The 68569-nt window shown below is 36.1% G+C and overlaps 1 protein-coding gene across 1 annotated transcript; it reads right to left on the bottom strand.

Moving 5' to 3' along the window:
* Positions 1–35848: 35848 nt before the first annotated feature.
* Positions 35849–63161, bottom strand: CIP2A (cellular inhibitor of PP2A). Its single transcript, XM_079704246.1, has 21 exons — positions 63050–63161; positions 58112–58259; positions 57192–57304; positions 56243–56337; positions 55620–55716; positions 54282–54404; positions 53979–54124; positions 53526–53601; positions 51010–51228; positions 49542–49701; positions 48101–48242; positions 46751–46850; positions 45133–45251; positions 42803–42998; positions 42263–42337; positions 42058–42168; positions 40525–40721; positions 38395–38508; positions 38061–38143; positions 37180–37319; positions 35849–36123 (listed from the first exon to the last, which is right to left on the bottom strand). Exons 1-21 carry the CDS (start codon positions 63149–63151, stop codon positions 35953–35955), a joined length of 2727 nt encoding a protein of 908 aa, XP_079560372.1. The 5' UTR covers positions 63152–63161; the 3' UTR covers positions 35849–35952.
* Positions 63162–68569: the final 5408 nt, after the last annotated feature.

Below are 68569 nucleotides of genomic sequence, written 5' to 3'. Positions count from 1 at the left end.
CTTGACAGCAGCCAATCCAGAGTGAGGCTGCATATACAGAAACACAATCATATTACTATCTTATTTAAAACCTTTCCATGTTTGTTACTAGAGATAAAGTCCAAAATGTTAACAGGGCCTGCAGAGCCCTCCACCCTCTGGCCCGCCCAGCATCCCCACCTGGTCTCCCTTACTCTCATTGCAGACTTGACCTGGCTGGTGCATTCCTGGTGATCACCAAGAGTGGCTCTGACCTCTGGGCATTTACACATGAGGTGACTTCTGGCTGGAACCTTCAGTCCTGCCCCTCCCCCTCTGGCTAGTTCCTCTTTACCCTTTGGGTCTCCATTAAGCAACCTTTCTACAGGAAGGTGTTCTCTAGGCTGTGTCCCTCTTAGATGTGTTCTTCGATCCCTTTACTACGTGTATCGTGGTAATCTTCCTTCTATATTGTTACTATTATTTAATTGTCTAGCTTCTTAACTAAATGTAAGCGATCTTAGGGCAGGGACTAGGTCTGCTCCATTCAGAGCAGACTTCAGTCATTTGCACGGAGTAGGACCTTAATAAACGCTTAGGGAATGAACCAACAAGCAAATTAGACCCATCAGTCTGACTCCTCAGTTCACGCTCCTAAGTGTGATGCTGTACAGCATCCTGGCTAAACTCCAGCTTAGGAGGGATCACGATGGTGGTTAGAAAAGCATCACTACCCCATTCTCTACTTTGGATGAGAAATGAAAATCTAGGTCTATGGTTAAAAGGAGTATGATGAAGATAAAAGTCAACTGGTTGATTATATCAAGAAAACTGAACTTGCAGGGAAAGGTTTAAATAAGTAGCTTCTTTTTTAAAGAAAAGTATTTGTTAAGAAATCTGTATTGTATTATTCCAAAATTTTTGAATCCATGGAATTCTAGAACTAAAAGTTATTTATTATCAGCTATCTTAGTGCTCCATAATTTATAGGTGAGCATAAAAGGTACCAGCAAATAAACAAGTGTCCCAGGTTTACCAGGCAATGACAGTAGAGCCAGGCTGAAAGTATGGACAGTTTTGAGCAGAGTTTAGAAAAAAGTACTCATGATAGATCTATGAAGAGGAGCTGAAGAAAACTAAGATTAGGGGCTGTATCTTTGTGCTTCAGAGTTGAAGGCAAATATATTCTCCCATAATACACTAGTTATAACCACACTCAGAGAGTAAATATTAGATAGAATAGAACATTGTCACGATCTAGTAAAATATTCCTTATGGTCAGTGACCCATAATCGGCATAACAGCTTAACACCTAGTTTAGAATTGCTGGTGCTATTATTCAGCCCAAATGATATGTATTAAATATTTTAGTAATTCTAAAAGGTGATGTATAATCACCTTTATGGTGATGTATAAATCAAAGGTATTATTTGTATTATTCTCATTGATTTTGTATTTTTCTAAATGATATGTTCTTAATCCAGGATAATTATATGAGTTTCGACTAAGTACAGTTATAATCGACATCTTCACATGATTGATATTCAAAGATATACTCCTCTAAAATAAAACTGGAGTATTATGTATTCTAGGTCAATTAAATTAAACAAATACTTTTTGAACACCCAATAAGTGCCAAAAATTGGCAAAATACTAGGGATACCTGAGTAATTAATACGTGGCTTCTGCTCTCAAACTTTAAGTCTAGTAGGAGATAAGACTTGTCAACAAATTGTTTCCAGCATAAGTGCAATAAAGGACATACATTTGCTAAGAGAGTATAATGAAAATAAAACAAATTGTTAAAATTCTTACCTCAGAAGGTTTCCATTCAATAAACACATTGGGGTTTTTTTTTTTTCCTTAAAATATTTCATTTCATGTAATGAATAACCCCCAAGGTAAAAATATCAGTAAAAATAGCAAATTGTCTTTCGTACCTGTCATTCAATGTACTGGTGGAAAACAGAGAGATAAAAACCTACCTTGAAGAGGGCAAAGGAAATGAGTAGACCAGTGCTGAATCAAGACTTTACACACGTTTATAAAGGTCAATAGTGACAACTTCAGACAATTTTGCCACTGTTTCTAAATTTGTCTACTGGTTTTTGAGAAGTTGAACCCATGGATCTGGATTTGGCACCCAAAATGTCTCTGAAGCCAGGGTGTAGGATGCCAGAAAACGATTCCATTTCTATAACCAAAATCCGCAGACTAATTTAACTCATTCTTTAAATGCTTGCTGCATAATAGGATTAGACAATATTAATAAGAGAAGCAGCAACACCCCCTCTGGTGACATCCATTTTGGAGTCTTGGGGTCTAATGCTATCTCTACCAGTGATTTTGAACAATCAAGTTAAGGGTCTCAACATTTTCCACATTGGCAAGTTAACAGTTAACAATAGTTGTCTACTATTTATTTAGACCATTCTAACAATACTAAGAAAGAACACATATTAATGATTTACTATGTTCCAAGCACTGTTCTAAGTACTTTGCATATATGAATTCATATAACAACACTAAAAAGTAGGACTTTTATTATTCCCACTTTACAAATGAGAAAATAGAGGCACAGGTGATAAGTTAGTGATTTTTGGAGACAAGATTTGAGCCTAGAATTTGGGGCTTCGAAATCTATTCTTGTAACTATTATGATATACAGTTATTCACTCATAATTCTGACAATGTTCTTTAATCTCTTCCCCCAAAAAATGTAATTCTAGAAAGTGTCCTTTCTATCCAAGGAAATATATTGCTATCTTCTTCTTCCAATTGCCAGGACATTTTCTTTTGCTGCAGTTGCTAGGTAAAGCAAACAGCTGATTGCTATAAAGCTAAAAACAGCTAGACAAACCCTTGGCTTTGAATCACTTTTCCAGGACTTGAAAGCCTTTTGCGAAACCTGAAAATGTCTCCCTGGAGCAAAGGAGCTTCTGAACTATGTTTAAAATAACTTGGGAAGTGATGTAAAAATGTGGAATTCTCTGAGGTTATAGGAAACAGCTCATGCAATCAGTTCTCAGCACTGTTGGGCCAGTTCCGCATAACTTCACCCAAACCAATTAATTCACCATTTTCCACTGAGGAAAAAACAAGAGAGTCGAGAGACACCTATGCTGAAGCCTATGACAGCAGCGTTATGGGCAGAAATGGGCTAGTAATAAATGCTGAAGCAAGTACTGCATAATTATAGCTAATCAGTTATGCTAAAGTGAGCCAATACGGCAGCCTAATTGAGATGATCCTTGTTGCTTCTTACAGGAATGCAATTTAATTAGAATGAGTACCCTGACATCAGTAACCTCACAGAATCCCAGGCAGTATGAGATGAGCAAGAGAAATATCACCCTGGCTGGCTTTCAGTCTGTAGGAAATGGACATTGAATCTGTCTACTTGGCCTATGGGAGACTGGAAGTCATTTTTCCTGTGTGTTTAGGGCTTGAGAAAACGAGTGTGTTGTTGTGTTTGGACATTTGAAGAAGAATCAATCCAGATAAAGCAGACAAAACAGTTTAACATGCATTTCAAGGAGCTCTGAGTTTTCAAAATTCCAAAAGCAGAAGAAACTAACCAGATTGGATTTTCAGAGGGGTCTAATTTGGAATAAATAAGAGGCAGCTATTAAGAGTAATAAACCTGTTTCCACTGTGAATAGCCAGGAGAAGAGATATGTTCCTGTGGACTCTGAGGGCAGGTGGTGGGGAGGAAGAGGAGGGGTACATGTTGAGCGACAGGGAGTGTTTTGGTTCAGTCCATTGAAAAAACAAATCCCAAGAAAAGGCAGGATCAAGGAGTTGCTGATGTGGCCTAGCTGGCATTTGGTAGCTGACCAACCTACAGGGTAGATAGGCAAGATAGCTCTGGAGATTAAAATGTGGCTTCTGATATCTTACGATAATTCCAGGAGAGTGAGGCAGGGTTACTCATTCTCTGGCTTAAATAGAGAAGGGGGATCAAAACAAAAGCCTTCTTGTAAAGTTGTGTCTTAAACAAATAAAACAGGTGAGAGCTAAATTTTGTCAACAGCAGCTATATTCAAATGATCAAATTGACTGGACAATAATATTAAAGTAACTATGTATTCCTAACAGAGAAGCACCTTTGAAGATTTGCTGTATATTAATGACCAGAAGTCATTCTACTTAAAATGTAGTTGATCAAGCACTCTAATACACAGACCCAAAAGTCAAATCTCAAACTTACTATAATAATTGTGAAGACAAAGTGTTTTGCAACGTTGGCTGCACAAATGTTACTACCATTTGAGAGCCAAATAATTCAAATGATGTTGCTTTGAATCACAATTTATTACAAGTTATTCTTTCTGTTTTTAACTTAGATGGAAGGGTCAAAATCATAAAAGATGTTACAGTATGTTAGTGAATGGAGGAAGGGAGAGAGGAGTTTGCTGCAGATTTAAAAGAAGGAAAAAAACAGAACTATCAAATCCTCTCCCTTCCAGGGTGCCCATCTTTTTCCCCTCCCAACTCTATCGGTGCGATTTGAGGATGAGCACATTCGTCAAAGGATTTGATGTGTGGATGTAAAGTGATGCTTTCATGTTTGTTAGAAAATAAGATCATAAGTTTATGAGGAGGATAATTATTAAAGAAGTGTGTGGTATTTAAATGAGAATGAGTTACAAAAGTATCATAGTGTATTTAAAAATTACTCGATGTGGGCTTCTCTGGTGGCGCAGTGGTTGAGAGTCCGCCTGCCGATGCAGGGGATACGGGTTCGTGCCCCAGTCCGGGAAGGTCCCACATGTCGCGGAGCGGCTGGGCCCGTGAGCCATGGTCGCTGAGCCTGCACGTCCGGAGCCTGTGCTCTGCAGTGGGAGAGGCCACAACAGTGAAAGGCCCGCGTACCACAAAAAAAAAAAAAAAAAAATTACTCGATGCATTTAAGAATAGTGGCTATCTCTGTGTAGTCGAATTATGGATTCTTTAAAAAATTATTTTGCATCTCTATTTTTTCTTTTTTTAAAATTTAGTTATTTAATTAATTTATTTTTGGCTGCATTGGGTCTTCATTGCAGTGTGCTGGCTTCTCGTTGCGGTGGCTTCTCTTGTTGCAGAGCCCTGGCTCTAGGTGCCTGGGCTTCAGGAGTTGTGGCTCGCGGGCTCTGGAGTGCAGGCTCAGTAGTTGTGGCGCATGGGCTTAGTTGCTCCGAGGCATGTGGGATCTTCCCTGACCAGGGCTCGAACCCATGTCCCCTGCATTGGCAGGCGGATTCTTAACCACTGCACCACCAGGGAAGCCCTATGTTTTCTAATCTATAATAAACATGCATTTTAAAATATCTTTATTGGGGTATAATTGCTTTACAATGGTGTGTTAGTTTCTGTTGTACAACAAAGTGAATCAGCTATACATATACATATATCCCCATATCCCCTCCCTCTTGAGCCTTCCTCCCATCTTCCCTATCCCACCTATCTAGGTCATCACAAAGCATCGAGTTGATCTCCCTGTGCTATGTGGCTACTTCCCACTAGCCGTCCATTTTACATTTGGTAGTGTATATATGTCAATGCCACTCTGTCACTTCGTCCCAGCTTCCCCTCCCCAACCCGTGTCCTCAAGTACTTTCTCTACGTCTGCGTCTGTTTTCCTGCCCTGCCACTAGGTTCATCAGTATAAACATGCATTTTTGTGTAATAAAAAATTATCTTAAAATAAGATGCTGGTCAGTATTTCTGGATGTAAATTAGGGTCATAATTGGGTGTATGTCTTTATATATTCACATATATAATATATACTATATGCATATACATATATAATTAACATATAAATAAGTCAAACGTATTATACACCTATCTTTTTTTTTTTGGTTTGCCTTCGGCCTCTTGCCGTAATCTGTATCAGAGTTTACATTTTCTTATACTTCCACTCACATCTTTCTTGCTTTCCCCCCTACCCCACACATGACCCAGGTTAACAATTTAGAATTCATCCTTTGATATTTTCCTCCATGCTGAAATGCTCATGTAGGTATGCAAACACATCACACATTGCTCTTGGTTGTTTAACAAAATGAGATCAATTATATATAGGTCTCTAGGTCTTACTTTCCTCACTCAATAACGTCATTGAAAACCTGTCAAACCAACCACAGGAACTCTAATTCCTCATTTTAATGGCTGTATGATATTCCATGGTGTAGATGTACCATAATTTATTCAGCAATTCCCCTATTGAAGTTTCTATTTTTTTTTTGCCACCATGAAAAATGTTGTAATTGGCATCTTTGTATGTGTGTCATTACTCAAAGTTTTATTACTTTGGGAAAGTGTCCCAGGAGTGGGAATATTAAGTCAGAGAAAATGCATTTAAAATTTTAATAGATATTGTCAGATTGCTTTCCAAAAGGGCAGTAACACTTAACAATTTCACCTGCCATGTATGAAAGTACACTTTTTCTTGCATTACTGACAGTAATTGCATTATCATTCTTTTTAATTTTTGACAATCCAATAAGTGTAAAGTAATATCTCATCTTAACTTTAATTTCATTTCCCAGCCTATTAAAGAACTTGAGCATCTTTTCAAAAGCTTATCAGTCATTTGAATTGATTCTTGTCTGAGTTGTTTATTCTGCCTATTTCTTTTGCCTATTTTCCTATGGGGGTGTTTGGTTTTTCTTTTCAATTTTTAGCTGTTCTTTGTACATTTTGTATCCCAGTCCTTTGTCTGCCATCTGTATTATCTGTTTAATTTACCATATCATTTGTCTCCTGAATTTGTTTGTGGTAAGAGTTGTATTATATTTTTTTTTTTTTTTTTTTTTTTTTTGCGGTACGCGGGCCTCTCACTGTTGTGGCCTCTCCGGTTGCTGAGCACAGGCTCTGGACGCGCAGGCCCAGCGGCCATGGCTCACGGGCCCAGCCGCTCTGAGGCATGTGGGATCTTCCCGGACCGGGGCACGAACCCGTGTCGCCTGCATCGGCAGGCAGACTCTCAACCACTGCGCCACCAGGGAAGCCCATAAGAGTTGTATTATATTTTGATACAGTTAAATATACCTATCTTTTCTTTTTATAACTAAGAATATTTATATGTCTAGCTTTGGAGGATTATAAATGGTTATATTTAGCCAGTATTTCTTGGTAGTCCCAGTATTAGGTGCCAAGGCGAATGACAACAATAACAAAATTGCCTTTTGCAAATGGACAATTTGGGAACAGAAAACTCCAAAATAACGACTTAAATAAGACAGAAGTTTATTTCTGTCATAAAGTGAGGTTAAGAAGGACTTAATCCAGAGCTTGGGTGTATACCCCACTGTAAGTGATCAAGTTTCTTCTTTCTTTTTTTTTTTTTTTTTTTTTTTTTTTTTGCGGTACACGGGCCTCTCACTGTTGTGGTCTCTCCCGTTGTGGAGCACAGGCTCTGGACGCGCTCACGGGCCCAGCCACTGCGCGGCATGTGGGATCTTACCAGACCGGGGCACGAACCTGTGTCCCCTGTATCGGCAGGCGGACTCTCAACCACTGCGCGACCAGGGAAGCCCAAGTTTCTTCTTTCTTGATGATCTATTGTGCATGGCTTTTATTCCCCATGTCAGCTCATGACTCAAAATTCTTTTGGCGATCCAGCCATTTCGTCCATTTCCAGTCCAGAAGAAAGATGAAGGAAAAAAGCGCCAAGCCCTTTAAAGATTTTTCTCAGAAATTGTCCACCATTTCCATTTACATCACATTAATGTGACATTAAGAAGAACTTAATGACACTTAATTGCAAAGGATGCTTACATTTCCCTGGCCACTAGTGAAGAGAGACTACAAAACAGTTTTTACTTCAGGTGGCTTCTTGCTCAGCTAAAAACCGAGGGTTTCAATATTTTGGAAGATGACTAAAGCTTACCACAAGAGGCCTTCAAAACAATAATTAGGCAAGAGACTTTGAGACTAATGATTTTGGGGAAAAATATATCTATTATGAAGGCTTTATACTACTCTAAATAGATAAATAAATGATGAGTAAATACATTAATGAATTCACTTCTAATATTTTTCCAGAGCTCACTTACTTTCCCTAACCTCTCTCTTCCAACACAACCACTCTCCAGTCATCTTACTCTCTAGCCAAGTGGGAACAGACATTTTATAGCAGATGATGCCCACTTATTTGGAAAATTGTTATCAACCAAAAGTGACCGGACACCACTGAATAAAAAAGAGACTTTTTTTTTCCTATCCATTGCTCTGGTTCATCAATTGCCTGATGCTCTCAAGAATCTGGAAACTTCCTTCATGAGTCTGGTAAAAAGGATCAAAGAAAGAATTCACTGGGAGAAAACATTTTCCAGTTAGAAGGGTTAATGCTGCTGGGTGTTTTTTAATGAGTGGCTAGTGGCTAGATTCAAAACAGTAACTGCTGTTTAGATGCTCTCATGTCTAGCTTATTTTTTAATAAGATTGCACATTGCAAAAGAATGTAATAAATTTTATCTTTAAGAAGTAAAGATAGAGGCAATGCAGATGCCATAGTTTATAATGTGGGTCTGTTATCTGGCTGCCTTTTGAACCTAAGAGATAAATTTCAAATTATATTTCCCCACCGTTTGCCATGTATTGAAAATAATGCAAACTTTTAAAACAAATCAGTTCTCTAATTTTGAAATAGGATATCTGAATTATTAAAGAAATGGTCAGGAATTACAATTAGGGCCACATGACAGGCAGACATATGTCTTTTTATTTTATTCTTTGATCATGTCTAATAGTAATAAAAGAAAAAAGAAGAAATAAATATCCGGTGCTGAGCTGCTCATTTACAATTCCACTATCTCTGAAAACTCCTGGATCTGTCATTCAGCAGGATGACTTTTTCCCTCATGATTGAAACTGAATTCAAATACATGAAGTGCGCCAATAAAGTTAGACTCTTAGGCAGTGATGCTTCAATAAACAAACTCTCCATGCAGCACTTTATTAATCAATTCATGCCACCAACAAGCATGTTAAAATTATAAATCATGCAAATCAGAGCTACCTGATTTTGCAGCTGTGAGGCATATACTTCTTTAGTCCTCACAGTAAACTGAAGATGGCAAAGTCATCAAGTCTGAAATTTATTTTCCCTGTTCTGCTTCCTTTTCCTATCTCTGTTCTCTCACTTGTGAGGTTAATGTTCTCTGATTTTTTTACGCATTTCCAGTCAGTTCAGCTCATGATCTGATTATTGGGCAGCTGGGCATGGGGCTGTGAGCCAGTCATGAGGTGAACACTGGTAAATAGGCAGATCCCTGCCCTCCAGGCACCCAGGCCCTAGAGCAGAACTGCACAGCCCTATGGTGAGACCCATTACAAATTATTTTAAACGGAATAGTACTTGTAATACTTATGTTTTCCAGTGATTTTTTTGAACAATCGTATATTTCTTTTTTTTAGAGAATATAATATTTATTTATTTATTTATTTATTTATGGCTGTATTGGGTCTTGGTTGCTGCGCGCAGGTTTTCTCTAGTTGCGGTGAGCAAGGGCTACTCTTCTTTGCGGTGCGCGGGCTTCTCATTATGGTGGCTTCTCTTGTTACAGAGCAGGGGCTCTTGGTGCCCGGGTTTCAGTAGTTGCAGCACGTAGGCTCAGTAGTTGTGGCTTGCGGGCTCTAGAGCGCAGGTTTAGTAGCTGTGGTGCAAGGACTTAGCTGCTCCGTGGCATGTGGGATCTTCCCGGACCAGGGCTCGAATCCGTGTCCCCTGAATTGGCAGGTGGATTCTTAACCACTGTGCCACCAGGGAAGCCCCTCCAGTGATTTTTTTTTTTTTTTTTTGCGGTACGCGGGCCTCTCACTGTTGTGGCCTCTCCTGTTGCGGAGCACAGGCTCCGGACGCACAGGCTCAGCAGCCATGGCTCACGGGCCCAGCCGCTCCACGGCATGTGGGATCTTCCCGGCCCGGGCATGAACCCGTGTCCCCGGCATCGGCAGGCAGACTCTCAACCACTGCACCACTAGGGAAGCCCCCCTCCAGTGATTTTTATTTAAAAAATATAAATTAGAATATGCAGAGAATCAGTGATATATATAATAAAGGTTTGATATGACATTAAAAAGTATATAAATTAGAACAGATTTGAAAATACCCATACATTAATACATATTACTTGCAATCACTCACACATGTTTTCTCCAGTGGAAGCATCTAGCTGACACCTGGTCATAAACTCCAGCCCATCTGATCTACACCACAAACCCTAAGACTTGATTTTATGAACACTTGTCATGTATGTGACTGAGGAAAGAGGTGAGGACTAGACTTATCTGATGCACTTTTCTCTGAAAAAAAAAAAGAATTTGAAAACAGATCACATGCAGTGGGTTAAAATTCATTTACATTATCTGCAACTAATTCATCTTGAAGAGTTCTCAACAATGTTCTCACATATTAATACTCTTATTTCTAACTGGGGAGTCCAAAAGCTATCCTGCTAGAAGTGGCTCTTAAAATTTAGCATCTATCAAAATACCACAGAGGGTTTATTAGAACCCAGATTGCTGTGTGCCACCCCCAGTTTCTCATTCAATAGGTCTAGGATGAAGCCTGACAATTTGCATTTCTAACAGGCTTCCAGTTGCTATTGATGCTGCTGGTCTGGGGACCTCACTCTGAGAACAACTGTGCTAAAGGAATTTCCTGCAATAGTAAGCAAGTGTTAACACACCAGGGCCTACTGTATTCTCCTCGGACCTACCCACTCAACCAACCCTAAAGACCAGGCTCACTTAACCTTGCTCTGGTGACTTAGACACTGGCACACATAGTACGCCCCCAGACTCCAAGAGAGGAAAGTCTTCCCCCCAGGGCTCCCTGTCCCAGCACAGGTCTACATGGAAACATCCTTTACTACCTCCCACTGCAAAGGACTCTCAGCTGTAGAGGCTGTTTTATGAGACAATTTATGTTATTCTAGGTAGCTTCTCATTTTTAAAAAAATCATCACCTGTCCCACCCCCAAGTAATGTCTAGAATGAATTTCCACCATTCCTATCTTGTGTTGACCATGTCTCAGAACTTCTCAGTATCTACACTAGTCAGGCCAATTTGGGGTTTGACAAATATGTCACCATAGACAGAATCTTGTTTTGGTTTATCAGAAGAGCCTAGAGGTTAAGCAGTGGGCTCTGAAGTCAGGCTGCCCGAGTGTGAATTCCAACTCCATTCTTACCTAACAAGGTGACACTGAGCAAGTTCCTGAGTTTTCCCATCCATATTATGCCTACATCTTAAGGTTTTTATTTTAAATAAAATTATATCTATAAAGTCCTCAGAACAGTACATGGAAGAGAGAAGGTATTCAGTGAGTGGCAATAATTATTATAAAAGAAATGTAACTACATTGGGGCATATAGGAATAGAATTTATTCAGTTTCTCACTAATTAAGAATGGCCATATCCTGGCAAGACTAATAGGCAGGTATATAATGAATTTCTTTGGATCTTAGCTTCTTACAATAGTCTTCGTGGTGAAACAGGTTGAGCTCACAGACACATTAAAATCAGGGATAATGGCTGTGACTTCCTGCACACAGTCAAACAACATGGTAAGGAATTTTGTCCTTAAAGAGCAATGACCCAATTTAGGAGGTTGAGCATACGTCTCAATTCATTTCAAAAGCACTAAACTCACACTGAGTGTGGCAGGAAGATCTAAGCTCCTATAAGACTCTGTGCTCTAGGTACTGTTATCATCTCCTGTTTATAGGGAAGGAATTGAGCCTTGGGGAGGGAGTGACTGCACAAGGTCACAGTGTTAATATCCAGCAGGACCATTACTCAAAGTCAGGCAGGCTGACACCAGAGGCCATGATCTTCACCCTTCTGGCCCTTTGTCTCTGGGTTGGTCCCAGAGACAACTATTTTCAGTAAATAATTAGATTCATGCAGATTTGGCGTCAGTGGAAAGAGAGAAGGTGACATGACATACTCCGTCCTACCAGGTACAGAGAACAGACCTGGAATGCTGGAAAATTTCAGCACCACGACCCTTGGTGTCTGAGAAAAGGAAAGTGAGAAGTTGTGTGTTGCTGGATTGGACACAGAGCACACAGAATAAAATCACATGGAATGTTTTACCATCTGTCTGGGTTTTTTAAAAGTAGGCTGATTACACTTATAATGTCATCTCATGATTACTCAGAAATTACATCATAGCCTATTTTTATTCTGTCATATAGTAATTTGTGTGCTGCAAATTAAGACTAGCAAGAATAAAACTCCAGGCTCCTGCTGTCAGGCTATTCAACATTCTCTTAGACAAATTACAAACATATGTTGAATATCCACTCACTGCCCAGTCTTGGTGCTAAGCTTTTGGGAAAAATATAAAAATATCAGACACAGTTCCCATCTTAAAAGAGCACATGATCGTATTGGTAAGATGAGGTAAATGCAACTAAAATTATTAGACCAAAATGAGGATCAGATAAGAGGAAGGTAGCCAGGAAGATGGTGTTGCATTGACAGCATGGGAAAACCTGTGGATAAAGAGGTGGAGACATACAAGCTGTATTTAGTCATTCTGCCTACAACATGACAATACACTTGAAATTCAGACTGAGGGTAGATTGTGGAAGGCTTTGGCTATCTGGCTAAGGAGTTTAGATTTTACTCTAGATTTTTAAAATATTCTTTTAAGGGCCAAATACATTTTTCAAACTAACTACAATGTAAGCATCTTGACTGAAACTTCTGTATTTAGCAAGATAGAGAGATGGAGTAGATTTACCCTCTTACCTAAAACAACTAAAAATATTCAGAGGAGATGTGATACAATGGTTTACTAGTCATTATTCAACAAGCGAGGAAGGGCAATGATCCTTTAGAGATAAAACAGACAAGGTGAGCCCCATGACAGCCCCAGGTGACTGCTAGGAGAGTTGCCAGGCCAGGGCATAGGGAGTTTTCAGCCATCTCCCTGAGTTAAGGAGATGGACCTGGGAGTCTGAAGTGACCAGGGTGGCTAGGGTTCATAGAACGGAGCATTGGAAAGGAGAGAGCTGCTCAGAGAGAGAGTTCTGGGTGCCTTCAGAGGATCTTCCCCAAGTCCTCAGCTAAGTAGTGATCAGTACATTCCTGTGAAGAAAGAACCACCCAAAAGGACTGGAGGAGAATTGTCAGAGTCCACCAGAAATAGTTCCTGTTTCCCCAAGTCAGAGTGGTAAATCTCATACTTCATGGGAAATCAGGAAGAATATTCAAAAAAGTTTTGCCTCAATAGTGGGGAAAATTTGCCCAAGACTAAGCACTGTGCTAGTACTTCCTATAAAGCTTCAAAATCTGAATTGAAAGGGTCAGTTTCCAAGTAACTCAACTGCATACCAGAAAAAAAGCTCAAAAATATTTATAGGAATACAAATATGTCCAACACCCAATAAACTAAAATTCTGGCATCCAGTTAAAAATTACCAGGCATTCAAAGAAGCGGGAAAATACAGCTTAAAATGAGAACAAAAAATCAATCAAAACTGACCTAGAAATGACATGGATGATAGAATTAGTAGATAAGAACATTGAAACAGTTACCAAACTGTATTCCATATATTCAAGAAACTAGTAGAAATATTGAACATGATATGTAGAGCAAGAAATCATTGCCCTGGTCAAGAAATATTAATGCTAATGAACCAGATCATGTGTTTCAGTGAAGCACAGTTTGAGAATTATTGCTCTGGGCTATTGGAAGCCATTGAAGACTTTTTAGCAAAATTTGACGTGAAAATAAAGAAATGAAAATATTTTAGGAAGATTGAATGGATAGTGAGATTCAGGATGGAATTGATGGGGAAACTAGGAGCAAAGAATTTAGGCAGGATATAACTGTAATAATATAGCAGGGAAATGATATTTTGGCCTAAAAGAATAGAGGTAAAAATAGAGGTAGGGAATGGTTTGTTATTTTATTTTAGTTTTTTAGTTTACATTTTGTTATTAAGGCTACCTAGTGTGCCTGGCAGTTTGTCCATTTGAAGGGAAGGATCAGTGGGGCTGTCTCTTAGGCTGATGACTTTAGAAGTCTGCAGGATAGCATTCAAGCCCATTTTGATAAACTCTTAGAGCTACACTAGGTATCCTGGAACAAAGTCAAAAAAAAAAAAAGGTATTATCTTTGAAATTTCATGAAAACTGGGTCTTCTTTTTAGAAATAAGAAACAGAATAATTCATATGGTGTATGAAGGTTAATATTGTAATGGTACTTGGTAAGTATAAGCTGGTTAATTTGATTGGGGTCAAACTTTGTGACAAGCCAAGTTATGAAGGAAGAGACATGGATTTAAGCAGAAGTTTTATGCACAAAAGACACAGAGAAGGAAAGAAGCAACTTAGGAAATGGAAGGTGGTGAATTAATGCCTAAAAGCAGTGCTGTCTAATAGCAATGGAACTCAAGCCACGTGAATAATTTTAAATTTTCTAGTAGTCACATTAAAAAAGGTGAAGATAAACAGGTGAATTTAACTTTATTAATTAAACAGGTAATATGTTTTATTTAAATCCATATATCCAAAATATGTGGACAATCTAAAAATGATTAATGAGAAATTTTACATTGTTTTAATATGAAGATACACACATTTAGTGTGCATTTCACCCTTATAACACAACTCAGTTTAGACGAGTCACATTTCAAGTGCTTAGTAGCTGCATGTGCCTAGTAGCTCTTATATTCAGCAGCGGAGCCCATGATCATCAGGCAGCCAGCATTTCTCTCTTCTCCAGTTCTTTTTTTCCACCTCTAATTCTTTCAAGCACATATTAAGTGCAAAAGACTTCCCTTACTCAGGTAGATTTTGGTATCTCAAAGCACCATGCACAGTCAGACACACTGCATAGGAGAATAGAGACCCATAACAAGTATTTTTGTGCAAGTGGTCTCTAGTTATTGCTTGTAGAAATAAAGGAGGGAATGAATAGAGCAAAGCTCCACGTGATTGTAATCCAGGGTCAAGGTCAATAATAACCGTGTGTGTGGAGGAAAGTGAGGATAAGAATACAGGCAATTTGGACCCGCTTTCTGCTCTAATTTTGCACCCTTGGAATAATTACTTAACGTCTCTAAGTTTCAAATTTATAAGTGTAAAGAAACATGCAAAAACACTTGGAAAATATAAAATGATGTAAAAACAAAGTAGTAATATTAATTTTCTCAATTACAGGGCATTTTATTTACAAAAAAAGTTAACTGAGTCTCAGTTGGAAGGAATGTAAGGGAAGCAAATATTACCTCCATTTTACTGAGAGGAAGGTGTGGTGGGACACTTCACAGGGCCTGATCTGCCTTAGGCTGATAGCGAGTCTCTCTCCAAATGCCAGCACCCTTGGCCATTCCCACCGTGCCCAGAGAAGTTAGGCAATTTACCTAAATCAACAAGCTGGTGTCAGGAATTGCATTTAGATATTCTGCTTCCCAGTCCTCACCCCCCTCCTCCCGACTCTTCTACATTCCTTCCCCAAGGATGTGGACTTGAGATGTGACCAAAGAAATAAAAAGACTGTATCACAGAGAAGAAATTCCAGATGCCATAGAGGCGAAGACATGAAAACTGAAAAATAACTCCGATTTGATAGGGACCTCCTTCCTCACCTTAGAATAAGCAATTTCAGGGGAGCAATCAAAAGGAAGGGAAACTTATGTATGACATAAATTTTTGTTTCGGCTAATTTGTTCTTCCTAGTCTCTATATATCTTTTGCAACTGTGCTTTAATTCAACTCAGGTGTAGCAAAACAATAAAACATTTCAGAGTCCTTTTTTTTTTTTTTTTTTTTTTCCTTCTCATGCGTTTTGAGTAGGACAGGCAAAATGGGCAAGACTGTTTGATCTGGAGAACAGGATACCCTAGAGAAGGTCCCAACGGCAGGCACGAGAAAGAAGTTCAGGCAGAAGTAAGGGCCAGAATTTCAGAGAAGTCTGGTACATGAGGAGGGTTAAGAAAAACTGATAGAGACAGAGTAAAGGCCAAAGTAGGTGATTAAATAGTTAATCCCACTAGGGGATTGTAAGTATAAAAAAGTTTGGGAAACCCCTGTATGTTAATGGTTACTCAAGAAAGCAGGTTTGCTTAACCACAAAACCTAGCAAGCTTGCTTAGCAACAAAACCGTGCAACAGAAGCATGAGACATGTCTCAAAACAATAAAACAATGGTGAAATGAGATCCACATCCTGCCCAGTGAGGTCAGTAACTTAATGATTCCTAGGACATGCTTCTCTGTGTGCACTAAAAACAAAAATCTAAGGAAAAGGTATTATACTGAAACCTGAGATGATTTACTATATTTTAGTTTGTTACCACCTTTTTGCTCATTTCCACTGTGCCATGACAGTCCCAGTTTGACAATGTAGGGACAAGAAAACTCCCCTGCCCGACATGGAGGAGGAGGAGAAGCTGAAGAAAGCTTGACATCTACTCAAGAATGAGGAAGAAGGTGGTCTTCTACCCCCTCCACTTTTCCTTTGATTATAAAACTGTAGCCCACTAAGTTCTGGGGGTGGCACTCCCTTACCCTCCCGCTTGCATCTCTCACAAGCGTCTTATACTAATAAACTCTTTCCTTACCTGTCACTCTGCCTCTCGCTGAATTCCTTCTGTGTTGAGTCAGAAGAACCTACACTCTACCAAGTCCTGAGATGCATTCTGCCGGTTTCAAAACAGTACTGAATTTATGTTCAGAGAACCCAGCTGCATATCATTGTTGATTACTTACTAGCCTGGGGACCCAGGGCAATTTATTTAATCCTTCTGAGCCTTAGATTCTCTGTAATTAAATTAAACTGAAGTACTATCACCAGGCTCACCTGAACATTTCTGATGATCAAAGAAGAGAATGTATAAAAAATAAGAGTGATTTGTCAACGGTAAGGCCCTACACCGGTGTTGGTTATGATGATCTGATCGTCCAGTGGCAGATACACTTGATTCCTTACAGCATAGGGCAGGGAGTCAGATTATGGGAGAGAGTCAGGTTGTACTTCTTGGAAGACCTGGAGAGTACACAAGGCCCCAATCATGAAGGAGTTAGGGTTCTGTATAGGAAACCAGAATACAGGTGGCATGTTAGGAATCCATTTATTAGAAATTCGTTTTAACGTAGGATTTAATTAAAAGATTAAAGCCTGCGTAGTGGAATCTAGACATCTGATTAGAGCTAGAGCTTCATCCTGCAGGGTTTTTAAAATGGTTCTCGATCAAAGCCAGAACTGACCTCAAATTGTTGGGTGGGGCTGAAACTATAGATGGAGAGAGACCACGCCTTCCTAGATTTGGTGGTACAGAGATACTAGATAGAGAGCCAAGTAGGTCTTTATTATAAGCATTAAAAAAAAATCACTTACTCTGAAAAAGATAAGCTCATTAACATGAAAAGCTTTTTGAAAGGTTCCTGTTTTTTATTCATGGGTTACTACCAGAGCATTTCTTGCCATTAATCCAAGGAGTCCAGTGAAATATATGATCCTTCTCCAGCTGCTGCACAAATGATCACACTGCTCAGTAAGAGAATACTAATGAGATGCCTAGGTTCTTTAAGAAAGCTGAATGATAGTAATCATCAAAGCATACATCAGAAAATTCCAGTTGCATATGAACATAAAGCAAATGTCAGGTGTATTAATTCATTTAACTTGCAAATAGAAAATTAGACCAGTCTATTTGATAATACATTATCTTCCAATAGGTTTATCCTTAGAAGGATGCCTGATAAAAGTGCTATTAAACCAATGACATCCAAAACTAAATTAAAATCATTTGGTCTTCCATTAGTTCCCCCCCAAAAAAGTATTCAATTATTATCAAACCAGAAAGTGGTTTAATTTTCTCACTTAATTTTTGTTAAAAATTCATGTGTTAAGAAATACTGATTATTAATTATTCTTTTTACATATTGTTCCTAAAATTTAAAGAGATTTGTACAAGAAATCATTAAAGAGATGATTTAATGAAAGAAAACTATTTTCTTTTTGAGAAGGCAACTTTTGATAATGTGCTTCTTGCATTTGAGTCACTTCAGCACTTCTACTTTATCAAAATTTAACATAATATTACTGCTCACAGCATCTGACATCATCTGGGATCTATTATCCCAAGTTAGTGTGGAAAAAGACAACACAGCATTGATACTGTAAAAGAGCAAATTTCAAAGCGTGGTCCCCAGATCAGTACCATTACCATCACCTGGAAACATGTTAGAAATGGAAACTCTTAGACCCATTCTAGACCTACTGAATCAGAAACTGGGGATGGGTTTCATGGGTCCCAGAAATCTGTATTTTAACAAACCCTTCAGGTGATCTTGATGTACACTCACATTTGAGAACCGCTAAGGTACTAACAATGTGAGAGCCCAGGAAAAAGGTACTAAATTTTTTTTTTTTGTAACTAAGGTAACCATGTTGAGAAAAAAAATATTAATGATCAGACTTATTATTTGATAGCCTTATAATTAATGACAGACAGGCAGAAAGCATCCAAATCTGACATAAGTATCCTCTAGCCAAGACCCTCCCCTTACTAGTTCAGAATAATTGGTGAGGGTTATTTATATGCATAATGATGTTTCCTTTGTTGTTTCTGTTGTCTCAACAAATAGCATTAGAAGATACTTGCATGTGCAAGACAGGAGGGAGAGAGGGTTGGTGATACCTGTGTCTATCCCCTTTTATTAGGAAAACACAAGCTTTTCAAGAACAACACTCCACTTTGCAGATTTCTATGGCTCACTGGCCAGAACAGCGATTCAGGACAATCCCTAGCATCAGGGGATGCTGGGAAAGCAAGTATAGAATTATGTTTTCCCATATGGTAGAATTTATGGTCCTTTAAGAAAGAACTCATACAGGCAAGAAGGGGTTGACATGAGTAATGAGTCAGTCAGTCTATAGAATTATAAATAGGAAATGTCAGTCCAGGTAGCCATAATTAAAGTAAATATTTACAAGAAGGATCTTCAAGCTGCAGTGACACAAGGGCAAGTGAAATCTGTCAAGGTGGAACCCCAAGTCTCAGGTCCCCAAATTTCCAGTGAGGTGCTGTCCCCTACACCAAAAGACTGGACCACATTAGAATCTACACTTGTGGGGTTCCTCAGAGATCATCACTTGCTCTTCCTGGGAGAAGTAACTTATCTGCCTGGTGAAACTTGGGAGAGCATGACATCCATGACTACATCATTCTGGAGAAACACAGACAATGCAGGTCCACCTCTTTCTCTTGGGACTTTCTGTCCATAAGTGAAGTGTATTCTCCTCTTCAGTGACTTCTCTGTTGTGGTACACACTGGACAGCCCTCCTCAGAGTGGGGAGAGGGTTACTGCTTTGTCCCTGGTGACTGAATGGGAAAATTTCAATTGGGATAGGAGGGAGGCTGGCTTGCTTAGTTCTGAAACCTACAACCTATGAGGAATATATTAATAATATCTAATAAAATCAAATGTAAATGTTGGAAGGATCAGAGATAGTAATTTCTGAAGGTAGAAAGGAATATGAGTGTGATAGTCAGGGTTCCATCAGGAGAGCAGAACTACTATGGATATTATGGAATAAAGGGTTATTGTAGGAATAAGAGGAACAATTGTGGAAGAAGATGGCCCTCCTCTAAAGGGAAACTGATGGATCAGAGACAAGCTCCTAGCCAGCCTCCTGAAGCACTGAAGCAAGTTGGGAGCTTGAAAGAGAATCTAGGCAGCTGCCAGGGGAGACTGTGAAGGAAAGCTGGTGATGTCTACAGAATGCTGCTGCCCCCATGGATGGTGGTCAGCCTGGGGTGCTGTGGCTCAGTAGGACTGGCAGGTGGGAGGAAGAGTTGCATCCAGAGTAGAGAGTGTGAAGGTAACCTGGATCTCTTGCTGTCTCTGCGTCTTTCGTTCGCCACACCTAACCATGGAAACCTTCAGAAAGTAATGGCAGCTGCTTTGTCTCTGTCTTCCAAATCTTATGCAGTTTTCTCTATTGACTCACTCTAATCATAAACCTTAAAAACGGGTTCTGATATATTTACTTCCAGCCATACTTAACTTATAAATAAAGACAGTAGAAAAATTATGCTTCCACTTAAAATGATTCATCTATCCCTGTACAAATCAAAACTTACCCTCTCCACACAGGACATAGAGTTCCACGTCACCTCAGTCACTGGAGATGTCCATTCCTCATTGGGCTGCATCACACTACCCCTCTGATATCCTGTAACCTAAATACCAGGCTATAAGGTTAACCATTGTTAACACATCTTAGGTTAGATAACAGGGGAAGAGGTGGGGGGAGAGCAAAGAAAAAGAACTGAAATGGAAAGAAAAGAATACACACATTCATTTCAAAGTTGGGATGAAATACTCATAACTACTACAGGCCCTGTTTTTATAACTGAACATGTGGTTACTGCTGGTATTTCTATCTTCCTTCTAGCACTATCCATTCCATATCTCTTTGCTCTTAGTAAACACTAGCTGGTCTTAGATTGTTGCCTACTGGGGTGATGCAAACTGTCATTCCTAAAAGTCTGGAATCATTAGTAATTGATGCAGTTTTCTATTAATTTTCTCACAGACATAGGAGTACTAAGAGGCCCCTCAGAGACTCTCCTGTGTTCCAGACCTTGTCCTCCCTGCCTCCATTGTATATTGTGCAGGATCATTCATCTCAGCCAGTACAGTAATCCCTTCTTTTCCTGGTGGTTCACTGGCATTAGAAACTCAAAGAGCCAGGTGCTGGTCTCAAACTCCAGTTTAATAGAACATTTGTTGTCCCCCCTCCCCAAGGTCAGACATATTCCCCAATGGGCAGTCAAGAGTTGTGAGATGGATCACTGAACTCCAAAGAATCTATATCATACCGATTCACATTTCGGGTAGGGTCTTAATTTCAACAAAACGACATCAAGTGTCACATCAAATATTGTTCAAGTGAACCTTATTTGACTTCATTTATATTGAATTTGTTTATATGTTTTGGTTTTATAGCTATATAAGCATAAGGCATTTATACCAAGATTATATTGATATATTTTTACCAAACATTATAATAAAAATAATTTACATAAGCAAAAAAAAAAAAGAACATTTGTTGTACCCCTTGATGAATGAATTTTACTCTGGGAAACAAAAACTCAAATCTAGCAGAGCCTAAGCTTGATGGAGCAGGAAGCTCCAATTCTGCTGCATCAATGGGAATAGAGGAGCCCATCCTACTTACATCCTTTGCAGAGAAAGCATTTGTTAAAAATTTTAAATTCTTTTAAACTAAAAATAGAAAGCTTTAAAATCCCATAAAGCATTTCTAAAAAAAGAAATCAATCATACTTAATGGTGAAATGTTAACATCATACTGTAGGTGGTTCTCTTGGATTCTTTCAGGTAAATTCAGTAATAGCTTGGGTACAAAATATGAAACTGCTTATAGAAATCAATAGCTTTCATGTATATATGTGTACACATATATATTAAATCAGAAAATATAGTAGATAAAAAGATGGCAAAAAGTTAAAATTTAACAACCTACAAAAACTATATACATATAAAATATTGAAGGTCACAAAAGACTTGAATCCATGGAAAGGCATATCATGTTAAAAAAGTTGATTTAACATTATAGAGATGTTAATTCTAAATAATCTATGAATCTAACATTATTCAAATACAAACGTCAGACTTTTTTTAACTAGACAAGATAATTCTAAACTAATGCAGAAAAAATAAATGAACAAGTATATTAAGGAAAATTCTTAAATAAAAAATGAGGAGAGATCAGTTCTATAAAATATTAAAACATTATCAAGCTGCAATAGAAAAATTAGACAAGATTAAAATTTTTTTTAAATCTTCATAGAAAAATACATCATAAAGTCAAAAGTCAGTTAACTAACTGGGAAAAATATTTGCAACTTTTATCATAGGTAATTAGAAAATTTACTTACTAAAGACTGTCTGCAATCCAATAAGAAAATAATGGATGACCCAAGAGAAAAAACTGGAAAGGGGTTAAGCAATTTACAGACAAGGAAACAGAAGAAAAGTAATTTTTACATGTACAAGAGCCATGAAAAGTTTAACACCATAATAAGTGATACTGTTTGCTTACAATAAAATGATGAGGATGTGGGGAAACAAACATTGCTGGTGGGATATTCCAAAATGCACACATATTTAGACTAAGTAATCCTACTTCAAATGACATTCACACAAAGATATTAATTGCAGAGTCTTCATTATAGCAAAAGATGAAAAATAATTTGTATTCATTAATATGAGTTGAATAATGATGGCATATCTATCAGTGGAATATTATGAATTTGTCAAAAATGATCAAGAAGTTCTATGCACGCTGATACCCTGGAACATTTTCCTACATATTGTGTGTTGAGAAAGGGAAGGTATAGAACAATATGTATAGAATGTTTTCATTTCTGTAACCCACCAAAAACATGTATATGCATATACATGTTCATATATATTGTACCTCTATTTAAGACTATATAAAGAAACCAGTAACTAGTGAATGATTCTGTGGAGAACTAGATGGCTAAGAGAGAGGAGTAAAAGGGAATAATTATCATCATGTATCTTTTTTTTTAACATTATAAAATAATATAATTTTATTACTTACCCACTTCTTGGGACCCCTATTATTTACACCTTGCATTAGTCTGATATACTTATTACAACTGATGCACCAATACTGAAATATTAACCATAGTTTACAGTTTACATTAAGGTTCACTCTTTGTGTTGCAGAGTTCCATGGATTTTGACAAATGAATGTCATGTATCCACTATTACAGTATCATACAAAATAGTTTCTTTGCCCTAAAAAAACCCTAAGCTCCACCTACTTAGCCACCCTTCCTGCTATTCTCACCCCCACCTCTGGCAACCCGTTTTTACTGTTGCTAGGTTTTACTTTTCCAGAATGTCATGTGGTTAGAATTGTTGATCTAAAACAAACTGCTAATTGTTTCTCCAGCAAAACTTGATTCGGGATCAACAAAGAATTGCAATTTAGGGTTTGCAACATTAGTGAGCCAAGTGCCAAGTCCTCACACAGTAAGGGAAGAACTCTTTTAGAGAGGGGAAAAGGGACTTGGGAGGGCTATAGTAAACAGAGTCCATGGCTTTTCATTGGTTGAGTTGTTGCCAGGAAACAAGAGGAAGTCTTTCTTTTTCCTGTTGGCTCTGCTATTGTTGTAGGGTGTAAGAGCTCCCCCTTCTGGCCTCCTGAATCTATTTTAATTGAGATTCCTGTTTATTAATTTTTACAGAATGATAACAGTATGTAGGCTTTTCAGACTGGCTCCTTTCACTTAGCAATATGCATTTAAGTTTCCTCCATGTCTTTTCATGGCATGATAGCTCCTTTCTATTGCTGAATAATACTCCATTGTATGGATTTAACAGTTTACCTATTAAATCATCTTGGTTGTGGCTTATAATTCTTTGCAAACGTTGGATTCAATTTGCTAAATTTTTTGAGGATTTTTGTACAGGCATACCTCATTTTCTTGTGTTTCACTTTACTGCGCTTCCCACATGCTGCATGTTTTACAAATTGAAGGTTCGTGGCAACCCTGTGTTGAGCAAGTGTATCAGTTATTTTTCCAACAGCATTTGTTCACTTTGTGTCTGTATCATATCTTGATAATTCTCACAGTCTTTCAAACTTTTCCATTATTATATTTGTTTTGGTGATGTTTGATGTTACTATTGTAATTGTTTTTCTGTTTTGTATTTTTAAATGATGTACATTTTTTTAAGACATATGCCATAACTTTTACATGCACTGTGAAGCCAAAAAATTTGTGACTCACTTTATTGAGATCTTTTCTTTATTAGCAGTCTGGAACTGAATCTGCAATATCTCCAAGGCATGACTATATCTTTGGTTCATGAGATATTGGTCTTCTTGTAATGTTTGTCTGGTTTTGGTATTAGGGTAATGATGGCTTCACAGAATGATATGCTTCTATTTTCTGGAAGAGACTGTAGAAAAATTGTATCATTTCTCTCAAATATTTGGTAGAATTCACCAGTGAAACCACCTTGGCCTGATGCTGTTTTGGAAGGTTCATAATTATTGATTTAATAGATACAGTCCTATTCAGAGTATCCATTTCTTCTTGTGTGTATTTTAGTAGCTTCTGTCTCTCACAAAATTGGTCCATTTCATCTAAGTCATTAAATTTGTAGACAGATAGATGCTCATAATATTCCTTTATATCCTTTTCATATTAATGAGATCAGTAGCAATGACCACTCTCATTGAGTGGTCCTGTGTCCCTGGGCTGTAACCTTTACAAGTGCTTCTCAGCATTTTTTCTCCCTTAGATGAGACTTGAAGGCTAAAATGGACAGGAGTTAGGTAATTACCTTTCCTCCAAGCCTGATAAGGCTTCAGTTTTTTCCTTGTCTGATAGGACTTTGTTATGGAGAATGTTCTGGGCTTATTTCAAAAGGGTTATTTTCCCTCTCCTCCAGGCCAAACATGGGGAAGTTTCCTCTGTGAGAACCTGGTGGGGCTCCCAGAGGTAAAACTCAGTAAAGTGTAAAAGCATGATGGTTCCCAGAAGTTTATAACTCTCAAGCTAGTTCACACAGCCGCTTGCAATTACCAAAGTTATTATTTAAGGCTTCCCACCATGCTTTTGCTGCAGGTAGGTTGATCTATATTTTCTGTATTCATTTGTCTCTCCTGTTTTTGAGGTGGTGGTTAGTCCTGTGACCTCAATTCTCCACAGGATCTAAAAAAGCCATTGATCTTTCAGTTTGTTCAGTTTTTTCTTGTTGTGACTGTAGAAGAGACAGCTTCCAAGCTTTACATGTCGAAGCTGAAACTGAAAAGCTCATGTATCTTGTCTTAAAATTTGAATTTTGCACCATGTGTTTATATAATCTATTCCTATCCCCCACCCCTTCCCCAAATAGAGAATCTCACAGTTGTTAAAATTAAGGTGCTACTATTGTCCACAGAATGGAACAGATCCAAAAAGAACATAAATACATTTGATTAATATGTAATCACTGAACTAACCTTACAAAGAAACACAGCCCCTGGAAATATTAGCAGAATGATCAGAAGTTAAGTACCCACGCAGGCATCATAGCAAATGAGACATTTGACTACTTGGATCCATCCGCAACATCAATACCTCGAGTCTCTGAGATCAGCAGCTCAAAGATAGCAGCAATTCAAGTCATGGCTTCAATCAGTCTAACCTCAAGGGTATTTGCGTGAAATGCCACTCAGACTAAATGGTTCAGGGTGACCTTGCTTATTCTCTTGGTATTTTTACACAGCCAGTTTCAAACATCTCTTACCATGTTACAGTATTTCTCCTCTTGATTATATATAGATTTCCAATATTCTTTAACCCTTCCTTGATATTACAACTAAAGTTTTATATTTTCATTATCTCTGTAAACACAAATGTATAAATCTTTACTTTGGAATACATGGCCCTAAACATTTTTGGACTTTTTGAAAGAGGAGAACATGAAAATGACATTTCTAAATAGAAATATTAACAGAGAATAAGCAAACTCTATATTAAGTGGAAAATCAATGAGGCTGTTACAAATATGTGCCTTAAGTAGCCAAGTATCTTTTTAAAGTTGTTTGCTTTTAGTGTCCATAAATCTACCAAAAGAGCTAGGAATATAACAGGATCCAAATCCTAGACATATTGTTTTGTGATTAAAGTTTGGCAAACTTGTCTCAACTGTGTCTTTCCCTCATACTCTCTTCCAGGAAATAAAATAACAATGTGCAACTTCATAATAAATTTTGTAAATATGTTCGTCAGTTGGAGAAGGCTATGACACCCAAGAGAAGGCTGATTTAAAGTATGAAGGATAATTCTTTCTAAGAGAAAAATGCTTACTTAACACTGCTCATAGAAGTAAATTAATTAGGAAAGCAAGTAGACTAACTTTAGTCAATAAAATATTACCCCTAGGCGTAGACAAGAATACTTTGAATTGATTTAACTCCTAGTACTAACCTCACCACCCTGCACTACTTTTGAAAATGCAGAATCTCTACCATTAATTTTACTTTCTGTAATTGGCTATAGGTTTGCAGAGAAATAAAGAAACCATGGACAAAGGAAATAAAGGTTTCTATTCCATTCTTCCAAAAGGGTTTAGATAAACACTTATTGAGAAACTACTAAAAGCCACGCCCTTTATTTTTGTTTTTTAAAAAATATAACAATACTATGAAGTATGTATTATCCTCATTTTATTGATGAAACTTTCTTTACATAGAGCCAAAAGTTAAATTTAGATGCAGTTATAAAACTCATGTGTTGAAACGTGGTTTTAAAAAGTTAAATATATTTTAAAATTTTAGAATGTAAATAAACAAATTCAAACAATTTCATTAGTCAGAGGCAACCACTTCATCATTTATAATATGTATATGTACACATATTTATATGCACCTAAAGATATACATATATTTATATCCTAAAGATAGGCAGATAAATGAATCCTTGTTTACAAATAGTTTGGTTTCCTGCTTTTTGCACTTAACACAACAGGAATCTCTTTCCATGTACTTATACATTTCAATCTTTTTTTTTGAAAGGCAACACATTATTCTATTGAATGAATGTACTTTATTCCTCTAACTGTATATATGGATTGCTTCCAATTTTGTGCCACAATAAACAGCGCTGTAATGAATATTACTGTACCTAAATCTTAGTGCACAGCCTTATTTCCTTAAGATAAATTCCCAGAAGTGAAATTGCCCATAATACATGTTTTTTTAATCACATATCAGTTTGTGTTTGAATCATGGGGTCTTTTTTCTGAAAATGCAATATAAAGTTTAAATATCTTTGTGAAACACATGAGGCCTGGGCTCACTGTTCTTTAAGAATCCAGAGCTCTAACATGCTGATTAACTGTGTGCTTTATATAAATTAGTTTGTAGTAGTTAATACTAGTCTTTACTTTTGGGTAAAGAAAAACCCTGCTTAACTGAACATGAACAGTGTTGTCTTTTCTAAGGGCTGATCATAAGCCTTTTTATTTGAAGTTTGTGAAAAGAATAAGGCTACTCTAATATGTTGTTATCTTTTGGCTCTTTGAAATAAGTGAGGTGAAATATAACTCTTGGAATAAGAGTGTAGATTATGTTAACAGAGAGGCAGAATCATTTTCACTACTAAATCCCTGCCAAATGCTCAGCTACTTAGTGAAAAATTAGTTTCTAACAACATAATGAAACTGTAATTCACCCTACTTTGACTTTGAAAATGTCATTCTCTCATTCAGCACTGGCTAGACTTTACATAAAAAACCCTCTGTGGTATCCAAATTAGAAGGGAAGAGATAAAATTGTCATTATATGCAGATGACATGATACTATATACAGAAAACCCTAAAGACTCCACACAAAAACTAGAACTGATAAACATATTCAGCAAGGTAACAGGATACAAGATTAACATACATAAATCTGTTGCGTTTCTTTGCACTAAAGAAGTCTGGCCAAGGAGGTGAAAGACTTATATGCTGAGAACTATACATTGATAAAGGAAACTGAAGATGATTTAAAGAAATGGAAAGATATCCCATGCTCTTGGATTGGAAGAATTAGTATCTTTAAAATGGCTATACTACCCAAAGCAATCTAGATTTAATGCAATCCCTATCAAACTACCTATAACGTTTTTCACAGAACTAGAACAAATAACCCTAAAATTTATATGGAATCACAAAAGACCCAGAATTGCCAAAGTAAACCTGAGGAAAAAGAATAAAGCTGGAGGCATAACCCTCCCAGCCTTCAAACAACACTACAAAGTTACAATAATCAAAAGTGTGGTATTGGCACAAACACAGACACGGATCAGTGCAACAGAATAGAAAGTCCAGAAATAAACCCACACACCTATGGTCAATTAATCTTTTGAAAGAGGAGGCAAGAATATACAATGGGGAAAAGACAAGTCTCTTCAGTAAGTGGTGTTGGGAAAATTGGACAGCTGCATGTAAATCAATAAAGTTAGAACACACCCTCACACCATACACAAAAATAAACTCATAATGGCTTAAAGGCTTAAATATAAGATAGGACACCACAAAACTCCTAGAATAGAACATAGGCAAAACATTCTCTGACATAAACTGTAGCAATGTTTTCTTAGCTCAGTCTTGTAAGGCAAAAGAAATAAAACCGAAAATAAACAAATGGGACCTAGTAAAACTTATAAGCTTTGCACAGCAAAGGAAACCATGAACAAAACAAAAAAAACAACTCACAGAATGGGAGAAAATATTTGCAAATGATGTGACCAAACAAGGGCTTAATTTCCAAACTATACAAACAGCTCATACAACTCAATAACAAAAAAACCAAACAATCCAATAAAAAAATAGGCAGAAGAGCTAAATGGGCATTTCTCTAAAGTAGACATAAAGATAGCTAACAGGCACATGAAAAGATGCTCAACATCATTAATTATCAGAGAAATGCAAATCAAAACTACAAGCCATCACCTCACACTGGTCAGAATGGCCATCATTAAAAAGTCCACAAATAATAAATGCCGGAGAGGGTGTGAAGAAAAAGGAACCCTCCTACACTGTTGGTGGGAATGTAAATTGGTGCAGCCACTATGGAGAACAGTATGGAGGTTCCTTAAAGAACTAAAAATAGTTACCCTATGATCTAGCAATCTCCCCCTGGACATATATCCAGAGAAAACTCTAATTTGAAAAGATACATGCATCCCAATGTTTTACAATAGCGAAGCAACCTAAATGTCCTTTGACAGATGAATGGATAAAGAAAATGTGGTACACACACACACACACAATGGAATACTACTCAGCCATAAAAAGTAAATAAATAATGCCATTTACAGCAACATGGATGGCCTAGAGATTATCATACTAAGTGAAGTCAGTAAGAGAAAGACAAATATATGATATCATATATGGAATCTAAAATATGATACAAACGGACTTATTTACAAAACAGTAACAGACTTACAGACATAGAAAAACTTATGGTTACCAAAGGGGAAGGTGGGGAGGGATAAATTAGGAGTTTGGGATTAACAGATACAAACCACTATATATAAACTAGATAAACAAGGTCCTACTGTATAACATAGGGAACTATATTCAGTATCTTGTAATAACCTATAATGCAAAAGAATCTGAAAAAGAATATATATAACTAAATCATTTTGCTGTACACCAGAAACTAATACAACATTGTAAATCAACTATACTTCAAGAATATAATTTTAAAAAACCAAAAAAAAAAAGCATATAAATGCTGGGTCCTTGGGGAATTAGATAACGAAAAAAGTGCATTTAGTTGGGAGGAAAGATACTTCTTTTCACATTTAGTTTCTTTATGAAGGGCTATTTGTGGCTCAATGTGCAAAAAAGCTGGGTTCTGAGAATTAAGGTACTTCTTCATTCATGATGATAATTGTTTTCTCTAGGGTATTTTTGAAATGCTTAGATAAACACAAGCATAAACAAAATAGGCCTCTTTGTATGACAGGAGGAAAGTCAATTAGCTACAAAATGCTAAGCAGAGTAAGACTGTATAAGACTTCAAAGTAAATTGCAGATTCAAAGGAACCCTTTTTTTTTTTTTAGTTAAGAAGTGGATTTATTTAGAAACACACTCCACAGAGTGTGGACCCTCAGGTGAGAAAGGCACCAGGGTATGGGGTTGTCAGTTTTTATAGGAGCGGGTAATTTCATAGGCTAATGAGTGGGAGGAGTATTCTATTTTAGGAAGGGGCAGGGATTTCCAGGAATTGGGCCGCCGCCCACTTTTTGATCCTTATGGTCAATCTTGGAACTGTCATGGTGCCTGTGGGTGTGTCATTTAGCTTGCTGATGTGAGTGTATACTGAGGTTCAAGGTCTAGTGGAAGTCTACTTGTCTGCCATCTTGGATCCATTTGGTTCTAATCAGTTTATGTTGTATCCTTGGGCTGTGTCATTCTTTCAAAAGTTGTGCCCTGCCTCCTCCCCTCCTGTTTCATTCCCCCCTCAGAGATTTTACTCCCATATTCTTATGGGAAGCAGAAGGGCGATGGTCTGTCTTCTGTAACTGCTTCAAGGCTGAGTAGGAGCATTGACCCTGCCTGTCAGGGAGTAAAAATCTCTGGATGCCTGATCTAGGGGCCCCAGGGGCAGGAAACCTCTGTTTTAAGTTGGTAGAGTCTGGAATCCTCGCATAGCTATCATCTTGGTGTGGAAAAACTGTTTCTGTAGCCTTTCTATGAATCTCCTTGATGATGAAGCACTTTTTGTAACAGCTTCAGAGTACAAAAATATCTATGAATGACAAAAGACTTAAAAGGCATGGTAAAACATCTGATTACAGTGTAATCGATAAAGAAACTTGGTTACAATAACCAGAATTATGACTGATTACATTTAACATACCAAATAATCCTAGTTAAATATTTCTCTTTAACATACCTCAGGGGCCCTCTAAAGTACCCCAAAGTTAGCTGGAAATCAAAAGAAACAATTAAAATTTGTTATTTGGGAAGTTTTTCAAAAAGTTTTAAAACACTTAGTCAAATAGGGTCATAGGTCACTGTGAGACAATACTTATTTCTTAACCAAAGTTACAAAAGAGCTCAAAAGCAAATACAAGTCACTTAAAGTCAAAGAAACTCACATAATCTGTTGTCAAAAGAAGCATTTCAAGAATACTTTGGAGGGAGAAACCAAATCCAGTCTTGTTCTAGCCCATTCCTAACAAAATCCATTTACCAACTAAATTCAAATCCAACCTTACAAAATCCTGATCATGCATAACTCTTTTCAGTGTTTTTCATCCTTCACAACTTCTTTTACTAAAAACACGTATCTTACTTAAGTTTTTTCACATTGAGTTACCTTTCCTGTTGACAAATTTGTAACAGATAGAATAAGGTCTTATTTGACCTCTAATAAACCTAGGTACAACAGAAGTATTATGTTTAACGTTGATGACTCTAGAAACATGTCTATATTAATCAAACCAACGAGCTTAAGCCACCTTCAATGCCAGATATCAGTTTCCAGATGACATGAACCTGAAAATTCATTCTGGCCAGATTGTTTTTTATTTCTGAGTATTTATATAAGCATTTAATTCTTCTAAATGCCAATTAAGTAGAGCTCTCTTATGAATTCATTTTTGGCAATATCATACACCTACAACACACATATAGATACATATGAACACACAACAAACACAGAGGCCTCATAGTTCCCATTCAAAATTTCAGCCCTCAGTCAGGTACAACATAAAAGCCATCAGTTACAAGGGGTTGGATTCAAATTGGGCTTCTAGCAGATGGAACAAATCAAGGTCACCTACCTGGACGGCTAAACCCTTTTTACTAGTGTTTACAGAAGACACTTAAGATTTCTATCTATCCTTGACAAGTCAAGTTCTAAATTACTTTACCATCTTTTTAAAATTTGCCTTTAAAAAGACGGCAGAGATAAGTGTTCCTGAGAAGACCAGATAGGACATGTGCATCTCAAAGAACCCATGCTTTTTAAATTTTTACAATGCTTCCTCTCAACTTATGGATTACAGAGGCATGCGATTTCAAGTACTTATCAGGCTCATTATCGGTATTATAAAAATAAAATAAACCATCTACCTTTTAAAGGCATAGGTCATATTTTTTTGTTCATCTTAATTATGTCTTTAAAATTTATTATTTTGAGTGTAAACTCAGTGAATGCTAAAAATATACAATCAGTTTCTTAACTCAAAATATTTATCATTACAGGTAACATGCATTTAATATTTTTTGGAGACCATTGAGAGAGCCAAGGCCAAGTGACTGAAACAAACAGAATCTTACAAACTAAATGAGCAATTGTCAAATTAGGGAGCTTGGGAAGGAAGATAATATCAAAAGGGCTCTATGGTTTAAAAAAATATTCAATATGCTTAACATACATATTATTTATTTTCTCAAATTACAGAAAGCAAACCTCAAAATTCTTGGCTTATGAGAATATGCAAACAAAAAAGTACATACTCTATTAACTGTAAAACTGTAAGCACTGTATTTTGTCAATGATGCAACAGATAATGCAGTTTAGACTGTTATGCCCAGTATATCATAGTATTAACAAAATGCTCAATAGTCTCCTATTAAAAAAGTAAAAGAAAACCACTTGGCAACCATCTGAGTAATAACTGATTCAAGCGAGAATCATCAATGGACACTAAAACTAGTAGGCAAAAGTTGGAAGAAACAGGATATTTGCAGTATCTTCCCACAAGTTACTTATTATTTCCAGAAGGAAAAATAGTAATGCTACACTGAAGGCACTACTTTGTGTGTCTTATTGTGTGCAGGTAGGTAAATATATTATGATGTTGAAAGCCAGAGTATTTCTATATACTTGTTTAAAGCAAAAACCACAACACTGTTTTGGGGGTCAATAATGTATATACTTATACATGTCAACCACAGAAATAAAGGATGAGGATAAGAGAATCCACATAGTGGTCAGGTCTCTACATTTTATGTTAAGTAGTACAATATTAACTCCAAGTGGACTGTGAAAGTTAAGGACTTACTTGTCAAAACAGGTAAAAAAGCAAGACCCAACTATATACTGTCTACAAGTCATGCATTTTATAAGACACAGATTAAAAGTTGATAAAAAAAAAGATATACCAGGCCAACAGAAAACATAAAAAGGCTATATTAATATCAAATAAAATAGATGTGAAGACAAAGATTACTAAAGATAAAGTGATACATTTCTTAATGATAAAAGGGTCAAATTAATCAGTAAGATATAACATTTAATAGCAAAGTTTCAACTGCTTTTATAAATAAAATTTTATCAGAACACAGCCATGCCCATTTATTTACATACTGTGGACGGCTACTTTCATGCTACAATTGCAGAGTTAAGTAGTTGTAAGAGAGACCGTATGTCTCACGAAACCTAAAATATTTACTACTTGGCCCTTTACAGAAAATGTGTGCTGATTTCTGCAAAGGAATTAAGTCATACACAGGACATGTGTTTTATCCAACAGTAGGCAAGTCAAAAGCAAAGCAGTAAATACGATTCATAACTATTTGAAAAGAGGAAAAGAAAAATATCAAAGTAAAATAGGGTTATGTATTTCAGTGACTATACCTTGATTAGAGGTACCTATAACATATAAGAATGAGGCTCAAGTAGAAGTTGAAATTCAGTTACATTTTCATTTAAGTAACAGTCCTAACTCAAGATAGAACCTCACTATATCCTTTACATAAATAACTAGTTTTTGCAACATATAATAAAGAAAACTAAAAGGGCACTAATCTGACAATTTTCCCCCAAAACACAGCAGTAAGTTTTAATGAGCATTTTTTTTCTGCCCTGACATTAAATAGATGACAGTTTAGTATAACTCCAATCAGCCATGGAAACTCTATTTGTTCAAGTAGCAAGTTTAAACGGTATAAGGAAGTGTGTTAATGTACACTTGGATTCAAACTCTTCATAGAATTCATTTGTAAAACTCTGACAATGGTAGTGACTCAAACTTGCTTAAAATAAAATTTTTTACAAAAGAAGAAAAAATACACACATTTACACATGCACACTTGTCTTTCTGATCTGAGGTACACAGAACCAAAAAGCAAAAAAAAAAAAAAAAAAAAATGTAGCCAACATACTAAGGTTAAGAAAAACAACACAACAGGAACAATATGAAAGATGCTATGAGAGACAGAAAGACTATGGAAAAAGAGAAGTGAAGACGGATGACAATTAGTACTCACCTTTGAAATATGGCTTTTCTTCTTCAGGGAGAAGAGAGTAACAGGTTAAAACCGCTGTATTAAAGAAAGGCTGGGGCTTCCCTGGTGGCGCAGTGGTTGAGAGTCCGCCTGCCATGCAGGGGACGCGGGTTCGTGCCCCGGTCTGGGAAGATCCCACATGCTGCGGAGCGGCTGGGCCCGTGAGCCATGGCCGCTAAGCCTGCGCGTCCGGAGCCTGTGCTCCGCAACGGGAGAGGCCACAACAGTGAGAGGCCCACGTACCGCAAAAAAAAAAAAAAAAAAAAAAAAAAAAAGAAAGGCTGAAAAAAATATGGAGTCTCTGCCTATATTGGTCTTTAAGAATAGGCAAACTGAGTGGCTTAAACAAATGCAAACTTGCAAGAATGGCTAGATCTGCACTGTCCAGTAGGATGGCAATTAAAGTTAAAATTAAATAAAATTAAAAATTCAATTATTCCACTGCACTAGACACATTTTAAGTGCTCAGCAGCCGCATGTGGCTAAAGACTATGGTACTGGACAGTGTAGATACAGAACATTTCCATCACCACGAAAAGTTCAACTGGGCAGCCCTTGGCTAGGCTCAGTGTCTTGAGATGTCTAAACTGTAAAGTTAGCTTGATTTTCCCTAGAACTCTTTGGTTCATTTATGTATTTATTTTATAGAATTTTTTGGTTTTTATCTTACAGGGCCTTTTGTTCTTCAGTCATATCTATCCATTTCAACATTTTTTTTCATATTAAATTGAAAATGCATGCAGTTTCAAAAAGAAACAGAATGTACCCCTTATGGAAAGAGTAGCAATTTAAAATGTATGTTTTGTGTTAAAAACACAATGCTTTTAAAAAAATTTGCAGAACTGTACAAAATGTATACAAATATACAGAACTATTAGTCTGATATTATTTAATGTTAATTAGTGAATTATAAAAATATATTTTCTAAATATAGATTCAGATATACTATGGTTGAAAAATAGAAGTAAATCTAAGTTACCTAAGTCAAACAGAGATAAAAATAGTGAAGAAAATACCAAGTAAAATCAGGGGTTGTAATAGCATAGCAATAAAATCAACCAAAATTTTTAATATAAAAACTCTTCTTAAACTCTTCTTAGAACATGATTCAAATGAAGAGTACTGAAAAATTCCCTTGTATCAAAGAAATACATAAATAAGGACATTTAAGTCATGCTTTAAAATTAAACAGCCTAATTAAAAACTATGTAAATGAAAGACAATATATCAAATGAAATTCACATCAGAATTAACAACAAATAATAAATTTCTGAATACGTGGCAAAGGTAGAATCCAAGTTATCTGTATGTAAATCATAAGAAATTCATAAATATTGATAATTGTGTAAGTTACTACAGTTTTTTATGTGACAAACAATATAGTCACAATATATCAGCTATTTTCTAACTTTTATACATTATTTCTGCAAATATTCACTGCATGTTTAAAAAATTTAGAACTTATACCATGTATCTTACTACATTTTCAATGCAGTAATAAAGTTATTTTAGATTCATTGAGTGGGGATGAAGGGGGAATCAGATGAAAGTGATCAAAAGGTACACATTTCCAGTTACAAGACAAAGTACTAGAGATGTACAACATGATAAAGATAATTAACACTGCTTTCTTTACCTCATATATGAAAGTTGTTAAGGGAATAAATCCTAAGAGTTCTCATCACAAGGGAAAAAAACTTTTTTTCTATTTCTTTGATGTTGTTTCTATCAGATGATGGATGTTCACTAAACCTACTGTGGTCACCATTCCATAAAGTATGTAAGTCAAATTATTATGTTGTATACCTTAAACTCATACAGTACTGTGTGTCAATCATATCTCAATAAAAGTAGAAGGAAAAATAAATTCACTGACATCTGATTTTAAAAATCTAATCACAAATGAGAATAAATTAAACAAGCAGAAGAGAGTGGAAAGCAACTAAGGAAAAAGAAAACACCTTAGAAAAAACAATAATGGAGGCTAAGAAGAATATTCTGAAGTAAAAACCAAAGAAACCTTTAAGCAATAAAATCCAGAAACAAGAAATAAAACTTTAAGACCAAATAAAAACATGTATCAGATCAGGTTCTTTACTAAATTAATAATTAGATAATAATTTGCTCTTGTTTTGGAGTCACAAATTACCTTTCTTACCCCACCTTCCCAGTAGATAAATACATAATATCTATATACTGAGATTCACAGTTTCTGGACTTATTTTCCCACCACTTAAACTGTGGATCATTGCTATCATATGAGAGTGTTTGTTCAACTCCTCTTGCTGAAGTTTCACCAGGGACTCTTTCTCTTCCAAACGACTTTCTAACTGAGCCTTCTGAACTTCTAGGGAGGAAGCCTAAAAAAGGGGCATGGGGGAGAGAAATTGAAGGAAACAAAAAACTTAGCATGTTTTCACAGAAACATGCTTTAAGATGTCCTTAGTTTTTATTTGTAAGACAACCATATCAAAAGATACATTACGATATGTATTATATTTTAGTTAACAATTATATGGTAAGTTTAAGGTCAATAGTTGATAAACAATATAATACAAATTGGGGAGACACGTTCAATTTGTCTTTTTAAGTCAATGCTAGCAGTTGGGCTTTTGCAGAAAATACTACATATTATTATTTAGAACTACTATTAAGATAAACACATTAAGGCAGAACCAGGATATCTGTAAATGTGGCATTAAATTTTATGCCTCTTCTGTCACTTATTCTCTGTAGTTGTTCAGTCTTTTTATTCTTGGTCTGTTCTCATCTTCCTGATGGTAGATGGTCCAGAAAGCACTATTCATGGCTACCACACTCAAGCAATCATGATAATGTAGAAAGAGCAATGACCTTAGAATATATAAGTCTACTGTTTCACTTAGCTATGTGACTAACCCTGAGCAAGTAACTTAACCCAAGATTCCGTTTCATTTGTAGGATGAAAATATTTATTAATACTTGTATATTAATATATTTGTTAAAGGGAGGAAGATTAAGAAAAACATTTCAAAGAGTCCTTTGTAAACTATTAAGTTCTAAACAAATACGAACTACGATTATTATTATCACCATACCTATAAGTAGAGAGATGCAGCTATATACATATATACAGGTAGCTACCTGTATGTGACATTAAGAACTGGGAACCCCTTTCTGTATCCTTTGCCCCCTTTAAAGCAGCAAGTGCCGTAACACAGTATACATTTAATTAATGTGTAATAATTTTAGGAAATACAAGTTTTCACACTGTGAGAGCCCTCATAACAAACAATTGTCAAATCACTTTGAGATTCTAATATTATCTTCTAAGCAAAATTACTAAAGAAACAGAACATTAATTTATCCAAATTCACCTTTTTCACAAAATAAGACTTTTTCATTTTACTGCAAATGAGAATGCAACAGATTCTTACCTTAATGCTCAATTCTTTTCTTATTTGATCTGTTCTATTTAATTCTTTTCTAAGGACACCAATGGCTTCTTCTTTATCTTCCATTTCTCTTTGTAAGACTTCAATCTTTTCTTCTTGTACTTTTATTTTTTGTGCCAGGTCTTAAAAAAATGAACAAACAAACAGTCAGCTTTGTACTCAAAGGTCCTATACTGACATTACCCTGAAAAGGTTTAGAAGCCATTATGTTATATAAGAACAAAAAAGAGACAACTAGAAAGAACATCTTGCTAGAAATAAAAGTTATACAGTACTTGATGAATAAAAAAACACCATGAAACTCTTCTCCTATGCCAGTATTCTACAGAAAATGCCAAATCTCCATGTCTTTCCCTCTTCCTCTGTTCTAAACACAATATATAGTAATGAGAGGAAGGACAATCCTCAGAGTTAAGGGTTAGAAAAGAAAGGGCAAGAGAAAACTATGAAAAATTATATAGGTAGATGTCGGTGCTCTAAGTCAAGTGAGTTAGAACAAAAATGTTTTTGTGGATCATTTCAGAACTACTACCATTAAGAAGCTAGTAACTAAAAGTTACCTAGCACTGCCACCTGCTGTTACATTCTTTAAAACATTTTTATTTTTAAAAAGGGCAATCATTTCCTATAACTCCTAGATTTCAAAAAAATATATTGCTTTTTCAATTTGATCAATCTAACTAAACTACTTTGTAAAATGTTATGGCAAGAAAAGGAGAGCTGTTTAAGATGTGATTTAAGGTTTAAAAAAATGAGAGAAGTAGAAAATAATGAAACAGCAAACAAAAAACCACTCATGCTTTGATTTTCTTCCAACACAAGATATGTTAAAATATAGACAATTTGTTAAATAAGCTACTTACTTGCTAGCTTACATTCTCTGTCTACCAGTTGGTTCTGTACTTCTTTCCTCTGTTCTTCTTTCTCTATTAGATGGGCAATAGTTCTGAAGTTATAAAACAATACAGAAGAAAACATCAGTGAATCATATCATTTCTTTTTCTCCCCAACAAGTATTTTAAGAGGAAATTCCAAAGAATGGTAATCACCCTTAACTTCTGCCAAATATGCACTTTATATCTACAATAAGTAATAATTCCATTAATTTTATCTATAAAAAGCAATGTTCTATATACAGGGAATCATTTTGTTTTTGAAAAATCCAAAATAATTAGAATAAAGAACTAGAGATTTTACTTTTCATTTTGTTGCTTGAGTGACTCATTCAACTTTTTCACACTCTCAATTTGTTTATTTAGAGAATCACACGTGACCTGTAAATCTTTGTTCTTCTTCTCAGCAGTTTCATTCCTGAAAAGACAAGGAGATGAGGTGATATTTTTATGCAGGAACACATATGACGGAGAAAAGAAACTCAGGGTCTTCCTTACCATTTCTTCTGATCAAATTGCATATACTGCAGGGAAGAGGAGGAATGTTTCATGAACAAACGGGACATAAACAGAGTTAGTTTAACTCTAAAAGATAATAAAGATATGTTTTGGCTGACTGAGGAGGTAAAAATTACTATGAAGTGGAAACATGTGGGGCTTTAACTTCATATTTACGGATAAAGTGCTTCATTTACAGACAACGTTGCATTACATAATTTGCTATAAAATACATGCCTCTATCTTTATAGTTAAGTCCAGAAACTGAAACAACTTCTATAAAAGGATGATGTCTTCAAAAAAAATTAAACTTGCACCTTTCATCACTGGCCTCTTGGGCATAATACAAGTAAAAATGTCAAATTAATGAATTAAGTAGTTGAGGATTCTAAATTTCTCTTGCCTCTATAGCTCTGCATCTTATAGTCCTGCTTATTTTTACCTGCAAGGTAACCACATAAAAGAATCCTTTCCATTGACACCTAACTATCTTAAGCATAAAATGTTCTCTTCATGCCTCTAACTACAAAGACAAACAAACTGGTGGCACTGGCCAAATGTGGCCAGTAAAGTGTTTTACTTGTCCCACACAGAGTTTTTAAAATTCTGAATTTGAATGCCTTTAGATATTCCTACCATTACAAATGACCTTCCCCAGCCAGCTTCATTTATTTGTTAACTCACCTGGCCCCTCAAGGCTGGAGTTTTACTTCTGGGCCCACCCCTCAATCACTGTCTGGAACACAAGCAGGTCCTAGAAAGCCCATTTTCTCTTGGACCACTGCCTACTTTCTCTTATACCCTGACTTAACACGAATAGTCCACTTTATCGGGGCTGCCTCTAACAATCAGACTTCAGAAAAAGTTGTTGGGGGAAAATATCCTGTTTAAAAATCACCTTGTCCTCACAAATTTTCTAGATGCTGTACATTTTCCACCCTTCATTTTTATTGATGGGCAAATAAAATAAGCACACGGACCTTGCCAAGGTAAAAATTTCTACATCTCTACATTAATACCACAGAAAGAAGAACATTTTTTCAAATCTTAACCAGTCTTAAAGTATAAAGAAAAACAAGAAACAAGTTAACTAGACTGTTTTTATTTTTATTGTTTGGTAGAAAGTACATAACTGTTCCTGGTCTTCCTTATAATTCATAAGTTTTAAAACTGGCTTAAAAGATAAAAAGTGTCGAGAGAGGGAAAAATGATCAATCTCATACTTTGTTAGTGGGTGGGCATATAAATTGGCATAGCCTTTTTGGAGGGAAATTTGGCAATCAATCAAAAATTTAAAAGCACTCACCCTTTAAACCAGCAGTTCAGCTATAAGAATTTATTCTGCAGATACAGTCATACATATAAGTAAACTACATTCAAGGACATCAAAGAGAAATACTGACTACAAATTAAGAGGTGAGTTAAACATGAACACCCAAATTTCTATGCTATTGGGCTGAATTATATGACAACTGTTAATATTCAACCACTTTTGATCTGCAGAAATGGCCAATTTATATGGTTCAACCTGATATGAATTGTGACAACTAAGGTAATTCAACAATTATTTATGGAGTGTCTAACCATGTATCAAGCACTGTTCTAGGCCCTAGGGATTTCTCAGTGAACAAAATGGACAAAACTTATCCTTGAGGTGCTAACATCCCAGATGACTGATGACTCTATGAATAAGGGAAAGAAGTAGAGTCAACTGGAAAGAAAGAGAGACACCTGTATTGTTTCCAGCCATGATACTGAGTTTGAGTAAGCAATATTTCATTGCACTATGACATAAGTTCCTTGCTAACTACTTACCTTATAGTATCATCAGAATATATGAATGCTCAGAATTGGATTTTAGGGACACAGAAGAGAAATGCCATGTGTTCATTCTAGATTCTAACCTTACACAGAAACTTTTACTTTATTAATTTACCTCTGAAGAAGTTCCATGTAGGATTTTGTCAGTACTTCGTGTTCTTTAGCCACAGACTCTAACTTCCTATTATGTTGAAAGAGATGCTCAATATCACTCTGGGCTCTTTCTGATTCAACCTGCTGTGACTTCAGCAACACACCAAGCTCTTCATTTTTTCTCTCAACTTCTCTCAACATATTAGCAAGTGTCCGTGCCTAAAAGAAAATGGAATAGAGACTCTTCCACTATCATTTACATAATATGCTCAGTTTCTACAATTTAAAAGATTTGCCGAATAAATCTGTCTTATTGTCAATTTAATCATTAGGCCAGTCTAGAGGGGTAGAGGACAAGTTCTGCTCCCCAACATCAAGGGTGGAAGTGGGGTCATACAATTTTCACATAGTGTGACAAGTACTATAAAGAGGGCAGCCAGCACAGGGAGGGAGGATCATCAGAAGTGTGGGAAGGAGAAGACCAGAGAAAGCTTCCTGGGAAATGGAGGTATTAAAACTAACATCTGAAGGATTATTAAAAGTTAGAGAAAGAGAGGAAAAGGTATTCCAGACACAGAAGAGCAAGTGCAAGGACAGAAAACAGAAGAGTACGTCAAGTTTCAGAAACTGCAAAGCAATCTAATATGTCTGACTGCAGAGAATGCAGTAAGTTCTAAGGAATTTAAACTCTCTTCTGAGCTAAACGGTAAGACACTGAAGGATATTCAGCACAGGGGCAATGGAACCAGAGTACTGCCTCAGGGATGACTGTGGAGGAAGAAGGGAGGGTAGATCTAAATACAGAAGAAAGATGCCTTTGTATGTTGAGGGTGGCTGAGAGGAAGGAAAGGTAGGAGGACTAATCAGAGGCTCTGTTGTGATTCATGTGAAAAATGAAAAGCATTTGATCTGTAGCAAACAGTGGTAAGAATAGAGACAATGCAAAAAAAAAGTAGTTATTTAGAAGGTAGAATTCAACTGAACTTGGTGAATGACTAATTGTAGAAGGTAAACTGTGTGATTTCCAGGTTTCTTGTCTGGAAAACTCTTAAGAACATTAGAGGGAACACATAAGAAACAATACATTTTTAAAAAGGGAGGGTGATGAGTTCAGTATTGGTTCTGCTGAGTTTGAAGTATTTGATGTATATTTAAATGGAGCTACACAGGAGACATTTAGTGCCTGAGAAAAAGGATCTGGGCTCAGCATATAAAATTGGGGGCATTAACATTCTGGTAATGACTGGAAACCATGAATCACCTAAATAAGGGAAAAGGGATTAGAACATAATCCTGGAAAACTCAACATTTAAGGAGTGAGTAGAAAAAAAGGATATAGGAAAAGAGTATCCATTAGGGTAGGAAAAAAAAAATCAGAAGATAATTGTGTAACCAAAATTAAAGGGGAGACAGTTTCGAGACAGAGGGAGTACTAGTTAAATGCTAAGGACAATTTACTTCAATCAAAGTAATGAAAATAAAACTAATATTTTGTACGTTTTATTTACTACATTTATTTTTCTACTAATCAGATGTATCTTTATATTGTACACACTTCTGTCTCAGCTTGAGTTCTTTGACAGCGATATTGAGCAATCAGTCTATCAGCTTGTGCAAGGGCCAGAGCTTTTGCTTCCAAGAGATCTTGTAGCCTGCTTTCTTTGGACTGTAAGAAAACATACCATTAATCTTCATCATTTACTGGAAAACATCTCCTAAAGCTTAACTGTTACACATAATTAAAATAAGCTTGTACTCACAGCTAATGTGCATAGTTTCATCTCATATACATCCATTATGTTAGATATTCTCACATCATTAATCTGATCCTTTACCTGGATTTTAATAGAGTTAAAAAATCAGAAATTGTTAACGCTCAACAAAATAAAAAAATAAATGCCTAACGTGAGACTAAATCACTGAAACTTAATGTCATATCAGGCAGGTCACAACCATTTCACTAACCTGGCTATTGCAAAAGAATATCTGGGTTAATATCTGATACTCTCGTGGAAATTTAAAGTACATTCAAGTCGGGGGTGGCATGGGGCGGCGGGAGGCTGAGCTGGTTAGGGGGTTACTAAAGGAAGATGACAGCCATGTTAAAATGTGGGAATTTTATGACTGATTTTTTCCTCTTTCCAACTTTCCAGAATACTGCCACTTTTTATAGTAAAAGATAAGGTTTCAATGATCAAATCTGCATCTAAAGTTGTTTAGATAAATGTTATAAGAAGGGCTGATATTTAGTTGGTATGTTCCAGGCAGAATCCTACTTAAAATGGCTATTTATCACTCACCACAACTCCAGACTGAAGCTTCTCTATTAATTCCTCAATGTTCAATCCAGGAACTCTATCTTTCAAAAGTGGAGGAGTTATACATTTTATTGATGTTGGAAAACCGTGATTTAATGATTGCAAAGGCATTCTTCTGGGCATATGTTCTGTTTCCTGTTGTCTATAGGTGTTGTTTGCTGCTATACTTTCTCCAAGTCTGAATGGGAATCAAAAAAAGAGAAATAATTATATAAAAATATAGCAAAAGGCAGAGTTGGTACAGAATTAGGGACTCAATGAGAATGGGTCTTTTGGGGAGTGCAAGTCTTCCAATATCTCTGAAATAATCTTGGAATCTATGATGAAGCAGGATTTGGGTAAATATCCTAAATTTACCAGAGGAAACTCTTTTCTACACACAACCCTTTATAATGACAACTCCACCTCTGGTTTGGAGGCATTAGAACTAGTTTCTGAGTGTGGATTGTTTGTAAAAATTAAATACAAAGTTACTGGTATTGGTAAGAACATCCTTCTAACCATGGGCAACATCACCTAGCCTTTACTTTTTCCTTTGCCCTTCCCCTTTCTCAGTCAGTATGTTCTCACCAACCTGACTTCCATTCTGCCCCTGCCATTTATCCCATCTTGTTCCTGCCTCGGGGCCTTTGTACAAGTTGTTCCTTTACCTAGAACACTCTTCCCACTAGATCTGCATAGCACTGGCTCCTTCTTATCATCAGATCTCAGTTCAGACTCACTTCCTCGGGCCCTCCACCCATAGTGACATGCTCATTATGAAACATTTTGTAAACCTCATGACAGAAGGTCCCCTAATTTACTGCAATATTCAAAATGCCTAGAAGAAGGCCTGGCACAAGCTGGCCCTCACCTTATTTAAACATTTGTTAAATGTTTAAATAAAACAAACACACTCCAAAAAACCAACCTACACACCTACCTACCCACCCATCGAGTATATAAATGCACCTTATTAAACTAAGATAATGTAAACATAAGCATAAATGGACATAAATAAAACAGCATAAGTGGACATCTGAGATAGTGTCCAAAGAGAAAATTACACAACACGAGACAGGGAGGGATGGCAAAGACACAGTGAAATGACAGGAAGGCTGCACATACAGAGACACAGGGTGAAACTCCACCTTTCAGTGAAGCTGAAGCTTTCTACTCTGAAGCATGGGGGATTTTGCTTCATGTCAGATTACCACAGTTGAAGACGCAAGCTACCACAAAATAAAGCAGCCTCATAGATGTCTACCTTGTAACTTGAGAAGCTCTCTATTTATCCATTTAGTTGTTAAAAAATGATAAAATGAAAGGAATTTCAATTACATGGTCTCTAGGTCGTGTTTTCCACGGAATTAAATTATTAATTCTGAAAAATGAGTTTGCTCAGTCAGTTAACAGAAATAGCAGAGGTTGGCAAACTTTTTCTTAAAGGACAAGGTAGTTAAGTATTTTAGGTTTGAGGATCCAGTCTTTGTTACAACTACCCAATCCTAACGTCGTAGCATAAATGTAGATGTAGACAATACAGATAGTATGAAAATGAATGGGTGTGGCTTTGTTCCAATAAAATTTTATTTATAAAAATAAGCTCTTGCCTGCTGTCTAGAGTTTGCTGACCCCTGGCATACAGGAATGTCTTACCACTTAACAACTGTCTCAGTTCATTCAAACCACTTTTGCAAATTCATTCATATAAACTACCTAAACTTATTAAAATTAAAGTAGAACCCTACTAGACATTTTGTCAACCATTTAGTTTACAGACAGCACCGAAAATCTGAATTTTTTCAAACCTAATTGCAAATATTCTCTTAATGTTTAAAATAGATGAACATAGTAGATAATTCTGCCTGGCCATTATCCCACCTTCTGATAGTAACAGATTTTTTTCTTTAGGAATCCCTTCCTTGGTAAACGACCCAGATCTGGTCAATGAAAGCGATGCTTAGACTTATCACTCAAACGGCTGGGAAAGAAAAACTCTTTATATGGAGAAACTAAACTGGTAGGATGTAAGCTTAGTACAGAAGCTACTATGTTAAAAAGAGGTATTGAGACAGAGAGGTGTAGCATCTGGATAATACATTTAATCACCTGGATGGATCTAGCTATTCCCTAAGTGGGTATACATCTGGCCTTTTGAATTGTGGGAATCAAAATTTTTTTAATTGAAAAACTTTTTTCACTTGAAAAATTACTATTACAATGAAGTCGTCAATACACGAATTTTCCAATCTATCTATATTCAGGACTACTAAAAAAAACATGGCAGGTATTCCAGCACAAGAGATACACTGCAAATGATTATAACTCACACTAACGCAGGAAAATCTGGCAGTGGAGCAGCTTCCAATAATATTCCCAATCCAGACTGTACTTGTTCTCTACTGTCTGATGTTAAAGCAAAAGCCAAGGGAGTAATCAGGCGAGGGTCCTAAGTAAATCAGAAACCAGAAAATAAAAGGCAGAAAGAATAAATAATGTCAGGTCTTTAAGAGTAAGGTGAATAAATAGACCTAAATCATAAAATAATTCTAGGCAAATTTGAAAGTGTTTCTACCTGATGTTTGAATGTATTTAATTAGTCTTTAACTTGTTATAACTGTCTATACAATCAATAGTAAGGTTGGCTTAAAAGAATCTGGCAAAGGTTTTGAATGCTTTATTGTGCCTATGAAAATCATGTCTTAAATACTTTGAGTAATTTAAATATCACCTACAACTGACTGATGTTTTCAGTTATTGTTTTATTTTTCTAGCTACCATTTAAAAGAAAAACTAGCTAGAAGAACAAATGGCTAATCATTTCCAAATTAAAGTAAAAAATAAAAGTAAAATTCAAATTAACTCAATAAAAGATTTTAATTTAGTGAATGTAACAATTATACTTTAAAGTGTAAGTCCTTCATGCCAGTAAATTTTACATTAGTACTAAGCCTCAAATCATCTATTCTGAAAAAAATTTTTATTGACATAAAATCAGAGAAAAATATTAAAATATAAATCCTTTATAATTATCAACATTTTAGAATGCTAAGTGTTTTACAGGTACTCAAGTATAATCTAATGCCACAGAACTATAAGAGATGGATTTTATCTCCAAAACCCTCATGGTAACCCTTCATAACTCCTCCCATCAACAGGGATCATTATTTCTACTTTGTAGTCAGAAAACTGGAGCTCAGAGAGGAGAAGTAACTTGCTCAAGTCTGCACTGACTAAGAAATGGTGGAGTCAGCATCTGAACCCCCATCTCTTAAGCACTGTGCTCTCAAAGTGTATAAGTAGACCCTGCCTAAGGATCCAGTTTTGGATTCTACCCTGTCTATACAGGCACTGGAGACATCTGTGTTATTACAGTAACTTAATTCACACGTTTGTTAAATATCTGTTATAAGCCAAGTTTTGTGGATATCAAGGTAAACATCTAGAGCTCTTATTCAGCTACTATTATTGAAATCTGTAAGTTAACTATTTTCTGCACACCTCTCTAATTTTATTATCACTCACAATCAAGTCCATTTCTTCCAGGAGTCTCCCTCGTCTTAAAACTGTACCTCATCAACCCCAAACAAAAACAAACACCCCAGAACAAATACCACTCCCCCCTACCACAATGCCAATAGAAACAAATGAAGAAAACGGAAACATGACACCAAAAAGGAAAAGGCTGTGGAAGCACCGCTATCGTGAACATCCCATACTTTAGAGTCAGGAGCACTTATGTTCAATTCCTGTGAAACTACGTAAAATAACTGTGTAGTGAGAATATTATAGTTATGTAAGACAATTAACAATTTTTAAACTTCCTTCCAATGGACAGTTCTAAGAAAAACATTAATCTTCTAAAGATTAAGAATATTACAACAGAAACATATAATAGGAAACATTTATATATAAATCAACTTCAATATTTGAAGAGTTTAAACTCACCTGAAGGATTTTGTAGAAGCTTACTTCCATACCAGGAACCAACTGTTTAAGTTTGTTCATCAAATCAAGAGTTTTCAAAATTACATCAGCAGCAAGTTTGCTTTAAAAATAAGTCATATTTAACTTAGATAACTCAAAAATTGCTTAGCTTATTTCTGTCCATACATCTAAAGAAAATAAAAACCCAAAACCTTTGTTCTTAAACCTCAAGAAGATTAAGCATTGTTTAAGAGAAGAAAAAATATCAGAGACAAACATCCTTATAACCCAAGATCCAAAGAGAACAAACTGGCATTAACAGTTTAAGTTTAGACAGTGTTTCTTTTTCTAATCTCAAATACCAACAAGCTTCAACTTTCTGCTTGAAATTACTAGCAGCAATGACAACATGACTCATTTAATTCTTAGCCTTGTCACTAATATATTAACAATAGAGAGCAACCTTAGGCAATACAGAATATCTAATATTTACTGAATGAATTATACTAAGCTGTTTTTCTCAGCCTTGTAATTGAAAAGGAGTACAAAAAAGTAAAGAGATAATTCTTGTTTTTCAGGAATGTAATTATTGACAGTTTTGACATTTATGGAAATTGGAACAAATCAGCGTTCAGCATTTATCAGGTCCTCAACAAAGACTTGTTAGATGGACTTAATTTATGGGGGAGAAGAGGGATAAAATAATCTCATTACTATCAGTGAAAATCCACATTTAACCATAAGCCTTTACATGCTAAAGAAGAAGAGTTGTCTTTGTTATTAGAAACCTTCAGCAGTGATGGATTTCTTTGAAATAAAAACAATCCCTGTGTTTTCATGCTTTTTCACTTCAAAATATAAAGTTAAATGAATATAAAAATACTCAGGCAATGTCAAAAAGGAGAATCACAACAAATTAAAATAAGACAAACCTAAACAATGAAAAATAAATCACAGATATTAATACCTCTGTTCAGAAGCATGTTATCTATGAATTAAACGAATTTTTAAAAAAATCATCATGAAAATATTTTTGTTAATTCTCTGTTATACCTTGGCTTAACAGAACATACCCAAGGATGACCCTCCAAAAGGAATGAGAATCATTACATCTTTTTTTTTTTTTTTGCGGTACGCGGGCCTCTTACTGCGGTGACCTCTCCCGTTGCGGGGCACAGGCTCCGGACGCGCAGGCCCAGCGGCCATGGCCCACGGGCCCAGCCACACCGCGGCACGCGGGATCCTCCCGGACCGGGGCACGAACACGTGTCCCCTGCATCGGCAGGCGGACTCTCAACCACTGCGCCACCAGGGAAGCCCACATCTTTTGATTTTTATTACCGTTTTGCCATTTGTATTTCATAAACTTACCACAGTTCAGAATCTGCTACCTTTGTTCCAAACCCCAGATCAATCTTGCCATATGTAAATTGTTGCTCTATCAGAGTGGTACATTTCATAGTCGTCAGAATTTTTGCAATATGCATTTTTAGAGCATCATCTCCACACAGAGGTAAGTTTTGTTAAGGAACACAAACAAAAAATTCTCAAAAAAACCCTTTATATTTTTATAGTTCTTTACAGCTTTTAGGATGATTTCATACAAATTATTCTTGTTCCTGCAATTTGGGGTAATTATTGTTACATTAGCTCAATGACAGATTAGGAAACTAGAGCTCAGAGCATTTAAGTGACTGACAAGTGGCAAGAGATGGGACTGACATCAAAAGTTTCTGACTCAAAGGTAAAACAGAGGAAGGATCTGCTTTTCTACTGGATGTTAGCTTTTTATTAACAGGTGTCACAACGGTTCAATAAATACTTGTTGAAATAAGGGAAGTTATTTTCTCATTTGTTATTCCTCACTTTCTCTTCCTGTACTGTAGTTAATTTGAATATCTATCATTTAAAAAGGGTTAAGTTTGGTACCATTCAATGAGAGAAGGCCTGAATATTTTACAGATAGTATCTCTAAGGTCAAGCAAAATAATCATGTGTTTTTACAGCAGTGGCTTTCAACTTTGGCTGTATGTTAGAATCACCTGGGTAGTTTAAACAGTCAATCACAAACACTCCTCCACCCCAGGGTTTCACATTACTTTAATTAAATCAGAATCACTGGAAGTAATGTTCAAGAGTATTTTTAAATGTTCTCCAGATTATTCTAATACATAGCCAGAGTTGAGAATCACCGCCATCAAGAAAGAGAAAAATTAAGAAGCAGCAGCTCAGAGAAGAGATTAAAGAGATGCGGAGTTTGCTCTAGGACAGGAAAAAGTTGAGCAAATTCTTGTTGCTCTGAAATACAAGGTTATCTTTTTTATAACCAAGTGTTAATGTCATCTTTATTGAAACATTTATAGAGGTGTTAATTTTTAAAACACAAGCTAAAAAACTAAGCTAAAATCATAACTACCAATCTTTCTTTCTTCTCTGATACACTCCATCAAAGAATGGCACCACACATCATCCAGGGGCAACAATTTGCATCACAAGAGAGTATCAGGGTAGTTATTTTAGAATATATCTCCTAATCTCAAATTATGATAAAAATGTACAGATCAAGTTTAAAGAGCATTTCTGGAAATGTTCTCTAGCTTAAAAGTTTTACACAGAAAAACAAGGGGAAAAAAGTCTAGGTAACTTTTTAAGAGACTCATCCTTGAATATCAGGTCTGTAAGTTTAAACTTGAGTTCAGTAATTCTGAACAGATTCAAGCATGAGAAATGACAAAATTATAAAGACAAAAATGCAGTAAATACAATTCTAAAAAAATAAGTAGTTTGTTTCCATGTTTATACTGAAGGATATTTAACAAAACTTCAATGGCCTTGACCATCCTTTCACATTTTTTCTTTATTAAGGCCTCATCTAGATCTTGTTCTGTGAACTGAAGCTGATCAAGGAGTGTAGGCAGCAGAAGGGTCACAAAACGGTCAGCTGAGGAACAGTTAGCAGTATCTATGACATCCTGGAGAATTAACCACCACCAATGATTAAAAATAAAAACAGAGATGGAATACAGAATGCATAAACGGTCATCACTGAACTGCAACACTCTTTACATTTCTTATACAGGTGATCCTTGAACAATGTAAGGGTTAGGGACGCTGACCCCACCACGCAGTCGAAAGTCTCAGTACAACTTAGTTGGCCCTGGCCTTCTGTATCTGTGGTTCTGCATCCACGGATTCAACCAACCTCATGGATTGTGTAGTACTGTAGTACTTACTATTGAAAAAAAAATCCACATATAAGTGGACCCAAGCAGTTCAAACCTATGTTGTTCAAGGGTCAACTGTAATTACTTCAAAAATTCTTTGACCTGTGTCTCCTATTTAAAATCTACCCTTTTATCCAGTTTTGAGGGCTATGATGACTTTTTTCTCAAATGGGACAGTAAGGTTTTGGGTTAATCGAATGCAAACAAGACTTTTTAAAGTGGACTGTAGCTGTGATTTAAAAATTATTCTAAATTAAAAGTATGTACTGAAAACAAATATCCTGAATTTGCTAAATGTAATTACAATAACTAAATAACAGACACTGGTCTTAATACTTTACAACCACAAATAACTCCCATCAAGAATCTCAAAGCACTTTTTAAATGCAAAAACTAACTGTTAACAGTCAAGATCAACATGAAACAGAATAATTTGTGCATAATCCTTAACAAATATATTTAATCACTCATAAACATTTTGGTTTGTGCACAGGATCCAGTCATGAGAGGGTAAACATTCTAGTAAGATACTGGGGTAGACAGAATGGGTATAAAAACAGGAAGAATAGTACAGAATACTAAATGACCCAGAGAGGAGAATCTACCAGAATGTAAAGGCCTCTATGGAAAGGATTTCTGTCTATATCCTAAGTACCTGGCATGCTCCACTCTATTCGACTGACTTAATCCAATGTTCTATATATCCATTCCATAAAGACAGTAGACAGTATCTACTGAGATGGAGAGACAATGTGACTACTGAAAGAAGCACAGTCGTTCACCAACAACCCATACAAATCTTAGTCAATACCTTTACTTATTATACTGAAAGGAGTATATATGCTATTTAGTGAGAAAACAAACAAAATTCTCGCTAATATTTGTGACCTTGCCAGAAAAAAGAAATTCAGTAGCTGAATGGTAGGGAGTTTAGTGATTGAGAAGCTTTCCTGAAGTGTATGAACCACTGGAAGTTTATTATGAACATTTTACAAAACAAACTGTTCACTGAGAATCATAAAAGTGGAAAAGTCAATTTGTTAATCACTCTAGTACCTCAAATATTTCCTTGAACAACTCCAGTGCTAAAATAGAACAGTTTTCTGATCCATCCAAAGGTTGGCTTGACCAACGAAGTAGAGCTACAGGAGGTTCTAAACACTTAGAACGGCTTCCCAGAATGGTACTGCCAGATGGAGGTTGTTCAAATATCATCTGTGTAAGCACGTGGCGCAGCTGAGTCACTGAACAGAATGCAAGAAGTAATTCTAAAACCTGTGCAATATAAAGCCTTCATTAAATGTCAATTTCATTAGACTTGAATGCACAAAGCAACCAAAAAATGAAGTTGGAAATGATATACATTTTTAAATAAAATAAAATAAAAATTAAAAGTTGCTTCCAATTTTTCCGAGTATTATTTTTCAAAATGTGTCACTAGGTTCCAGAAGGTTACAAATAAATTTGTTAATGGTAGTTACTTCTAATAACAGGATTGTGAGAGCCAAAGAAGAAAGGGCAACTTCAACTAATCTTATATACCTTCTACAGTGCTTAATTTTTTTTCAGCACAAACATGTTGCTTCAAAAATGAAAAAATAAAATTAGTAATTAAGAATACCTGCTATCATGCTAAGATTTAAGAACTGCTATAAAGCATACTTTAGGATAATATTTAAAAGTGGCATCCCATAGCTTTAAAAGCTTAAGGATGGCTACTTCCATATTGTTTACACAGTGTGGCAATCAGCCCCTTAGCCTGCCTCCCTATTCTACTTCATTTCTTCCTTGCTTCATAACTGAACCTTATTCCATTACATAGCATCCCACATCAACTTGTTTACTAGCTGTTAAGTTAAATTCTACCATATTTCATTTACTACCAACTTATCATTAAAAAAAATTATTGGTACCTCTTTGCCTACTCACTTATTTTCTACCTTTCTTCATCTGTTTCTTGTAAATGGCATATAATTGGGATTTGTGTTTTAATCAACCTGATAGTATCTGCTTTTAACAGAATGCAGCCCATTAACATTTACTGTATTACATATGATAAACTCTTTGACTTATTCTCTTTTAAATATAAATGGTAGTACTTGTTTTTGAATAGATAATACATTCTTTTGGTTCCAAAGTCAAAGGCACTAGCCTGACCTTTAACTACACTATCTGGAAGCAACAGACAATATTACCAGTTTCTTACTTATCTTACCAGAGATACATTCTGCACATACAAGCAAATACTTTCTCATTTACACTTTCTCTGTAAGTATAACATACAGGGAAGTAAACATATCAATTGCTACTGCAAAGCTAGATGTTTTCCTCAAAGTGAATACACCTGTATAACTAGCAACTAGGTCAAGACAGAGAATTCCACTAAAACTCCAGAGTCCCCTTGTGTCCCCTCCCAGACAATGCCCCAACCACTACTCCACATCAGATTTCTGACACCAGAGATTAATTTTATCTTAGTTATTCTTGGATCTTTGCATTTCTGTATAAATTTTTCAATCGGCTTGCCAGTTTATATTAAAAACTCACATGGAACTTTATATATAAATAGAATCTTATAGTTTATACTCTTATATCTGGCTTCTTTAGCTTAGCATTATCTTAGTGAGATTCATTCACACTTTCGCATGCAGCTGCATTTCACACATTCTCATTGTTTATAGTATTCCAATGTATAAATATACCACAGTTTACTTCCACTGTTGATGGCATTTAGGTTGTTTACAAATCTTGGGTATTGGTAACAGTACTGCTATGTTTTGTACATGTCTTTTGGTGAACACAAGTATTCGATTCTTTGGGGTAAATATTTAAGAGTGGAATTGCTGGGTCATTGTTGTATATGTCCTATGTTAGTAGATAATACATTTTCATAAATGGCTGTACCAATTTTCGGCCCATGAGTACAGTGACACCCTCTTTATATTTTTTACATTCTCATCTATGCTTGATATTATCCACATTTTTAATTTTAACCATCTGGTGGGTATGTACTGGTATTGTATTACCATTTAAATTTGCATTTCCCTGAAGATTAATAAAGTTGAGCAACCATTTCATATTTATTGACCAATTCAAGTTTTTTTTTTTTTGCTCAGGTTATCTATTGGGTTCAGTGTTTTTTCTCACTTATAGGTACAAATTTTTAAATGATATACTTTAGATAAGAGTACTTTGTTCAATATATGTATTGTAGATATCTTTTCCCGCTCTGTAAATAGTACCAGTTTTAAACTTTCATTTTCTATTTAACATTTTCTACATGTCTTTTGGTGAAATGTCTCTACTGGCTATATAGCTAGGAGTGGAATCCCTGTGTCATAGGCTGTACATGTGTTTAACAGGCACCGTGAAACAGTTTTCCAAAGGGATTATGCCAGTTTATGAAGATACAAGGAGGGTTCCAAAGTATCAGTAATGTTCTGTTTCTTGCTCTAGATACTGGTTATACGGCTGTGTTCATTTTGTAAAGGTTCAGAGATCTATGCACTTAGATTTTTCTGCACATTATAGTTTTTAAAAACCTTAAAACAAAAAGCTGTGTTTTTATATACCTTTGAAGAAGAATCAGGATCCTTTCCATTAAGAAGACCTAATACTTGATTAAGACATGAAGAAAAGTGTTCATACCTAGGTTCAAAATAAAAATATACATCAAGTGATAATTATGAAATTGATACATTAAAATGATTTCTATATAAATCACACTGTTCAGATGTAAAACTGGTTTTGAAACCGATTAATCAAGATATGTATATTTTGGAGAATGACACAACCTTATTTACCTAAGACAAAGACTGAAACATACACACACACCCTTGTTACACTTTTACATTTCAAGTCAGGAGAGCAAAAAGAATGGGAATAAAGCACATGAAAACATTTTGATTTTAGTCTATTGTGAATCAGTAGAGTCCAAGTTTACTAAATCTAAAAAGGCAGTTTTGTTTATTACAAATACATCTTGGTTAAAAAAAAAAGTCCTAAAATTTGTCAGAGAACCATACCTGATAAGATAATCAGCAATTTTAGGATTCTTAAGAAGATCCATCAGTAGATCAACTGAATACTTTCTAGTTAGTGTGCCATCACCATTTATGAGAATATTAAATATTAGTTGAAAAGTCTGATGAATGTTTCGAGCATGGAACAGCTTAAAAACAAATCAGGAAAAGTATATTATACAAAAAAATTTAAGTTGACCATCCTAAAACTCAACAAAGAGTCTCAATGACTTTTAAAGTATCAGAGAATATAAACTTCAGGATTACTTTCGTAAATTGCAAAAAAAAAAAAAGAAAAAAATTTACCTTTTCCCCAACCTCTTCGTTTAATGTCAAACTGGATAATATTGAAAGTGCAAACACAACCACAGTTAAACTACTATGGGCCAGGAAGCTTATAAGAGTTCGATAAAAAGATTTCACATTATTCTGAGGAAGAAAAAAATTTTTAAATAAATTAGAATTTAAAAAATTATGAGTCTTACATTTTGTTTTAGAAAGTATATCTTACACAGAGTAGGTAAACTTTTATTAAACATTATCAACTTAAGAGATCATTCAAGGAGTAAGATGATACTTTCACATATTGCTTACAGTAGTATAGACAGGTACAATCTAAGTGAAGAGCAGTGTGTAGTCATGGGTTTATGAGCAAATGTTTACCTTCCTCAAACAGTTCCATGGCTCAGAATAACCTCCACCAACAAAATAAGACCAGGTCAGAAAAATCGAGCACATGAGCAAATGAGATATTATTTAATTTACAACAAGTAATACTGAATATTGCATAGCAAGAGACCTGTTCACAAAGCACCTTAAAGAATCAATGAACTTTCCTGATTTAATATATTCTAACAGTGGTTCAGTTAACCTCACTTGAGTGCCTTCACTTATCATGAGTACTAGTAGTGATGTTAGGCACTTACTCATAAATCTTTCTGGGAGAGCTGTAATTGCTTTTGTGGAAATACAAGAGTGAGGGAAATGCAACTGCCATTGGCGTATCTCCCTTTTTTTAAAATAAATTTATTTATCTAGCTATTTATTTACTTATTTTTGGCTGCACTGGGTCTTCGTTGCCGCGCATGGGCTTTTTCTCTAGTTGCTGTGAGCAGGGGCTACTCTTCATTGCGGTGCGCAGGCTCTAGGCACGTGGGCTTCAGTAGTTGTGGCTCGCGGGCTCTAGAGTGCAGGCTCAGTAGTTGTGGCGCACGAGCTTAGTTGCTCCGCAGCATGTGGGATCTTCCCAGACCAGGGCTCGAACCTGTGTCCCCTGAATTGGCAGGCGGAGTCTCAACCACTGTGCCAACAGGGAAGCGCCATGTCTCCCTTCTATCAGCACAAAATAATTTAGCATTTCTTGTATTATTCAATATGACAAATAATGGGATGCTACGGAGAAGAAAAACTTTTAGTATTTAACATTTTTATTAACTCTTAACTTGTCTTAATTAAACATGTATGAAGGCTGGAATACGTCAAGTTATTTATATGTCAATATGATTCTTTGTTAACTTTGATGGGTCAGCTGGATAACACAGGAGAATTCTTGTAAAATTTTTTTTAAGAAAAAGGTGGAAAAAATTTTCTTTAAGCATAGAGGCCACCACAAAACTAGAGAGAAACATTTTATAAACTTCTTACCAAAGTCTTTATGTGCGTTTGAACAGAAAGATTGTGCCGACAAAGATTTGCCAATAATCCTAGACAAGGCATTGTCAACTCATCTTCAGAAGACTGACTGTTGTTTTAAGAAAAACAGTAAAAGATAAAAACATCAGGTTCCTTCTAAATTACTCAAAATTAAATAGTCATTTACACATTTAAATTCCTTCCTTTTTCTAAGCAAAGAAAAATCTGATTAACATGTGAAGACTGCCAAGCTTTGAATAGTAGTGACCACTTATTTCATGTTTTGAAACTAAATGATCCTACTCAATTGCAGCATACAAATAATAGAAATAATTGCCAGAGTAACCATGTGCTATCTCATCAGTATATTCTTTGGTCAATAAGATTAAATATAAACATAATTTTCAGTTTCAATAAGTTTTTCTGTCTCAATCAATTCATTTCATAAATTTTTGTTATAAAAATTAAAGCTGCTTTACACCATTTGATCCTTGAAATCATCTAAGAGGAATAAATAAGAATCAGCCTCACTCAGTTTAAAAAGTTGGAAAAACTTATTTAAGAAAAATAGAACTATTACACGGTTTTAGTTAAACCAGTAGACTATTTGGTTACATGTTTGGTTGCATACTCACATATGATCAATCAGGAATGTAATTAATTCATCTATATTGGCACCAGAATGCAAAATTTTGACGTTATATGTTAACCTCTGCAGAAGCTGAATGCACTGAGAATAAGAAAATAGCAGTGAATATAAACATATAAAAACACATTTGTGAGCTCACGAGAATGAACTGTTCATATTCTGAGCATATAACCATTTTAGGAGGTGTTTAGAGCAAGAACTTTTCCATATCTTAAAAAGGTTCTATCTTCACATACAAGTGATGAGATCTTAAACATACACAAGTAATGAGACCTTAGAGTTCATCTCCTGATTCACACATTTCTATATATTCTCTCTCAAACAGCATCTTGTCATCAACCTGGCTCACTTAATCATCTTAAACTTATATGCAAGTTGAAACACATATTCTATCAATTCTAAGATAGATATTTTTCTTATTTTACCATCTTTAAAATTGCATATCAGCTTAACTTCCAATGTTTTTCTTACAACTGATGGCATATTAGGTTGAGAAATATTATGGGTATAAGAGCTTTGAGTCTATGCTAAATAATACCAAATCTGTAGCTTCAGTTTTTGTAGAATGTTTCCTCAATAGATTGCGACTAGGTGCCAACTCAAATTACAATTTTAATATGAATAGCTTACATCTCAAAATGCTGACATCTGTATTTATAAGCCTGTCAAAATAGTCATAATCTGGATATTTCTTAAATTATAGTGCTAGATGTGAATAAAATTCTCTTCTTTAGAAACTCTTAAATAGTAGTACATGTGTGACCAACCAGCTTTTAAATTTATTAATGGTGAGAATTGTGCCTAATCATGCGGTATTATACCAGAATATAGTACACTGTAAGCCAGCAGTTTACAATAGATACTATCAATTTTGATCTGAAAATAAGGAAGGAAGAATAAGCATTAAGTGGAAAGTGCTGTGTGGGTGTGCATACCTGCAAAAACACTGAATCATTGTGGCAAGTACTGCTCCGACAAACCACTCCTGCTAGCACACTATTCAGGCTGTACGTATTCTGAAGACAGTCTCTGGTTTCATTGTCTACAGCTGTAAGTTAAAACAAAATGAGACAAGATAGATCATTTTTAAAAATAATAATTTAAAATTTATTTCATATTAAATTTACCATTATATAAAAATATCAAATATGATATGGCTATTTTGTTTACAAACACCTTCCAATTAAGAAATTTAACCATGGTGGCTATTATATTGGACAACACAGATACAGAACATTTTCATCATCTACTGGACATGCTGCTCTATGTTATCACTTCTGTATCACTGGGTTTGTTTTTTTTTAAATAAGCATGTATTAATTTTATAATCACACAGAGAAATATCTCCCCTCCACCCCCAAACACAAATCTAGAAAAAAGTAACAAATGAATGAAAATTTTAAAACTAAAGGTAAGGTAGGGAAAAATAGAAAAAGTAACACTTGCATTTTTAGCCTTAGCTCTAAGTTCAGTGTAGTCTATCAAAAAAGGATGATGTTTTGATCACTAGCTACGACTTTCCAGAGTGCTGTAGTTCACACTGACATTATGTACATGCATTTTTAAAAAAAATTCAAAAATAGGCCCGCATTTCCCAAGGTACATTCTTTTCTGTAGACCACTGAACCCTTGATATGCTTCAGATTCTCTGTTCCAATAATCTTAAGAAAGCCTGCATATAATTTTCCCTTTTCAAGAGATCCACAATACAAAATAGTTCTGAGAGGTCCTGCAATGAAGAAATCTTTTGAATGTGAATCATTCTCCAAAAGATTCTATAACTAAATCTGCCCTTTAAAAAAGTACTAAATTCATACATCTTCTAAAAAATAAAAAAGAGAAACTAATACATTACCTAGTTGAGATAGCAAACTGATGATACTTAAGATCAGTGAAGCACTTATGTTTGGGTCTTCAAGTAGCTCTACAAGGCAACTTAAGCATTCACTTGGTAGTATCTGATTTGATGTAAACAATCGGGTGAGCTTTTGTCCAGAAATTACCTAGAAAAGAGTCATTAAAATGTGTTAGTTAGGGCTTCCCTGGTGGCGCAGTGGTTAAGAATCTGCCTGCCAAGGCAGGGGACATGGGTTCGAGCCCTGGTTTGGGAAGACCCCACATGACGCAGAGCAACTAAGCCCGTGTGCCACAACTACTGAGCCTGCACTCTAGAGCCCGCGAGCCACAACTACTGAGCCCACGTGCCACAACTACTGAAGCCTGCGCGCCTAGAGCCCATGCTCTACAACAAGAGAAGCCACTGCAATGAGAAGCCCGCGTACTGCAACCAAGAGTAGCTCCTGCTGACCGCAACTAGAGAAAGCCCGTGCGCAGCAAAAAAGACCCAACGCAGCCAAAAATAAATTAACAAAACAGAACAAAAAAGAGCCCTCTTTAAAAGTCATGAGGGACACAAAATAATTTTTTAAAAAAGAAAATATTAAAAAAAGAAAAAATGTGTTAATTAAGAATTGGCAATTTTCACTTCTCCATTTCAAATAAAAATCCAGTTCTTCCAAAGTGGCATTGCCACACTCTTTCCCAATCTAGAAAAGTCATACATGTTGTTCCCTCTGCATGGAAGATCACCTATCCCTTCACTCACTAACTAATGTAATCATTCCAGTCTCAATTTTGTTTCTTCCACTGAGCTTTCTCTAATCCTCTTCCACTAACTAGGTTAGGTTTGCCTGTTATACTATCCTATAGTACATTACACTTTTATTTGCTAAGTCAGCAAGCTTTTGCCAACTTAGCGATATTTATCCTCCCCACTACACTGATCACTCCACGAAGGCACAGACTACAAATCAACATTCTACTACCAATATATTTACCGAATAAATGAATTCCATCTTCTTTGAGGGAGGCAAATGGAAAGTGGAAAGCAGCTAAAACCAAAGGCTTATTCATGGGATTAACTATGTGAATATTCCTTCTGCTCCCTACCAGATAGTACCTAAGCCCAGAAGTTAGAGATCACAAAGAAGGAAGTTAAAAAAATTTTTTTTGAGTAGGCAGGTCAGGAATTAAAAAAATTTATTATTTGTTATTTCACTATTTACTCCTCTCATAACACTATAACCGTACCACCTACTAGCACCACCTCCCGAAAGGGTAAGCTGGGATGAGGGCTGGGAACAGTTGTCAGACAGCCACTTACTTTCAAAATGCTTTATGAATATTATTCATTATTAAGCAAATCTTTTCTATAAAGATAAAAAAACAATCATTTACTTTAGGATTAGATTAAATCTGTTCTAAACGTTTTTATTCTTAAAAGACTTTTTAAAAAAAGACTATAACCAGAATTGTTTTAACATCCCTCTATCCTTCTTTTCTATATCCCTTTTATACCCTTGCCCAGATGTCAGTTTTTCTTGTAAAGCTTTGCTGATAAGAGATCTTCAGAATATCTGTTCCCACAGAGTATGTATTTTAACATTAAAGTAAAAGTCTATCAGACTGAAAAAACAGGTCCAAAGGTGAAATTAGATACTGATAGTAAATATTTTGAGGTAAGGAACCTTCTGAGCATTGCCCTTTTGCCTGCTTATACAGTTAGCTCTCTAAAATATTAAGACGTCTTCTGCTTTAAATACAATTTCCCTAAGGACTGGACCTGTATTTCAACAACATAAGTATTCTAAGATATAATAATTATTTATTATAAGGTAAAATTTTTAAAAATCACTTTGCATATTTTCCTCTTTACTCATACACACTGAATGCAATGTTTTAATGCAAATAGGACTTATTTCAGTAATAACTAATACTCTGGCACTTACTCTGGCCTAGCTATTGTTCTAGGTACATTATGTATGTTAATTCCTTTCAGCTTCATAATAAACCTGTACTAATTGTTTTACAGATGAGTAAACTGAGGCACACATAATAGACAGCGGTATAACTGGGATTCACTGTTCCTGAATCCCTGCTCCATAATCATTACATAAGATTAGTGCTGTGAAACACCGTCAAGAATGAGACCAGGGCTTCCCTGGTGGCGCAGTGGTTGGGAATCCGCCTGCCAATGCAGGGGACACGGGTTCGAGCCCTGGTCTGGGAAGATCCCACATGCCACGGAGCAACTAAGCCCGTGTGCCACAACTACTGAGCCTGCGCTCTAGAGCCCGCAAGCCACAACTACTGAGCTCGCGTGCCACAACTACTGCAGCCCGCACGCCTAGAGCCCGTGCTCCGCAACAAGAGAAGCCACCACAATGAGAAGCCCACACACTGCAATGAAGAGTAGCCCAAGCCCGCATGCAGCAACAAAGACCCAACACAGCCATAAATAAATAAATAAATTTATATATTTTTAAAAAATGAGACCAGCTCAGCTCTGCTGATCATAAAAAAAATCCAAAGCTAAGGTTCTGCAAGAAGACAAAAATAGTGCAGCAGAAGCGCAGCAGGATAGCAGAGTGAATAATCGTTCACATGATAACCATCTATCACCCTTTGTATCCTCAGATGTTGCTCTCATGAGGTTGCTCTCATGAGGTCTCATGAAAAACATTCACCATTAATACTGTCAACCAAGAGTTAAAATTTTTTTTTTTTTTTTTTTTTTTTTTTGCGATACGCGGGCCTCTCACTGCTGTGGCCTCTCCCACCGCGGAGCACAGGCTCCGGACGCGCAGGCCCAGCGGCCATGGCTCACGGGACCAGCCGCTGCGCGGCCTGTGGGATCTTCCCGGACCGGGGCACGAACCCGTGTCCCCTGCATCGGCAGGCGGACTCTCAACCACTGCGCCACCAGGGAAGCCCAAGAGTTAAAATTTAAAAATCTGAGAGCACCAAGGAGTGGTGTGGATGAATGAAAGCAAAATTCACATATTGCTGGTGGGAGGATACATCAGTATAACTTGTGGAAAACTGGTGTTTCAACCAGAACTGAACATAAACTTACCCTAACACCCAGCAATTACACTACGAGGTATATAAGAGAAATGAATACAAACATCCACAAAAAAATGTGTAAAAATGTTTATAACAGAGTTACTCATAATTCCACCCAGAACTAGAAACAACCCAGATGCTCATGAACAGGATATATATATACTGTGGTACCTCTGTACAATGGAATTCTAAATAGCAATAAAAAAGAATGAAATACTGGCGCATGGGCCACATGAATAACTTTTACAGATTATATTGAGAGGAAGAAGCCAGACACAAACGTACATGTTAATCCACTTATCTGAAACTTTAGGGATAGTTGAAAAACTTATAAGGTGTTGGAAATGTTCTCATACGACAGGTGGTAGCTACTTGATTGTACACTTATGTTTAAAAAAAAACTATCAAGCTCTTCACTTAAGATTAATGCACTTTATGTAATGTATGTATGTTATCTCTCAATTAAATGGCAGAAGAATTTTTGGTAAACCTCTTGAAAACTTTGGGAACACAGTACCAAGAAGCCAAGCTCCAAGCCACAAATTTCTTTGAAATCTCTTTCAATTCATGATAACACCCTGTTCAGATTCACAACACAACTGTTTACTCTCAAAGAGAGGTAACGTTTCAGATTAGAATCTAAATTTCTTAACTCCAAATTCTTAACTAAAACTGACAGCTCTGATTATTCTGTGGCTTCTGGAGTCCACTAGTGCACTGTTCTATCCTCATTGAGAAGCAAAGCCCTAGCATTTAACAGCTAACACCTTCATTGTTAGGTTTGTAGAGATTTGTTGAGGTAATGAATGAAAAAAGAAAAGTGTTAAGAGATAAGCTCCTGAAGTGGTAAGAAAAGGAGCACCAGTGAAGCTTGAGAAAATTCACAGTTAGTGCACTACAGTCACAACAAAGGCTGATGTTGCTGTGCCATTCACTGTTGCCTTCTCTGTAGTATTTTGCAAACCTTTGGTAATTTAGCCTTTTATCATAAGGTTAATAAAACAAATAATATATTTAAAAATTATGTTCAATTTTATGTTAACAGAAGCTGCGACAGAGAATTAAAATAAGCTTTGATTGAGTTTAATTACTTTTTATTAAACTGAGGTCATTATTAGTTGGAATTCCCTGAATGCATAACAAATGACAGCAGGAGTTTAAGAGCCTAAAAACAAATAGGATCACAGAAAGCTGTGATTATAACTTTTAGCATAAGATAAGTACACTCTAGATGCAAATCACTGGGAACTAACAGAAAAAGTGACAATTCAGCATTTTAGGACTGAAAAACTGAGCAATAAATTTTGGTAAAGAAAAACTGTGATTACTAGTAAGGGAGATTGCTTTCTAATCCAGAGAAAGTTTAAATAATAATTTTCAAGCCCGAGTTCAACAGGAGTTCAAATAAAAGCAGTAAGCAACAGGTTCAGATTGTAAACTGCCTAGTGACAGGGGTAAATCAAGCTTTAATCGTTACTCCCCATGACCTCCACCTCCGAGAATTGCTGTACATTTTGAGAAGGCTCTGTTACAATGGAAAAACCAACGTAAGAAGCAAAGGAAAAGATAACAGCTCTAGCTCTTTCCTCTACCAACTCCAAATACGGCCTAAATCCCCCAACCTTTTGTCTCAACCTCCCTCTTTCTAGGGCTATCAGTAGTTACTCATCCCTTGCTGCAGTCGGCTGAACGCGGAGGGGCTTGGGGCGGGACAGAGGAGGGTGGGAATTCAAAGCTGACAATCTTCAGCCTTCTTTACCAATACAAAAAGGCAGCGGAGGGAGCGAGCTGTCCTTTGTTTTCTAGGCTGAGACCACTACATCCCGGCCACCAAGTGAACGAAGGCTACGAGGAAGCCCGTCTCGTCCGCCACCCCGAAGGCCCTCACCTCCAAGTGCCGCAAAAGCTGGGTGGCGTTCGCTTCCGACTTAACTGCTTTATACTGACTAATGGTCAGAAGCAAGGACTTCAAGCAGGCAGTGCTATCCATCGGGACCCGCCACAATCCCGCTTCGGAGCTACCACCACCGTGCCGGCTCGGTCCTCCAGCTTGCCCCGCGCTTTTTAAAAAATTTTCCGCCCCCACCCACTCGCTCCCAGAAGCTTCCGGTTCCGGTCGAGCTCCGGAAGTCCCTGGGCAACCTGGGGAAGGGAACCTTCTAGGAAGGGAAGGGAGGGGAGGGGCGTGGTGGTGGAGGGAGAGTGAGGTGGGGATCGAGGCCCTTTGTGAGTCCGTGAGGCGGGCTGGGAGTTGTCCTTTTAGATCCCCTGATCCGAAAAGCCGCGAGGTTTCAGTTCGAGATCCCGTGAAGATGAGACGTCTCGCGAGAAGTGCAATTGCGGCTCCACCTGTGAAGGGGCGGTGGGCCGGTGGGCGCCCGGGGGGTCTCTGTTAACCAGTGCGCTGTGTTTGCGTTTGCTTCCTCGGCCTTCACGCTGGATGGCCAGTTTTTCCTTTGTGCATCATCCTCTACTTGAGAAATGGTCGCTTCCCCTTAGTCTAGACACGGTGAGGAGCTCTGAGGAGGAGAATCTTGGGCTCTAGAATTTGAGGCGGCCTGGGAGGGGCCTGTTTTTAAAACCGCTCATTTGTCCACCCCTTCTACTCTGGAATGTTTGTTTCTTATAGTAAACCTATGGCCATTCGGATTCGGTGGCAAGTTAGTCATGCCCTTATGATAGTGGTTGTCAAATTTATTTGAGAAAGCTGGTCCAGGTGACTCCTGGGCCAAGTGTTGCTCCGGAGGGTGTTCTGATTAGCGTCAGTTTTTGTAAGTGAAGGTGCTGTTTTTATGTGGCGTAGTTGATTGTTTTATTAATCTTGGTGTCTAAGGAAATGGCACTGTTCGCGGTTTTTCATGAGAGATAATATTATGCATTATATAATGAAATGAATCAGGTTGGTTCTGGAGCTTTTTGCTTAATGTATGCTAGTGTTGAATGAAGCTTTAAAAGCCAGTTTGGATAAAATTTTAAGAATAGGGTACACGTCCTTTTAATTAAACCATTTGTCAGAAATCATGTTTTGTCAATTCAAAGAAAGTATTCTACGTCACTGTATTTTTAAAGGCAGAAATTATTTTTATATTAAGTTAAAAATTAAGTCTGAAAGCTTAAAATAATAACTGAGGCGTAAATCACTGGGTAATTAATGTATTTATGCATTTATTCATTCTGTAAACAATTGACTGTATAAAATGCGCTAAACCTGCCAGTCAGGGAACCGGCTGGGAAGGAACTGTCTAATCAAGGAAATGTACTAAGTAGATCGTACATGTGGAATTCATCGCACAAATTAGAGGCATCATGCAGTTGTGGTGAAGAGTGAAGCCAGGCTGTCTGCTTACAAATCCTAGCTGTATCTTTTACTGTGGGATCACAGGCAAATTCTCACTGCTTCAGTCTCTTCATAAAGTAAAATTTGACTAACAGTAGTATCTGTTTCATAAAGTTGTTCCTTCAGTAAATAATTAGAGCCTAGAATGTGCTAGGCAGTGGTCTAGGCACTAGATTCAGTGAATAACGTAAAAATCCTATTGTCATAAAACAAAAATCCCACCATTACCTTCTGATAGGGGAAAGAAAAATAACAAGCACAGTAAAGAAAGCGAAATGGAGAAAAAAGAGAATTATTCTTCTAGAGTTATGGTTAAAAGGAAGGGAAATGGGAGGTCAGGATAGAGAAAACAACATTGGAGGAAATATCAGTACTACAAGGAGTTGAAAAAGAGACCTATGCTCTCTAAGGGGAAAGATTTCTAGATAGAATAGCAAGGGCAAAGGCCTTGAAATGGGAGCCTGAGAATGTGTGTAAGGAACAGCAAGGACACCACTATGGCTGGAGTAGAGAGCAAGTGTGAGAGTAGTAGAGATGAAATCATGTCAAGTTATTATAAAATGAGTTAACCAACGAAGAATTTAGAACAGTTGCGTGGCATAGTTATGTTCTCAGCAAGTATTAGTTACATCTTAGCTCCTTGGCAAATACAGTGATAGCAGTTTGGCAGTGTCAGATTTTTCACTAATAATGACAAATACATCATGATTATCCCCATTTTGACCTGAGGGAAAGGGTCAAAGCTGTTTGCTGTAAGTGCCATCTTTCTTCGAAATCTTGCGTTTTAACTTGAGCAGTCACAAATTTTGCATCTCTTCCGTATTTATTTTAGTGTAAAATAACGTCTTTCTCAAAAAATCTTCACCAAAAATTGATGTAAATTTAGTAGGGTATACCACTTGTGGTAGCTGTGAGAAGAAGTATCTTTTGTCCGAGATACTTGCGTATCCTAATACGAGAAACAGAGCCATGTTTTAAGACCCAAAAAGATGGGAAAGGAGGAGGAGGAGATGAAGCTGGGTCCAAATGACTGAAGGCTTTATTAACCTTGAGCTTGGACTCCATCCTGAATTCAGTGGTGATCTCTGGTTTTAAACTGGGGCCTAATCTAGTTAGGTTTGTGTTTTAGATTGATTACCCTAGTAGCTAGACAGGCTATGATTCTGAGGAGGATAAGACCAGAAGTAGGGAGAATATTTAATATACTGGAACCTTTCCAAAGGATAGCTGAGATAATTGAAGTGGAGATAGCAAAAAGATGACAAATTTGAGAAATATATATGAGGTGAAATAGGCAGGACTTAGTGAATGATTTCAAATGTGAAGAGTGAGGAGAGGGATGAAACTAGAAGGGATTCCAAGTTTCTAGATTGGGTGATAGAGAAGATATAGAAGCTGCTGAGGTAGTCAATATTAAGTATTCAGGTTGTATTTTATGTTCAATGAAATTTAATATAGCTTATCATATAGTCTTGTACCATTCTCATTAAATTTATTCCTGGGTATTATGTAATTTTTGTTACTGTGAGTGGGTTCTCTTTTTCTCCTATAAATTTTTTATTTGTTATTGCTACTGTTAAAAGAGAAACTGATTTTGGGTATGTCTTTTATCCAGCCTACTGACTAACATTCCTTATTGATTCAGTTTTGCTTCCTCTCTTAGATTTTCTAGCTATATATCATCTGCAAATAATAATTTCATCCCTTCCAATATTTGTTGTCATACTTTATTTCATTAGTGTAATCTTTAAAGTATGGAATAATCATAATGATATTGAACATTGTAGTCTTATTACTTAATTGAATGGGAATGACCAGTATTTTAACACTTAGTATAATTTATGATATTGTCGTGAGATAACTATTCTTTAAAATGTTTTGGCGATTGCCTTTTATACCAGTTTCATTTAAAGATTTGCCGAAATGTCTGCTAAAAAAATTATTAAATGTTTATATATCTTATTTTTCCCTTTAAAATAATAATGAAGTGGATTATATTGATTTTATTTTTAGGATAATAATAGCTAACACATATTGAGCATTTGCCATGTGCCAAGCACTGTTCTAAGAACTTAACTGTTTAATCTTTATAATGTCATGCTTTAGGTACTATTATGATCTTCATTTTACAGATGGAAAAAACTGAGAGCGAGGTGAAGTAATTTGCCCAAGGTCACACAAGAAGTAGTAGCAAACCTTATATTTGCTATGCTGCAGATATTTTATTCAGGATTTTATATTTATGTTTGGGAGAATTTAAAATAATTTTTCTTTATTCTCTCTTTTGGAATTTGGATTGTATGTTACTTATGAAAAATGAATTGGAAAATTTCCATCTTTTTTTCTATGCTGTAGAATAATGAGAATCAAATAGAATCATTTGATCCTTGTAGATTATGTACAACTGGCCTATAAAATCAAGCTTGATAGCTTATTTAGTGGTAGATCTTTAGAAAATATTTGACTTTGTAATATGGTTATTGATCTGATAATTTTTTCTATCTTTTCTTGTGTTAGCTTTGGAAATAAAAATTTTTAGCATACCAACTATTTCTCTAAATTTGAAAATTTATTGATGTAAAGTTACATCAGTATACAATAATTCTCTTAATCTCTTCTTTGTAGATTTGAATTTCCATTTTCATTATAATGCTATCTGTTTTCTTAGTGGGGCTTTCCAGGGGTTTGTCTGTTTTATTCAGTTTTGAAGAAGCAACTTTGGTTTTATTAAATTTTTTTTTCTTCAGAATCACTAATTTTACTTTTATCTTTGAAATTTTCATCCATATAAATATATTTTTCTTTTATTTTATTCTTTTTATAATTTTTTAGAAGTTGAAGACTTAGTATATTTCCATACTATATTTTTATTAAAGATTATTCATGCCAGAAAAATTTAAAAAGACAGTAGCTAAAGTGAGCATCCGCATTTTGTAGTTAAAAAATGTTTAATTATTTTAATCATTCTGGTAAATATTTTTTAAATGCTAATATTCATTCACTTATCAAATATTCACTGAATGCTAGTTATTTTTCAAAGATCTTAGAGTCTGTTGGGAAAGTAGCAAACCAGAATAAGTGCTTTTCAAGAGAAATAGAATGCTGTAGGAACACATAATATTTTTTTAAGGCAAATATTAAGTATGCAATTCCTTCATCAAGGAGTGGCATGAAATCCCTCTTCTTTGTACATTTTTATTCCTGTCTGTTCTTTGTATTTGATGTAGGTATTTTTCCTAATTTATAGTTCAGGAAACACATTTAAGGGAGTTAAGCAAAATTTGCTTAGGAGCTTACAACTCAAGGGCTGGGAAGCTCCTTTATTTCTTCTGGAAAAACTTAAAAAGAGCATATCTTCAATGCTGAATAGTAAAATGGAATTTTTTAATGTCTCATGACCAGGGTTTAAGTCATATTAGATGAATCATACTGTATGATTCATGAACTGCATGTATCATGAACTGTATGTGTCATGAACTGTATTTTTGATGAATGTGCAGAGTTTGTAGAATACTGAATATTGTACTAAGGGAATTGTATCAGAGGTGTGAACCCAGAGCTGATTGTTAATTCATTTACCCACTATATATTTAATGCTAGCTTGAGTGGCATGTACATTTCTAGGTTCTGGGGGTACAGCAGTGAATCAAATAGACAAAAAATGTCTACCCAAGTAGAGCTTTTATTTTAATGGGAGATATAGCAAAAAAAAAAAAAAGAGACATAAGTAAAATATATTAACATTAGTAATAAGTGCAGTATAGGAAAAAACAGGGAAGGGGGATAGGAAATATCAGAGTCAGGATGGAGAATTGCAATTTTAGTTAGGGTGGAGTATTGATCAGTATTTGCTGCATAACAAATCACCTCAAAACTCAGTGGTTAAAACCATGAACATTTATTTCTTGGACTGTGGGTTGAGTGCAGTTAGTCTGATCAAGGCATGACTTGGCTGGGTAGCTCTGCTTTAGCTGTTTTGTGGGGTAGGGGAGATATCTTGAGCTCAATTTCAGTTATGACAAGGTGTCTACTAGACATCTGGGAGCTATTCATTGGGCTGTTGAATATATT

Source organism: Hyperoodon ampullatus (assembly GCF_949752795.1).
Source record: "Hyperoodon ampullatus genome assembly, chromosome: 5".
Taxonomy (NCBI): Eukaryota; Metazoa; Chordata; class Mammalia; order Artiodactyla; family Ziphiidae; genus Hyperoodon; species Hyperoodon ampullatus.
Note: the sequence above shows the minus strand (reverse complement) of the source record. Positions and strands in the feature narration are given on the sequence as shown.

What these genes read in the sequence shown, in the direction of transcription:
- CIP2A (XM_079704246.1), bottom strand. Translation starts at nt 63,151, where the DNA reads ATGGATAGCACTGCCTGCTTGAAGTCCTTGCTTCTGACCATTAGTCAG. An exon ending in GTAGCAGATTCTGAACTGTG is followed by an intron (nt 46,851 to 48,100) that starts GTAAGTTTATGA and finishes TTATTTTTAAAG; the next exon opens with CAAACTTGCTGCTGATGTAA. An exon ending in CTCAAGCAACAAAATGAAAA is followed by an intron (nt 38,144 to 38,394) that starts GTAAAATCTCTA and finishes TTATAACTTCAG; the next exon opens with AACTATTGCCCATCTAATAG.